We start from the raw sequence: 72,089 nt of genomic DNA on the forward strand, positions 1-72,089 counted from the left end.
AATACCGACCATCCTTCCAGGTATGACTTCCTTTGTGTAACTTAAATCTCGAAGGCCGTGCTTTTGCAAAAATGCATTTTCTAGAAGTGAATGTAGATCTCGGAGGCTACTTTCACTTCATTACCGCAGTGTGGTGCTGCCGCAGTGTGACGTCTCATACAACAAGCCGGCACAATAGTTGAGCAGCAACTTCCATTTTAATTTTATGCGGATGACATTCTGTTGCTTGCTAACAAGCAAAGTGATATGCAACGTCTGTCTGATATCTGTGGAGAAGAATTTGAGAATTTAGGATTAAAATTGAGCGCTAAAAATAAGGTTTCATGGTATTAAATGCAAAAAGTGAACAGACAGTGCTGATGGAGGGCCAGGAAATACCTTGTGTAAAAGAATACAAATACCTTGATATATGGATAGATGAAAGCGATAGATATCTGGACACACAGGAAAAATTAATAATAGCCAAAGGCAAGAGAAATGCGGCCATAAAGAAGCACAGAGCGTTATGTGGATACAATAGGTACGAGGTGCTCCAGGGTATGTGGAAAGGTGGAATGATGCCAGGGCACCATTACACCTTTGTGAAATACGGTATTGGAAATACGGTTGTTTGCTTGAAGTCAGGGGTACAATCTGGACTCGATGGCAACCAAAGATCAGTGGGACGACTCGCGTTTGGCGCTCATGGGAAGACTACTAATGAAGCTGTGCAGAGTGATATGGTCTGGACAAATTTTGAAGAGAGGCTCAGAGTAAAGTTGATTTTGAAGAACGCCTGAGGAAAATGGAAGAAAGTAGGTGTGGTTCAAGAGGGGGGGGGTGTTCAGGTATTTGCACAGGAAAACCATTGACACACAGTGGAGGAAAAGAACTAAGAAGCTTACCAGCAAGTGTGCGACTGGTGTGGTGAACAACAGGGCAACAAAGAACGTCGAACGCAAAGTGAGACAGGCTGAGACAATGTCATGGGTGGCGGCAATGGAAAGTAAACCTGCTATGACTAACTACCTCAAAGGAAAATACCAAATCAGGAAAGAAACAGGTTATGATAACTCAAAGGGAAGCTCCTTACTTTTCGAAGCGAGATCAGGATGCCTTAGAACGCGTAGTTATAAGGCGTGGTACACCAAGGACGAAGACGCATGTGCTTGCTGTGGTAAAGCTAGAGAAAGGAGAGAGAGAGAATAGCTTTATTGAGAATGCCTGCAGAGTCGATTAGGCTCCCTCCCCGCAGGGAGGACATAGAGAAACGACGGAACATTTTATTAGAATGTGAAGAAATCTACCCAGCTGCAAGTCTAGCCTCTCCTGACCTCCTTGAAGCCCTTGGGTTTAGGGATAGCAGGGGCAAAGTAAGCATGTCCGGTGTAGAGGTTAGTAAGAGCAGGTTGGACGTTTGGCGGCAGAAAATTAGGGCGACCACAAACAACGGAGACGTACAGAAACAGAGTTCCCAGTAATGGTTCAAAACGTTTGATTCTTGGAATTCTTTGTATTTGTGTGTTCTCTCAAAAATAAAGGTAAATTAGGCAAAAGAATAACAAGAGCTTGGTGGCGCAATCCACCACCCCGTTTCAAAGGGGACGTTCATAGCATCTCCATCGTCCATCCTCTATGCCCGGTAAAGTTATTCGATGTTATATTGAGCTGGGCCACGTTGTGTGGGCGTGAGTGCTCGTTGCAGTAAGACGGTAATTTAATCATATTTTGGAGGTGCCTGGACAAAATGTGGTCCCTGTCGTGTGCATTAATCATCATGAAACCTCTGGACTCGTGTAATACTATTATTTCGCCCTATGTTTCGTGTGAAACGCCAGTATTTAAAGTGTACTACAGCACCCATTCGAGCTACATTTTTTCTCGCATGTCCGGGTTCTCTCGTAAAAAACGTGGTACTGTGGCTTCGAATCAAAGTGTGCGGAGGAATTTGTTGAAAGTGGGGCTTTCTTGTGCGGGTGTACATCGCAATTAGACAGTATTTACGACAGAAAGAGCGTCGGCGCCACGGTGTCTGCGAGACAAGGAGCGTTTGATGACTTCACATCTTGAAAGGTAAGCAAGTCTCGCCCTTGCGCGCATTCTTGTAGCTTATACAGGCTGTTTCAGTTAACTTGGGCCAAACTTTAAAACTACGCAAATGTTACGTAGCTTGACAGAACCAAGGTAATCTTGTTTCCCGTCGCTTGGAGATACTCAGGTTATTTTTTTATTTCCGCCTAATTAGAAAATGAGTGATAAATATTTAACTTCTCAATTATTTTAATGAGATAACAAGTGTCAATGAGAAAATTGCAAGGCGACATGAACTCACTATAGAGCTTTATTTTCGTAGATAAGTCCTATATAAAGGTCTTTTTCCGGGCGTGACAGATGCGCGCGAATACACGCAAGGTGCCTCGAGCGGCTAGTCGCGCGGCAATTTTGCATGCATTCGCGCGCTTCTTTCACGCTCGGAAAAACGCTTTTGTGCAGATAGCAAAAAACGCGCTCGGGCAGATAGCAACAGCGCAGTCTGTTTGAAAGAACGATTAGGTTAAGGCTTCAGTGTATGCCTGATGATTTGTTTATAAACTATCCTTTTTGTCTCAAAAGAAAATGGGCTGCTTCTTACTCAAAACCGGCATTACAGTACACGCAGTCAATTCTCCGACACGGATGTCATGAGCAGCTGACATACGAAACCATGAAACTTCACCATAGCGTCCAACAAAAATGCCACGAGGTTGTATTTCAATGGGTACCTTGTAATTGTGGTATCAGTGGCAATGATTCCACAGATGACGCTGCTCGACACTCACACCAGAAGAGCACAGCGTTCCTAATTCCGCTTCCGAGGACAGACGCCTCAGGCAGCTTCGACACCTGGCATGCAGTCTCTCACGACCGAGTGGAATCTCGCCAAACTTAAGACTTACACGACTGCATCGATTAAACCCCTCACTGCAACTCCGACCTCCAGTTCAAACTTCCTCGACGTGAAGCTTCGCTTCTCTGTCACCTTTGATTAGGAGTAGTCCTCATAAAGGCATACTCTACATTAATTGGAGTGACCGACAGTGCAGCATCCTAGGTCTGCGTTACCGAAGGAACTATCGACCACCTGCTGTGCCACTGTCCACGCTATTGCCCAGAAAGACAAGAACTTGCTAACTCACTAAAAAAACTGGACTTCCGTGCAGGTGCTGCTGGAACACCGCCCCCATCGCTCGTCGGCCCATAAAGCGGTGAAGGCACTTTTGTGCTTCTTGAGGACGACGGGCTTGTGTCAACGTCCTTGACTATTAGTGCAATAACGCACGCGTCAGCTAACTCACCGCTAATTTCCCTTCTTTCCTTCGTTCCTCTCTCTCCCTGTCATCTCTTTATTCCCATTCCCCCGTGTAGGGTAGCCAACGGGGCGTTATTCTGGTTAACCTCCCTGCCTTCTGCCTTTCTCTTACCTCCTCCTCCCCATCATTTTGACTTCTGCACGTTTCTTAGCTGTTTGCATACAGGCTAAAGTGTTCTTGCCTATATGAAATGTATTGCCTAAGTGAAAAAGTTTGGCCTTTGTTTTGTTTTTCAGGTGTCCTGTGAGCTCTCATCCAAGCACCCCATTCCACAGGTCTGCTGTGAGCCAATGTGGCATATTGAAGTAAAATGCAGATAGTCCAGTAAACTACTTGTAGTTTCAGAGAAACTTTTTGCAAAGTATAGTCAACACTTTCTTTTAAAAGTACAAGTACTAGTTGGAGGTTTTCTATGAGGCCTAGCTCACGATCGGCAGGAAATATGGGAGCTGTGCCCGAAGTGGCAAAATGAGGACTGCAGCCTAAACCAGTGGTGTACGATCTGTTGTGATGTTTCACAGCGGCCTCGAGGCAGCACTTCCAGCCACCTGCAAAGTCTGGATACATCTTCAGAAACTGCTTGACGTCTCGTATGGCTCGTTCCGCTAGGCCGTTTGCTGCCGGGTGGTACGGAGAGGAATACTTGATTGTTATCCCTTGCTCTTCTGCCCACTTTGATAACTTCGCACTCCGGAAAGCCGGCCCGTTGTCGCAGACTTTCGTCTTTGTGTGCTTAAAACATTCAGCCTTGAGGAGATCGACAACGCTGTTTGCATCTTCTTTACCAGCTTTAGCTGCGATCATCCTTGTGCACTCATCTATGGAAAGCAGGAAAGCTTGCGTTCGTTTGACTCCTTCCCCCTTCTTCTTGAGCTCCGCGAAGTCCAAATGTATTACTTCGAATGGGACGCTTGAATATTCGGGGTTTGTCATAACGTCTGTCGACTGCTTGAATTTAACTTTGTTCACCTGGCAGAGGTGGCATGTGCGTATGTAATGGCTTACGTCGTTTTTCATGCCCGGCCATGTGAATCTCATGAGCAATTTCTTATATGTGCGCCAGAAGTCATCATGTCCGCCCGATCCAGGAGTGTCGTGGTACAAATGAATCCTTTGAACCATAGTTGGTGGTACATGATACATTCCTTTGATGAACTGGAGATCTTCGGTACCTTCCCACAGCTTAGTATGATTGATTACTTCTGGATTTTCGCTTGATTCGTGTACAAGTAATCTAGATAGTGCATCAGCATCAGCGAGAAGCGGGCCAGGACGGTGCGAGATTATGAAATCAAACTGTTGCAGATAGTTGACCCATCTGGCAATGCGGCCTCTTGGTTGTGCCATGCTCAGAAGTTGAGTCAGTGCTTGATGGTCAGTGAATAGCTTGAATTTTGCACCTTCCAGGTAAGTAAGAAAATACTGAACAGCTTTTAAGACGGCCAGAGCTTCCTTTTCTGTGGTGGAGTAATTGATCTCAGCAGGCTTCAGAGTATAGCTATAATACCCCACAACGTGGTGTTTCGTTTGATAAGCTTGGGCTGAGGATTTCTGATATAGGACTGCACCGGTTGCATAGTGTGACGCGTCTGTGTTCAGCACAAAAGGCAGAGAAAAATTCGGTATTCGCAAGATCGGGTCCGACGATATTAGTTTTACCAGCTCACAATAGGCACTTTCGCACTCCTCGTCCCATTGAAAAGGCATGTCCTTCTGGGTTAAACGTGTCAGACACCTTGTTCTCAGGGCATAGTCTTTGATAAACGCCCGGAAGTGTCCTGCTAGGCCAAGAAAAACACGTAGGGAGTGCACGTCGTAAGGCTTTACCAACTTGTAAATTCTTTCTACCGATTCTTGCTTAGTGCTTTTAGTGTGTCCGTCGAACACCCTGCCAAGAAATACCACTTTTTCTTGAAAGAACGCACTTTTCTTGAAGTTGACTTTGAGTTGCGCAAGGCTTAGAGCGTGAAGAACGTTTGAAAGATGGCTACGGTGCTCCTCCTTGGTCTTTGAGTAGATGATGATGTCGTCGATGTATACATTGCAAAATGTGCCCAAGTAAGGTTTCGGAATGTCGGTCATAATCTTCTGAAACCACGCAGGGGAGTTTTTCCAACCAAATGGTAGGCGGTTGTACTCAAACAAGTCAAATGGGGTTATGAACGCGGTGTACTTTTTCGTCTCTTCACTTAGTGGAATCTTCCAAAAGCCCTTGCAGAGATCTATTCGTGAAAAACAATGGCAACCACCAGTTTCGTCAATGATGTCATCGATTCTCGGCATTGGATAAGGTATCAATTCCGTTTGACGATTGAGAGCACGGTAGTCTGTACAATGGCGGAACGTTCCGTCTTCTTTTGGCGCTATGGTTATAGGAGAAGCAAATGGGGATACAGAAGGCCGGATGATACCTGCGTCCAACATTTCTTGCAACTCCTTTTTCAGCCACACCTTTTTATCTCTGGACATATTATAGGGGGCTCTACGAACCACTGTGTTATCTGCGAGCTCAAAAGGAACGACATGTGATTTCATCGCTGGAGGATAGCTGCCCATGCATATAAGCTCTGGGTGCTTAGTCTTGATGTCTTCCTCGTTGAAAATCAGCGTTGATACGCTAGTTTCTTCACCAGGATCTTCTGTTTTTATATTGTCTTCGGCCATTACTTTGTCGTCCCAATAGAGGTTTATCTTCAGTTTCTTCATGTCTGGGCGGGACAAAAGAAAATCATAGGTGACATTGGGAATTGCCAATACGTCACTGGTAATAGAATGTCCTTGGAATTCAATAGCCAGTGTTATCCATTCGCTATGCATGGTCACTGACCCATCGTAGGCTTGGACACGCAACGTTCTACCAGCATGCAAACGACCGGCGTCCACTCGACTCTTGTTGATAATTGGGACAGAAGCCCCACTGTCAACAAGGGCCTTCATTTCAATGCCATCTACCTTAATGGGAGCATACAGTAAGCTGGACGACACCAAATACACGGTCTCACAGTAGCTCTTTTTCTCGGGATTTTGATTCACGGCAGTCAGTTTATGTGGAAGTAGTCCGTCGTGAACTACAGTAAATGGTCCTTCACCGTCATCACAGTCATGATCCACGCTTCCCAGGTGTTTGCTTATGAAGCTTTCTTCACGCTCGGATGACGGCAACGACTCTAGATGTTCACTCAGGTTATGAGAATCAAGTTGTTCTGTTCTGCCGCTTGGTTGTCTTCTCAATGGAACTGTTGACACTGTGGTATGTAGAAAGTTCAGAAGGTCATCAAATGTTCTTAGACTTTTCAGCTGGACTTGACTGCGGATTTCGATACACAACCCTTGCGTTACCAAAGCTACAACTGCACGAGACGCTAGCTTCGGTTCTGCAGAATACAATAGGCGACGCTTCTCAATACAGTACTCAAGCAGAGAGCCACATGTATATCTGAACCGCAGTGCAGCATCCCATCTTTCTACCTCGTTGCTTTGGAAAGCAGCTAAAAAGTTGCTTTTCCACAGTTCCCAACATGTTGGTTCATGATCAATTAGGTGCACATCATACCATTTTCTGGCGATAGCGCTCAAATAACGGCGCATATTCAAAATCTTGGTGTGGTCGGAGTGCCACATATTCTTGTCACAGGCGTACTCGAAAAACCACAGCCAGTAGTGCACACTTTGCGAGTCTCCTTCAAAAACATCCGGCTCTACAATATATCGTGCTGATTTCTCTTGATGAAGCGTTTGGGCAAAAGTTCTCATTATTTCACTTTGTTGCATCGTTTGCCTTTGCAGTTCTTCTATAACAACCAAGACCAGGCTCACTTTCTCGGCGGGTGAAGCACCTGCGGTGAACAGCCATGCCGCAGCGCTGCGTTGCCATTCCCCTATTAGACAGGGAATGGGCAGATCGTTGTCATGACTGACTTTATCGAACATAGCACTGCAGCGCCCCTGGCGACTTCTCACCGCATGAACTCCCTCGTGCGTGTGACCCTCTAGAATGTATCCGCTTGTAAGCTTTCGCCTCACTGTCGCCACTCGCGGCAAAAAAGTACAAAATTTAATAATTCATTATATGTCCGTTTGTCATCACAAATTTACAGCATTCAAAACAAAAAAACCGATACTTTAAGAAGTAAAATGTTGGTTATTTTATTTGCTGTATTTCAAAGTATTCGATTGAGGGAAAGTATAGGTGCAAGAATGCACCGCATGTGCCCTGTTCGCATTCGACGGAGGATAGAAAGATAATGCCCGAAAAAGGAGGCACGCCCTTGACGCGCCCGAGAAAGGCGTGGCAAGCGGCTCACGGCAAGTGTGCAGATAGACAGCGGGACAGTGACGGTATTGCTAAATTGCGATAATACGTTGATAACAATACGCGGCGCTGGCGCGTTTTGTTGCGCAGTCCTCTGTGCTTGAAGCCCGGCAGCACTGTGCCGCGCAGGGTGCGCTCATGCTGTCATACGCGGCTTTATCTCGACATTTCTTTTTGCCTGCTGTTATTGCACGTTCCTTGCTATCTTCGTTCACTGACTGCCATCGAGCAAACTCGGGCAAAACTCGGGTGAACGAGATACTCGGCGCATCCTGCATAGCACCCCAGAACATGTATTTCCCAGCAAACGAATACTTGTACGAGGCTATGACGGGAAGGAACGTGAAAAGTGTGAATGGCTATGTATTAAGTTGAAATATCAGTCATAGACTACGGAAGTACCGGCTTTGGCTATTGAAAGCGTGGAATACGATTTTTGGCTCTCCAGCCCGGACATGAAGTTAATGAAACTGAATATTTACTATGATGACACTGTGTCGGTGTGCCCTGGCGCGGATAGCGCGAATACAAAACCCAATTCGAAACCACTGCGAATACCCAAGAATGGGGACGACATTCGCTAAGTTTATCCACAACTGATCTTTTTAGGAGGATACCCGCCAGCCACAACCAAATTTAAAGTCCCATTCAAGTAAAATGACACAGGTGTGGTACGAAAGAAGCCATACAATCTAATGAGGGAAATGAAGGCGTGGCTCAAAGGAGAAATCCAAAAAATGGCAGATAACATCATTCGGCCGTCCGTGTCCGCGTTTGCAATACCGATAACAATAGCTTCGAAAGAAGATGGTAGTCTTATACTTATTACCGCGTCGTCTATCCGTGCCTGGTCCCTTTTCATGCGCTATTAAATATAAGACATGGAATACCAACTCGCCCAATCTTACGCTCTTTGAAGATGGTAGCCTGTGGCTCTGTACGGACTATAGGATAATCAACAGCCAAACACACCTGATCCCTTTTCCAATGCAGAAGATGGGCAGCAATATCGATGAAACAGGCGACTGCCCATGCTTTTCTATGATGCATCATTGCAAACCGTTTTGGCAAATGCCACTCGAAGAACAGACAAAATAGTATACAGCTAGTATTACCCCTTTTGATCTATATGAATACAATCGCCTGCCGTTTGGCTGGAAGAATTCGCCAAGCTGGTTCCAAAAGATGATGAATACTGTTCTGAAACACTACATTGGCCGTTTTTGTAACGTTTACGTGGACGACATCATTGTATATTCCAAGAATGAGCATTTACATGAGGAATACCTTGCACATGTGTTCACAGCTCTCTCAGAGGCGGCTCTGAAAGTCAGCTTTCAGAAGAGTGAACTCTTCAAGAATAGAGTGCCTTTTCTAGATAGAGCACTGGACGGAACCACCAAAAAGAAACGAAGAGTCTGTGACACGTATCACAACGCTAGTCAAACCATAAGACATCCATTCACTCCGTGTGTTTCTGGCCTAGGCCGGCCACTTTAGAGCATTTATAAACAATTACGCTTTGAAAACAAGATGTTTGACAAGGATGACACAAAAGGACGCGCCATTCTGCTGGACGGAGGAGCGTGACGCGGCCTACAGACATCTGGTTCAAGTGGTCTCATCTGAATCCATCCTCTGCCTTCCCGGCTTTACCTTTCCTTTCGAACTTAGTACACATGTTTCTGATTTTGGAACCGGAGCATTCCTGTACAAGCGTGACTGCAGCCGAGCAATAAATCGACTTCGAAGTCCATAACCGTCTGGGTGCTTCAATGAAAGATGCTGACGCGCTATCCAGGTTGGCGGTCATGCAAGAGGAAGCTGATCAAGAAACAAAGTCGCCAAAGTAAGGGAGGGAACCGAAGTTTTGGAGCCCACTGAGAAGCGAAGAGTCTCAGTGCCTCCAACGTAAGTCCCACAAGTTTTAGATTTTTATCATAACAGCCCTCATTCAGGTGGCCATGATGACTTTAGGAGAACATACATGAGGCTTACAAAGCGATTTACATGGCCAAAAATGAAAGAATACACCAAGAGATATGAACAATCGTGCCATGAATGTCAGAGAAATAAAGCGAAATTTAGGCAACCTACGCAGCAGATGACCTTGCCTAACTACTCGAAAGCAGTGTTCGCCGCCACTGGTAGGCCTACATATCTTCCAGCTGACACGACATTAAGAGTTGACAAGATGGTACGACTTACAGAAGCCAAAATATAGGAGGAAAGCCAAGCGAAGTACCGCGCCAAAATCAAGCAGAACTTCTACAAAAGGAAAAACCCAGTGCTACCTAAACTGCTGGTGGGGGACTGGGTGCAGGTGAGGAAAGGACTCCCCGGGTCAAACTCGACACACAAGGGACCATATCGTTTCGTGCAAACGACTAGCCAATTGGTATATCGGCCCAACGACGCTGTAGAGTGAGCCTCCATAGCAAACGTCTTCAAGTATATATCATCTCAGGAGGGATGAAAGCAATGCTGGGGGGGGGGGGGGGCGACATGACACAGAAGAACAGGGAAACAGAGGAGGGGTGGGGGGCGCCAGGGGAGAGTAAAGGGGAGGGACGAATGGCGACTCGCATCATATTTGTTCTGCGTGTAGTACCGCTGCGATATATATGCTCAACAATACTTCAAGCCAATAAAGGTTTGATGCGAGCCCCTGGGGTAATGAGTATTCTGATTGTTTTTCAATGCGATTTTCTCTTGCTAGCGTATACTTGTGCCAAAAAAGTTGTCGCAGTTTCACCTGAAAGGCGAAGCATCAATTGCGATAGCAAATTTGTAGAGAGCTATACGGAGTAATGAAATTAGCTTTATCAGCTGTATAAACTTGGACATGCAGCAGCACCGGCAACACGCAGAACTGTTGTCGACGCCGTCGGCGTTTTGCCCGCGTTCGCTCAAAATGCGTGCGGCGTTGGTGACTGTTGCCGGAGCCTCTCTGATATAAATAGGCACTTTGTGCCGCAGCTAAACGTCGCCTCCCTTCCCTCCCCTCCCCCCCCCTACCCCACGGCCTCTCGCGCGTCGGAAGAAGGCGCGTTTGCTCTACATATATGGTGATTGTAAAGGAGGAAAGAGACGCCTACTTCTGCAGCCCTTAAGCGAGCACGGCGCAGAACGCGCGTTTGTTCTCCGCCGTGCGTTCACTCCCCGTGAAAGCGCGCGCCCCTCGCGCCATTTCACTAGCACATACAGCGTTCGGCGGCGCGCGGTGACGATTTCATCTCCATTGACGTCATACGGAACCTCACGGCGACGGCGACGGCGACAGCGACGACGACGGCGACGCCGACGGCAGAAATCTGCTTTGGAGTGTCCATATAATTGCTATCGCAATAAAACGAGAGCCGACAGGGAGTGCTTCGGTAGTCACAGCGCAGCGGAGGCTCCAACGCGGTGTAGACATAGCATAAAGAACGCAGTATAGCCTCGTGCATGCAGTTTCGTGCAATAATTATACAGTAAATAATCATACAATAAAATGCATTACTAAAATTAGCCAATGGCAGGATACAAACATAGGACCTCTAGCAGATAAGCAAGATATTGAAGCCATTACACCAAGGACGCATGCATCGACGAGCGACATAGAACACCCTTATGAATTTATCGCGGGCAAGCCAGCTCATGGAGACGCTTGGCGCGTTGCCGTTGCAAGCTGAACCGTTGCAATTAGTAGCAATTGTGCGCGTTCGCAGCGTCTTCTGCACTTCGAAAAGTATAGATTTCACTGAAATTTACGGCAATGAAGGCATATAAAGCGCAATAAACAAAGCCCAAAAAACGCCTAAATCCACAAGCAGGAGGATCAGACAAATTCATGTCTCGTGTAGGCAGTTAGCGTCGGCTTAGCCTGTGGCGCCTCGTCGCCTACGGATTGCCGCTTCAACGTCCATCACCAGGGCATCCCCTAATGCTTCACTTGCGATGGCACCACCTAAGACAACTGCTGCACCAACTGCTGCGTCACCGGGCGCATCTCGCTTTGCTCCGGTGAGAGACCGCCAGCATGAAGCATGATGCCTTCGCGCCTTCACGGCGCACGGTGCGAACTCTGCCAGTGGCATTCCTGCAGCTGTGGGTGTCGCAGCTCGACTGGCTTTCGTAGCCACTACGGAGCCGCCCCAGAAGGCTCGCACCTTCGCCGAAGCCACTCGCCAGCAGCACGGCGCTCGCCAGCAAGACGCCGCGCTAAGCAAGCTTGCAACATGGTCCGCGGGCCGCAATTCGTGCGTCTTTCGCTGCAGCGGACCGTGCGTCAGTGCATACATCTTGCCTTGTCCTATGCCAAGCTTTCTTCTTATTGATTTAATGCTGCGTCCATATTTTACGGCTTCTTCAATTTTTCTCGCGTTATAATTTCGAATATCCTTTACTTTCTTCTTGTTGATCAGTTTTCACAGTTCAGCGAATTCTATCTCATCTCTTGAGTTGGACACTTTCATGTTTTGTCGATTCTTTATTAGGTCCTTTGTTTCTTGGGAGAGCTTACCTACTGGTTGCCTTGGTGCCTTTCCTCCCACTACAATCGCTGCTTCTGAGATCAACCTAGTTACGCTTTCATTCATTGCCTCTATGTTGTCTTTATCTTCCTTTTCCAAAGCTGCATATTTGTTTGCGAGCACGAGCCTGAATTGGTCTGCTTTTACCCTTACTGCCTCTAGGTTGACCTGTTTCCTCTTGACTAATTTCACTCTTTTTCTCTTCAAATTGAGAGAAATCCTAGACCTCACTAACCTATGGTCACTGCACTTTACCTTACCTAACACTTCTACATCCTGCATTATGCTTGGATCGGCAGGGAATATGAAATCTATTTCATTCCTTGTTCCTCCATTAGGGCTTTTCCAGGTCCACTTCCTGTTGCTGCGCTTCCTGAAGAAGGTATTCATTAATCGGAGCCTATTCCTTTCCGCGAATTCTACCAACATCTCTCCTCTTTAATTCCTAGAATCGATGCCGCAGTTGCCCATTGCTTGCTCACCAACCAGCCCACTTTTGCATTGAAGTCGCCCATGACTGCAGTATACTGAGTTTGCACGTTTCTCATTGCTAATTCAACATCTTCATAAAACTGTTCTATTTCTTCGTCATCATGACTAGAGGTTGGGGCGTAGGCTTTTACTACCTTCATTTTGTACCTCCTATTCAGCTTTATTACGACGACTGCTACCCTCTCATTAATGCTGTAGAATTCATCAATGTTGCCAGCTATGTTGTTATGAACTAGAAATCCTACCTCGGATTCTCTCTTATCTGGAAGACCTCTGTAGCAGAGGACGTCGCCGTTAGTTAGCACTGTGTAAGCCTCACCAGTTCTTCTAACCTCACTAAGGCTAATAATATCCCGGCCAAAGCCTGATAATTCTTCAAATAGTCCTGGTAAGCTAGCCTCACTCAAGAGGGTGCGCGTGTTTAACGTTGCCAGGTTCAGTTTCCATTGGCGGCCTGTCCGGACCCAGAGATTCTTAGCACCCTCGGCCGCGTAGCAGGTCTGACCGCCGCCTTGGTCATAGAATACGATAGATGCTAGCCAGTTTCGGCGAGAGCGCGTCACCTAAATTCTATGTAAGAATACATCGGTCTGAGCTGAGAGGAATGCAGACACTACTGTGAAACTCTCTCTAGTATAAATATCATAAGAAGCCAACAAACAATGACACCAATGACAGCACAGGGGATATTATCTGCAGTTCTTAATTGCAGAAAGAATACATAGATGGAAACGAAAATGGTTGAAAAAACAACTGGCTCTAAGTGGGATAGAAACCCACAACCGTCCATTACGCGTGCGGTACTCATAACAACTGAGCTTCCGCGGCGCCGTTTTCCCATTCCGTTGCTGGGCTATTTATGTTTACCTGCTAGAACTAACCCTTGGAGTGTTATCCAGCGCCACCACTCACGGCCTTGGCGGCGCATGTGGAATATCATTTCTGCCGCAGGTGTCACGTAGTACGTGAATTTTTGTGGGTGAACGCAACTGGTCAATAAACCTACACATGCTATATGAAAGCATCAAAGCTGCTGTATTCTAGACCCTCGCTATGTAAAGAACGAGAAATAAGGAAACAGAGGGGCCCTCGGGCTCCTCGGTTTCCATCTTTCTCGTTCTCTAATGTAAACTCATTCATGAAATAATACTGAAGTTGTACGAACGAGATTAAGGATAGATTTCTTTCAGTACAGATAATATCAAACAAATTTTATGATTAAACATAATGTTCCCAAAAGACTTCCGGTTTCGGCATGTAGAGCAGACCTCTAACACTATCTATTATTGATCAAAACACAAGTTACCATAGCCAGCAAGTATAAGGAGAACCCTAAAGCTGGTACGTTTTTTCTAGGAGTTTAAAAAATTGTAAAAGAAATCATTGTCAAACGTTCTTTATTGAGTCATGATCACGAGCATATTTACATATTCGCAACTTGATATCGTTAAAAATCATCAATTAAATCATTGTCAAACGTTAAGTGTTCACTCGTGATGACACGTCTATCTACATACTCGCCACTTGATATAAAATTTTATGCATGCAAAGTTAGTAAGCGATTGGCAAATTGTGTTCATTATTTCTGTATTTGTATTTTTCATTTATATATTGCATTTGCTTCTTTGTTTTGCATTAGGATTCTAGAATATTGAGCTCTTGAGTAGAAAGAAAGTTCCCATGACGTCAAAGGTTACTAAGCAGCGATGAACCAGCGCGGATAAAAGTGTTCTATCCAATGTGGACTATATAGGTTTGCATGCGCGAGTGCTGCCGCATCGAAGTAGTAGTAGAAGAAGACCGTCACTACTGCTGTCCGGTGGGTCGCCTCACGCAGCGAGGTTTCCTCAGACGCTTCGTGACTCTCTCAGTCGTGAGAGCCTTAAAGATGGGTAAGAGAGCTGCTTCACATTTTTGCGGTGCTCCATCTTGCTTTTACCGAGTGATCGTAACCGCAGGGCATAATCAAAATTGCAGAACTCCGGAATAGCCGGAGAAATTCCCCTCCTGGGACAGCATGTTGTGGACCGCAGCTCTTAGGCTCCTGCGTTGAGCATTGGTGTAGGCGTTTTCCCTCCGCCTATCCAAGCGAACGAGGACAGAGAAGAATGAAAGAGCGAACGCCGAGCGCAGCGGTCGACCAAAGACTGCGATAACGAAGAGAGCGCGACGAGGAGAGCAGAGGAGGGTGCAGCGGAACCATGCGGCGGAAAGCAGAGGAGGAGGGTACGGCAAAAGCGTGAGAAGTATAGCGTATAGCCGCCTCTGTGGCGACGACCGGTGGCGACGATCACTGTTCACCGAAAATAGTCTCTCTTCTTCTTAACAAACACAATCTCTCTCTCTCTCTCTCTCTCTCTACGCTGTTCACCGATGGCATGCGGCGAGCTAGTCCAACGATAACGTATATGAAAACAACTCGCTGCATGAGTGGAGGTCTGTCTACGGCGGTTGCTGCGAATCGCGCGCCCACGCGTTAGTCACGTGCTGCACCTCGCGATCTCCCGATTAGCGAGGCAGTCGCAGGCACACAACGCTCCGTGCGCAAAGTGCGTAATTTGCAATGCGTGGCAAGAGACAGAATCCGATAGGGGAACAGCGCAGAAAACACGACAAGAAGAGAAGGAGAGAGACACACACCAGCGCTGTCTCCCTTCCTGTTTTCTTGTCGTGTTTATTGCGCTGTTGCCCTATCGAGTATGTACCGGCTGGGCCAAGCCTCTACGGTGTTGCAAAAGACATTGTCCGCACCAGCCAATATGCCGGCGAAAGTAAAACAGTTATAGAACTGCGCTCAAATTTAGCATGAGGGAGCATCGTAATCATCGGTAATTTTTTTACCCGTCAGGAAGTATTACGTTTTTGCGTAAGAATACAACTGACGGTGAAATTTACCTCTAGAGGAGTCCGTTAGAGAAGCGCGGAGATGCCACCTATGGTTCGTTCGAGTGCGCCTTGCACATGAAAATTTGTGAATAGTGATTTGCACACAAATCTTCTTGGATGACAGCGTTTATAGTTAATGCGACTTGCAAGATCAGATTGCGTTCGTGGAAGGACTACGCTTGTTTTTACGCAGTAAGCGTAAACGTGCAGATACCGTGTAGGAGATTCACAGTAGGACGCAGTTTTAAGCTTTGGCCAGCGTATCTCGCATATACAGAAAGAAGATTGATGCCTCGTACGAAATTTCATATTGCTGCTAAAAACATAATATGGGGCAATGTGAGCACCGGCTTGAATTGAATTCTAAGGCTTTACGTGCTAACAGCATCAATTTGTTATGAGGCACGCCGTAGTGGGGGAGTACGGATTAATTTTGACTACCAGGGAATCTTCAATGTACTCCCAATGCATAGGAAACATGCGTTTTCGTTTTGATTTTTTTTTTCGTCTCCATCGAAATGCGGCCTCTGTAGCCGGGATGCTATCCCGCAACCTCGTGCTTTTTCTGCGCAAAACCATAGCCACTAAGCCAGCGCGATGGGTAGAATCGGCCTTGCTGTGCCAATAAACAGTTCCGATATTTCCATCAAATAATTTTTTACCACGCTGCACATCACAAACTTAAAGCCACTTACTATTCGATTCAACTCGAGTGAAGAATTTGGATAACGCTTATAATGTAGAATTTGTATCCGCTTGCTCATTATCTTGATATGCGAATACAAAGTAAAAGAAACATGACTTTTTGGTACCTGCACATGTGCCGAATGCCTCCTTTTTATTGCGATGGTATTTATATGGGCGCTCCAAACGCATTTCCGCCGCCGCAGTCATCGTCGCTGTCGCCCTGAGCTTCCGTATAAAGTCCAAGGGCGTTAAAATCGTCCCTGCGCGTCGTATGCTACATGTGCGAGTGAAAGCCTGCGAGGGTGAGCCGGCGATCTCGGCTCAACATCGCACACGCAACGGAGGGAAGTGTGAAGGAAGCGCACCGTCCTACGTAGCGCGCAGCTCTCCTGGGGGGAAGGCGCGGCACGTTCTACTCTAGGCGGCCCGGGCGACAGCGCGCTGTATCTTGAAAGCCATCTGCGTCTGGGTCAGAGTCCGCCCTGCGCTTTTTATTCGCGGCTTAATTCGAGATGGTACGATTGTTATCACGACGTTCAATTCGTTCGCTGCTGCTGCCCTGCTGCCTCACCCCAGCGTTTGAGAGCGAGTTTCCGGGGTCTTCGAGGGAGAGCTTTCATGTTTGCTTGTGCGCGCCACACCATGCTTGTTACCAGTTTATATGCCCGGTAAAACTACAATCCTTGCTTCGTATAGCTGTCCACTAATTTGCTATCGCAATCGTTGCTTTGCCTGTCGGGCTAAGCTAGTGCTTTTACCGGAGCTGATTGGGTTCCGCCGAACTCTTGATTATATGCGTAATAGAATTACGACTGCATGACAGCCTGCTGTTTTAGGGATTTCGCTTTTGATAATCATAAGCAGGAAATGGAGTGAATCAAGTCCTATTGATTTATTTTCGGTGTCCTATAGCAGACAGCGGTATTAGTTTCTGCACGGTAGAAAACAAAAACAAACAAAAAAAAATGCCGCCAGCTCCGAAACACGCACTTTCAGCTCCTTCGAGGAGGTACTGGGCAAAACATTTTATATTTAGGCCATCGGTCATGTCATATCTTAGGAGGCTTTTGCCTCCAGAGAAGTTCATTAGTTTCCAAGATGTAACCCCAAAGGGGAGAACTGGTCAAGACAGCTTGAAAATGCCGAGTTAGGTTGTATGGTAATATGGTGTGGAAGTGTTGTCGGCTCTTGAATTCGAGCGAAGCTCTAGTGGTGCTCATGAAACAAGATAACGATACCTAATTCCGGACGCTATTTGTTTCTTTGGCCTTTCAGGCGACTTCGACCAGTCAATAAGTAAGTAAACGCTTACATTTACTACATTAGCCGAGGCTTGCTTATTTGCTTATTACATTGCTAGTGAAGAAGATTGCGTGAGGAATCTGCTGTCGCTAACGATCATAGAGTTAGCTTCCCTGGATTTTTCTATCCCACTATCTTTAGAGGCACGGACACACACACGCACGCACCTATATATATATATATATATATATAATAGCAACACGAATGTGCACACAAGCATACATATGCGTGTATACGTCTATGAGTACGTGTGTATATGTGTGACATGCGAGGGAGCAGGGGAGAGAGTAGAAATATACACAGGAGGAAGCCGGCGACGGGGGTGGTGGATAATGTGCTGTTTAAAGAGAGGAACTTTTCTCGTCGCCATACTTCACGTATCGTTTACGTAAGTTCTGGCACGTCATCGAATGTCGAGAGCACTGCAGCCCATGATTTACTGCCTGTTGTCTACTAATTGGCACAAACTGTACACGTGCATCTAACCTGAGAACGGGTATTGTGCAAAGAACAATTGACCGTCAAGAATACTTGCGGTTTTCTCCTTTTATAGCGAATAACATTCCTCTCATTAGACATTTTTAGAATAGCGTTTGCAGCCTTACGCACGTTAAACGTAAGCACCTTTGCGGAAGGCTATTGTGCGCGTCCTTCGACGATATTTAGTTCACCGCATGCGAACGCAAATGTAAGGAAGACGTTATAAAACAGGCCGCCGTCTGGAGCCTCGTGCGAAGTATCCAAGTCAATACAATCCATTAGGAACGATCCTGTTGCTATGCCGACGCGTCCGGTTATGCCTACGCGCGCCGGTATCGCCGAACGATCTCAGAAATTGGACCCGCAATGAGCTCATAATAAACTTTTCAGGTGAACTTAGCGAAAGCGAAATCTCCTTTCAATATTTACTGGCCATCAATGCCAGTGAGAGCGTAAGCCATCGCGAGAATTCACGCTTAAATAGAAGCCATGGCTGCTGCCATGCTTGACAACCATATTTGTTAGCGTCCATAAGAATTACGAAAGCCAAACTTGCCAAATAACGTACGTTATCATAGCGCAGTTAAACCGCAGAAATCCAATGACCTTCGGAGCACGCTCATTGATGACAATGCTATTTCTATACGCTGGTAATTCGTTTGCGTTTGGTTGCGAGCGCTGTTCTAAAACTGTCTAATTTGTGGCAGGTTTTCTCTTCTGATATCTGTAACCAAAAAGTAAGGGCCCGATCCCGAATATAGTGGAGCCTAAAAAGTTTAGCTCGACCTCAAAGCTTTTGCACTCTGTAAATGTGGGCATAACCACATTCGTGGCGCATTTTCATCGCTGAAAAGAGTCCTCAAACTTTCTCCGGCACGGGTTGGAATGTTGAGCCCGCGTGAATGCGGTTCCTACAGCACAGCACCTCGATGCAGCAACGTGTTGCGCCAGGAATGCTTGCTTGACGGTAGGAATTAATTCTCGGCGTTCGCGTGCAGCAGCACGCTACGATTCTAAGAGGTCAGGCCCGGACTTAGCGGGCGTGGGCGTTCAATGTAAAAAGGAATAATAGCGGTTTCAAAATAATGTCATTTGCACATTGGGGAGTGTTCGTAGAGAACTTTTCCCTCTTGTTTTTCTGTTTTAAATATACGTGTCACCTTTAAGGTGGACTCAAATGGATGACAATATGAGTGATGTCAGTTGTCTGAACGGCTAACCAGTGTCGTCGTTTCACTCTGTCCACGGCATCGAAATGCTTAGTGAAGCAGCTATAGGATATGCTAAATTTGCCCACAACGCCTTCTCAAGCACTCCTTCATGCACTTACCAAATGCGGCTAATGACCGTGCACATGGTTGGCCGTACATAATGTCACCTCAGATCCTCAGGCGTTTGTCGGGTGTGAAAATTACGTATGTACATCTGTCTTCCTGTATAGTACTTCCCTTTGTATGCAGGGTGTCCCAGCCACTTTGGACCAAGGCTTAACCAGTATTTTTCTTTGTTTTTCATCACTTAATATTAATTACTCTTTACATTTGGTGATTCTTTTTTTCTTCGTCTTTCTGGGGTTTTACGTGCCAAAGCCAGATCTAATTATGAGGCACGCCGTATTTAGGGCTGTGGATCAATTTTGAGCACCTGGGGTTCTTTTGCGCGCACTTCAACGCAAGCACACGGGCGTTCTTGCAATTCGCCTCCATCGAAATGCGGCCGCCACGGCTGGGATTCGATTCCGCCACCTCGTGTTCAGCAGCGAAACGGCCTAGCTTACTGAGCGACCGCAGCGGATTTCTGCCGTCGGCGTCATCGCCGCCGTCGCCGTGAGGTTCCATATGACGTCAACGGCGATGAAATCGTCACCGCGCTCCGGACGCTGTATGCGCGAGTGATAGGGCGCGAGGGAAGCGCGGTTTCACGGGGAGCGAACGCGCGTTCGGCGCCGTGCTCCCTGAAGGGCTGCAGAATTAAGCGTCTCTTTGCTCCTTTACAATCACCATATATATATATATATATATATATATATATATAGAGAGAGAGAGAGAGAGAGAGAGAGCAAACGCTACTTATTCCGTGGCGCGAAAGGCGGTAGGGGGACGGGAGGGAGGTATGGGAGGCCACGTTTACCTGCAGCACCAAAAGCGTATTAATTTAAAAAATCGCATCATCTCACCCTTTGGGCAACCATGGTGGGATGCGAAAGCATCGCGGCGGTGCGCATCGAGTTTCCGTTTCGTTTCACTTGGCAACACAACCCAATGAAAGTTAGAGTGAGAGAATGTATTGAGAAGAGAGGAGACGTTCGTACGGGATTGTTGCGTCTTTATTTAGAGACCGTACGTGATGCCTAGCATCGGTGCGCGCGGCATCTTGAAGACGAGGGCTTTGTGGTCGGTGAAGTGTAGCGTCAATGGGTCTTGCTGCAGAGGGTATCCCTGGCCCGAAGTTCGGGGTCCGCTTGCCGACGCTGACATTTATGTTCGGCTTCCCGAGCCTTCCTCTGCTCCGCGGCGGTGGCGCTGCCGCTGCAACTAGCGCCGACGTTGACGTTGTTCATGGCGTTTCGCTTATCGTTGCACAGAGAGAGAGAATGACGGAAACACAGCGAACGCGCGCTTTATACTGCGCCGCGACACTTGCGCCGCCTACCAGCGTACCCTTAAGAGAGAGTGAGATAGAGAGTTATCCGCAATGATTTGCTGCGCCGCACCTGTGGCGGAGAGGGCGAGAGGGGAGGAGGAGAGCGCACACCTGAGTAGGAGAGGGGAATGAGGGAGAGTTGCGCGTGCGCACTAAGGGTGCGGACGCCGCAGAACGGACACTGCCCTGAGCATAAGATGCTCTGGCATCTAAAACGTTGCGAGGCGGGATGGTGGGTAAGATTTCCGACGCTGATCGACGAGGGTCCCATTCTGATCTCGCCGAAAACCTCCGAGCCGCCCCCAGAGACACCGGCGACAGTCACCAACGCCGCGCGCGTTCGGTGCGAACGCGGGCAGAACGCCGAGGGCGTCGACAACAGTTCTGCGCGTTGCTCGTGCTGAATGCCCAAGTTTATACAGCTCATAAAACTACTATCTTTACTCTACTAATTTGCTATCGCAATTGATCCTTCCGCTTCCGGGTGAAACTGCGACAATTTTTTTTCTCGCGAAAGACAACCAGGTAAATTTTCGCGCAGAAAAAGTTCTTACACGACGTTGTATGAGGCGCTGTTCAACGGTATACTTGATATGCTAGAGATTCAAGCAATAATTGAAGAGTTGACGAAATAAAAGCTATTAATATTCATAGAAAGAAATACTGCTTGTAAGTACATACGACTGCCGCTAATATGCAGTTGGTAGGATTTCTCTCCAGCTCCTCGCTTTTTTTTTTATTTTAAATTGCTGAAGCGGAACTGATATAAATGGTAAACTCGACGGTAATGCAGTTCCCCTCCACGTGAAAGCTGGGGAAGTGCAGAGCAGTGATTCGCCGGTGTTTTCCTTGTGTTTATCTTGTGTTTAGCAATCCATGATCCGTTTTGACACCTGTGCTAAATCACAACTGGTGGGAAACCGCCACGCACATGGAGCCAAAGCTTTGCTGATAGCATCGATTTTGAGAAATTTATGGTATATTATGCGCTTATAGCTTGATTATTCCTTTCTTTTAAATTATTCTGAGTCATGATAGTTTATTTAAACAAGTGCTCAAAACAAATGCTCAAAACTGTTTGTCCTGTTTTGAGCGGTTTTTTGTTAGCGTGATCACGCGGTGGACGCCGACAGATCGGGCCCCTAAAGGGCTCCGCACTCAAAACATATTCGTCCAAGTTAACTTGGACACCGGGTATAAACGTGAACGCTATCATGAGCGTCACAATTTTATCGCAGTCTATTGAACACACTACAATTTAAAGCAGGGCTGTTTGTAGTAGCAACCACCGAATATTTCGGGCTATATACAGGCGAACATGCATATTACGAATGCAGATAACGTGAATAACTCTCAATATGGAACTCACGACACTGACTAACGCTTGTAACTTTAAAATGCTCCTTCAACCAAACTTGACCATAAGTGACCATAAACTCGGAGCGTCCACTACCGTGTTACGACATGAACTGACCGACGCTTCAGGACGCACTTTCACGGTGTAAATGGACAGCAGCACCTTTGTACAATTAATGACGTCAATAATAGCATGTCTATGCATTCTTAGGGACAATGAGCCAGACTTTAGTTTACACACAAGAAGTTGCTGCGCTCTACGCGTTGTTATGTTTTCGTAAATTGATCCCCCACATGCTTTCTTTCCTCATTACGATAAGAAATTCTAATGTAACAAACGCGTCTCAAATTTTCGTTTGGGTTTATTATAAGTGATTTGGGGCATAACAAATGAATAGATATATCCAACTTTATGGCCGCCTAAGCCAGGTCTTCATAATTGGGTTTGACTGTAGTGTTATCCAAAAAAATTTGTAAACAATTTATACATCTCTTAAGGCTCGTTAAAGCGCTACATGTGCAAACATTTTTTGTCATGTTTCCCGCAGAAAAGCACGAATGGCACAGAAAGATGCTAAATATTGCGTAATTTAGCTTAGATTGATAGCACATGAAAATAAAACGTCAAACTATCCATTTAACTACTATCAGCAAAATTCCCTCTCCAAAAATGATCACTCCCCGAAAAAAAACAGCACGTCCAAGATTTGAAACATCTCGAAGTAGAGATGAGGTGAATTGCTCAAGCAGAAAGCGGCCTCTACACTCTAAGAGAATAAATGGTGCTTCATTGAGTGCTTTCCGGTTTTTGCTTTCGCTGAAAGCATTTGATTTCAAATGCGACATGAATCAACTGTTCAGCCAGGCAACTCTTGTGCAGTGCAATGTACGTAGAGGACGAAATTGTTACGCAGTGTTCTAGTTTTCAAGCTCTTCTTTCACCTATATACATCGTTCCGTATTATCACATATCTTTATGTAGAATTTTCGAAAATATATATGTATTTTTTTTCTTGAAAGTGTCCGCGCTTGTAGTTAAGCAGAGGGCAGCTTTCCAATATTCAACATGAAACATATTGCTTCCAAACCTAGTAGACATATAATAATTTCCCACTTTAGAAGAAACAGAAATGACAAGTGCTATTTCTTAGTCCCAGAACATACGTGTAAGGAGAGCATGTCTTTAATGTGATGCTTTATTTTTCGCCAAAAATTAAGATGAGTCCTTCCACCCACTTGCTGGCGGTAAGTATCCACATTAAGGCAACATGAAGGTGATTTAAGTGATTAAATTAGCACCAAAAAAGTGATCTCACCGAATTGTTGCCAGCTATGCTAATTACGCTAATATCTTCTTTTGACTTGCTGCGATTCTTAAATGAACCTAAAATACATTTATGACATTAGGAAATTTAAGACAGACAATGCAGTGCAGATTAGTTTGCCACAATAACGGGACCTCAAATTTGAACTCTCAGTAAGTTTAATAAGTAAACTATGCTAGGATCAAAAATCTCCCTTGTATTGTGGTTTACTACCTTTGGAGGACAGAATTTTTGTGAAGTAGAGGCCGAAACCACATAAATATCAAAAATTCGTCAAGTTTCCTAGATTCGCGATTAGGATTCGTATTTCAGAACAACTCCATTTTATTTTACTCTTCTAAAGCGTTTTTGTCCCGAGCACTTCTTATCAAGTTTGACGCTCGAAAGGGTAACTTCATTTTCAGAGACGAGCGTTTAAAGACAAATACTAACCCCATCCCCCTTTATGACGCAGCTTATTATTTATGGCACACCAGTATGAAGGCCAGGTAGCGCGTATAATATGTGTTCTCGTCCTTTCGCCTTGTAACATCAGTAACCTCCTTATTTACAATGATTACGGCATAAGTATATGGGAAAGTTGACGGTGATAGTCGTAACAGTCCGATTGCGTGTTTCTGCATTACAAAACGGCCATGTTGAGTGAAATAGCTGTAGTCAAATTATTCGTTTAGTCTGCACGATTACGTAGCCGCATGGCGAAGTGCGCCTCGCAGTGCAACCGCCATGTGCCCAGCATGTGTGGTGACGCCATGTGTGACCATGCCATGTGTGGTCAGCATAAAATGAATCTTGTTTATCTAAGTGACTATCTAACCAACCGGAAGTTACGCACATCGCCAATCAGAACAAAGTCACGGGGAGCGGGAAGTACGGCTTCGACAAAAAGTCGCACTTCGTGGTGCCGCGCCCCTAAGCAAGCACGCAGAACGAAAATTCGACACCAGTTTATTTTGTGGTCTACATGGCAATGTTGAATGAACGAATGAGTGTTGTTTGGTGGTGCAAGGGCCTGGTATGGCCAAGAAGCGACAGGCAATATAGAAATGTAACAACGCTGAATTTGACTTTTATGACAATTCCTTTAAAATTTCCAATATAAGCGTGCACCTTATAATTGGTAACGAGGTTAATTCACATAACTGTTGAGTAAATAGATTTCTTTGCTTTTTCTTGCAAATTGGGTCCGCTGGGGCAAGCACATAACATAGTAACGTAATTCGAGGAGCTCTCGTAGACTTGTTTTTGTTAAGTTCATGCGTTCAAAGTAACAAATTGCAATACATTGCTTATTTATACAATTGTCGTGCCTTTCTGGGAGCCGCCTGGATTCCATTCCTAGGAATAATCTTTTGAGAGACGTCTTGGCAGCACTTGTATAGGAACTAACTTTCGAGCTTCAACAACCTGTTAGAGGTTGCGCGCAAGTTTAATGCATGAATTTTTTTCTCCTGTCATGAATGAAGGCTGACTCACAGAGGTGCATACAAATCTAAAGCATATAAGCGAAGTTTTCATTCCACATGTGAGAGCTACCTAGAAATGTCCCTCAAGCTTGTAAGGTTAAACTGCAAGCTTCACGGTTAAAAAACTAAAACAAAGTACCTATGTGTTGCCGAGCCGCTGGGAAAGTCCGTACATCCGGAAGGAAATCAGACAGCGTTTCCAGGCATAATGCGACGTTTTATTGTCGTCTCGGAAATATATAGAAAAGGGGGAGGGGAGGAGGAGGTGGGAAAGAAGAAAAGGTGGCACACGGCGCAAGGGCAGCTGCCGCATGCCGATTCGGCTGACGTAAGTGATAACATTCCTTTCCCCTTAATAACCGTAGCGCTCTACCGGCTTCTTCGTACGAGTGGAACGCCGCAGTTGGGGCGGGGCTTCTGAGCCGTCCGACGTGGTACTGGAATCCAGCGCCCTCTCCTCTGTGGGCATCGGGTCTTCCTGGGGTTCGGCGGATGGGGTCCCGGATGTGTCGGCAGAACGCTTGCGCACTTGATCCGTGTGTCTGCGAACCACACCTTCATCCGTCTGAACAGTCACCAACCGGGCACCTGTGGTAGACTTGACTTTACCAGGTGTCCACTTGTCCCCGACTCCGTAGTTGCGGACGTAGAGGGCGAAACTCCAGGTAGTGTCGTCGGTGGGTTTCCGCCGATGTTCTGTCTGTTTCCTGGGTGGAAAACACATGTCTAGTCTCGTCCGCAGCTTGTACCCCAAAAGCAATTCTGATGGAGACAACCCCGAAGGCTGTGGCGCGTTCCGGTACTTGCACAAAATTCTAGCCAGCGCAATCCCGAGATCCACTCCAGTCATTTTCTTTAAACCGTCCTTTATAGTTCTGACGGCGCGTTCTGCCAATCCATTGCTCTGTGGATGATAAGGCGGCGTGCGAATGTGCGTGATACCGTTTCGCACCATAAAACGGTCAAACTCTGACGCGGTAAATGGCGTGCCGTTATCCGAGACCACGGTACGAGGCAGTCCGAATCTGCTAAACAACGCCCTAAGAGCGTCCACGGTGTTTTTAGCAGTGGCTTGGCGCATCGGTATAGCTTCTATCCACTTGCTGTGCGAGTCCACAATAATCAGAAGCATGGTGTTATTAACGGGCCCCGCGAAGTCTATGTGCAGTCGCGACCATTTCTCGTTCGTACTGGGCCAGCTTACAGGCTCCTGTGTCGGTGGCATGGGTAAAGCTTGTACACAGCTGCGACATTCATCCCCGACACGCTGAATGGCTTTGTCAAGACCGGGCCACCAGAAACTAGACCTTGCCACGGTCTTCATGGTTGAAACTGCCTGGTGGGCCTCGTGTAACAGTTTTAACAACCTCCCACGAGCATCTTTGGGGATTACTACCCGATGGCCCCAGAACAGTAACCCTCCTTCCACGGACAATTCATGTCGCCGTTTGTAGTATTCGGACAGTGCCACGTTTCCTACAGGCCGTGGTGATGGCCAACCCCCGATAACATACCGGCAAACACGTGATAACATCTCGTCTGCTGCTGTCAGTGCTTTCAACTCCTGGCGTGACACCGCGGGATGGTCCCATCAGTCGATGGCGAGCACCATGTCATCGCATTCTTCAACTGCTGGTTCCGGCGCCTGCAACATTTGTGGCAAACGGCTCAGTGCATCCGAGTTGAGCATCAGTTTGCCGGGTTTAAACGTCAATTTATACTTGTAAGCTCCCAGCAACAGAGCCCACCTTTGAATTCTTGCAGCGGCCATAGCCGGGGTCTGGCGATCTGCCCCCATAAGGCCTAGCAAGGGGCGGTGATCAGTGACCAGCGTGAATTCACGTCCCAGGAGGTAATCCCGGAACCGAGTAACTCCGTATACTAGCGCTAAGGCCTCGCGTTCGATCTGGGAGTATTTCCTTTCGGCTACGGTCAATGTCCGAGATCTAAATCCAATCGGTCTGTTCTCGCCATCTATGCGATGAAAAAGCACCGCACCGACGCCATGCGGCGAAGCATCACATTCCAAGAGTAGCTCCCGTTTTGGGTCAAAATGTGTTAAGACCGGTGCAGCGCACAGCTTATTCCTGGCCTCTTCGAAAGCTCGCTCTTCTTTCTTGCCCCAAACCCATTTTGCTCCTTTCTCTAAAAGCCGATATAACGGTGCGAGCAACGTAGACAGATTCGGCAAGAACTTGTAAAATGTTATCATGCCAAGAATTGACCGCAATTCGGTGACGTTTCGTGGGGCCGGAGCTAGCCTTATAGCGTCAACATTTTTTTCTAGCGGATGCAATCCCTCTGCGTCGATGCGGTGACCAAGATAGGTTACTGATGACTCAGAAAATCTACATTTGTCGGCACGAAGCTTGATGCCATGCTCCTTGAAACGATGAAGTACCGCTTCAACATTAGCATTCTGATCCCCGGCGGTGTCTGCTATTAGCACATCTAGATACGCTTGGGTACCTGGCAGACCCTTTAGCACCTCCTCGATCTTGCGTTGAAATATAGCGGGTGCCGACGCTATGCCAAAGGGTAAGCGATTGTAGCAGAATAGTCCCTTATGGGTGTTAATGACCGCCAGCTTTTTGGAGTCGTCGTGAAGCGGGATTTGATTGTAAGCGTCTCGGAGGTCTAGAATGCTGAACTTCTCGCCCCCACAGAGATTACCAAATATGTCATCTATAATCGGCAATGGGTATTGTTCCACTTCGCACACGGGGTTCAAGGTGACTTTAAAGTCACCACAAATCCGCACCGTCCCGTCTTTTTTCAGCACGGGTACTATGGGCGTAGCCCATTCAGAATGAGGCACGGGGGAAATTATGCCCGCCGCAACTAGCCTGTCCAGCTCTTGAGACAATTTTTCGCGAAGTGCAAATGGAACCTTCCTTGCCTTGTAAAACATGGGGTTTGCTCCTTCTTTGACGTGTAGTCGGGCTGGAGGGCCTCTCAGCAGTCCAGTTCCGTCGGTGAACAGCTCCGCGTAGCGCTCCAGTAGTGCTGCGGACGGCGATGCAGACGTGCTTTCCGTGCTTGTTTCTTTGACGTGCAATACAGGGACGCCTTCTGCACGCAATTTCTGCAAAAGATCCCGCCCACAAAGGCTGGGGCCGTCACAATTCAGAACCGTTAGGCTACAGTTTACTGCCAAAGATTGGTAAGAAACATTCATCTTGAGCACTCCAAGTACCGGAAGCTTGCCGAGATAACATGACAACTTTATCTGTGCTTCTTGCAGCTGCGGCCATCGTTGACGGTACGTTTCATAAACTGCCCTGGGAATTACACAGACTGGCGATACTGTGTCGATGTCCATCGTCAGATTGATGCCACCCCAATTGAAACATTTCCTGATAGGTGGAAGCAAAGCTGGAGCAGTGGTCAATGACCAAATCTGCGATGCGTTGCTGTCGCTATCTTCAGTATCGTCCTTCGTATGCGCTGTTAATGCTAGCGCTCTGTCGGTGGTGGTTTCGGGCGAGCACATTCTGGCTAAGTGACCCTGCCGCCTACACTTGAAACATCGCCGCTTCTTTAGCCTGCACGTCGAAGCTTTGTGCCCATAGCTTCCACAACATCTGCACAGTGCTTGCGACGTTACGGGTTTCTTTTTACTCGAGCCTGGTTCACGTCGCTGGGATAATTGTAGCACGTGCGTCTGCTCGTTGTCGGCCGAAATGCCTTGTGAATCAAGTTCTGCGGTTTCCGCGGCAAGAGCGAGGGCCTCAGCGTCAGCCAAACACAAATCCATTTTCGCTAGTAGCTGTTTCTGTAAGCTCTTGGACCTTACACCACACACTATCCGGTCCCTTATCATGTTGTCCAACATTGACGCAAATTGGCAATTATTCGCCATTTGGCGTACGGCCACAATGAATGCGTGCATAGGCTCTCCCCCTCTAGCTGACAGCGATGATAGAACTTGAACCGCGCGGTAATTTCATTCGGCTGTGGGTTATAGTAGCTGTTTAAGGTCGTCACAACCTCATTGTAGCTCAAAGAACTTGGCGGTAGGGGTGCAACCTTTCCACATAATACTTCAACTGTCGAAGTTCCGAGCGCGGCAACAAGCAAGGCTCTTTTCTTCGCATCTTCGGTGATACTGTTGGCTTCAAAGTAAGCTTCGATTTTTACAATGTAGTGTTGCCACTTATCTCTCGTATCGTCGAAGTCTGGTAGCTTGTGGGACATGGCTGGCGTTGTTTCCGGGCGGTTGTCAGGTCCTGCAGGAACCTTCGCTTGTTTCAATCCCACATTCGTCGCCACTGTTGCCGAGCCGTTGGGAAAGTCCGTACATCCGGAAGGAAATCAGACAGCGTTTCCAGGCATAATGCGACGTTTTATTGTCGTCTCGGAAATATATAGTAAAGGGGGGGGGGGAGGAGGAGGTGGGAAAGAAGAAAAGGTGGCACACGGCGCAAGGGCAGCTGCCGCATGCCGATTCGGCTGACGTAAGTGATAACACTGTTTGATTGGTCGACCTTCAGACTGGGAGAGGAAGGCAGCCCGCCCATATATTAATCGATGAAATCATTTTGGCCGACCCAATCTCTGGCAACCGATTTCAATTTTCTTTTGCATCTGCGCTTTTTTAGAAACAGAACATATCCTTGCATGCCACAGTGTACCGAGTATGTAGTGCTTTCTGAAGCCTTTTGCAGATAAGCTTTTTTTGTCATCATGCTGACAAGAAGCAATCCTCAATGCTCTTCCTTCAACTATTTACAAAGTTTGTACTAAGTTTTGGGCGCGCTTCCGGCTGTATGAATTTTTTCAACATCCTAAAGACCTTCCTTTCACTGTACTTTGCTTTGAGTCGCATTCTCCGTAATTTATTTTATCGGTCTCTGTACAAATCTGTTATGAATGCCATCCTAATTCGACATAGCTCCATTCAACGATGTTTAGTCTTGAAACGTCTCACAAATATTTTTGGCCATAGGTGGCTGATAATGAAGCTCCAGGCGTGTATTTATGATCTCGGCTCCTGGAACGTTTTTAAATAGTATGTTTGTTTGTGAAATAGCAGAACTCAGAGTGCAACGTCATCGTGTGTCTAAGATTAGAGTCTTATTCAGTCATCTAATGACGCATTTTTGTATAGCAAACGGCTTGCTTCATAGCTTCACATCACACAGAAAATGATATTTAAAAAGCCTATTGTTTAGGGAACAAGATGTGGACGTAATATATATATATATATATATATATATATATATATTGCCACCTGTAGGTAGTGGGTCGAGGGCAAGAGTGGGTCGGGCAAAAGAGTACAAAGAAGACCGTGCGCGCCTTCCCTGCTCGAGCCAACCCCGACAGTCCGTCTTCCAAGAGCCAGCTGCTCTACGGTCAATTAAACCTTCAAGACTACTTCTCGAGGCTCGTGACAAACTGGCGGAGGTGCTGGGTAAGCGTCCTCACGGATGTTGCAGACCCCTCCAAGGATTCGCGCTACGAATCCAGTGCCTGTAAACACTCCCGTGCATCGGGCCAGCCGCAGGATCAGGGGACTGTCCCCAGAAGTCATCGACGCTACAGTTCCCACCACATCAACCGGTATGACCAGCGCTTCGCTTCAAACCGCCCCAACCGGTACGGGAAGCACGATGTCGAACCGGTACACACTTGAGAGCCCACGGATCCCGAAGACGTTTCATGGCACAGTATTCGAAGACTTCGAAGACTGGATGGTTGAGTTCGAGCGCATGGCCTACGTGAACGAACAGAACGACATGGAAGAACTCAGCCACGTCTACTTCTACCTGGAGGATGGCGCGCGTACGTGGTTTCAGAACCGCGAGGAGCAACTGACGTCGTGGCGCGAGTTTTGTCGCCAGCTTTTGGAGACCTACACCAGTGCGGATCGCCACGAATGAGTGGAACTAGCGATTCAGGCCCGCGTCCAGTTGCCAAACGAAACTGTGACCACGTACGTCGAAGACATGACGCGCCTCTTCCGACGAGCGGATCCAAGAATGACCGAGGAGTAGAAGTTACGTCATCTGATTCGCGGAGTCAAGAAGCAACTCTTCGCTGGCCTCGTACGGATTCCTCCGAAGACGGTCGCGGAGTTCTTGTCCGAGCCTGTACCATGGAAAAGATGCTTCTGCATCTCTCGAACCTGTATGAGCGGCAAGCGAACAGCATGTCTGCCGCTGTCATTTTCACGGCCATAGGAAGCAACGGTGACAGTCTGCGAGAACTCATCCGCTCTGTAGTGCGCGAAGAGTTGCAAAAGGCCGCCGTAACACCGCACCCTACGGTAAGCTCCATAGCAAGCATTAGCAAGGACGAACTGCACCGGGCGCTCCGTGACACCTTGCCTCCTGCTAACGCTGCGGCAGTACCTCCTGAATACCCCCGTGCGACCAACACGGAAGCGCTGAAGCGCCCTGCTTCCTCTCCGTCGCTGTTCGTTCGTCCTCCTCCTACGGTGTCAGTTCAGTCGGCGCTGTTGCGGGTCGGAGATTTGCATTTATCCCGCCGCTGCTGCCAGTTAGTTGGGAACGGGTTGTTGAGACTCGGTAGCGTTTAGTACGGTGATCCTTCAGCCGAAGGGATGAGTACGTCCGGGAGTAAGAGCGATAGAAAAAAGGGTTTATTCTACATATTTACAGTGGCTCCAAATATGGAAGCCCACTCCATGGGAGCGCACTTTGAAAGTCTCAGATCACTACATGTCTGAGCACATATCAGAACAGGTCAGGACACACCACTGCACCCAAGGTGTCTCCTTATAAAACATCGGTCTTCCCTAGTTGACCCGGCTAGGGAATCAGATGACCTTGATGTGACCAATCAGAGGGGTCGTATTGTTCACCGAACTCCGCCTCTAATGTTTTACCTTCGAAGCAAGGACGAGGCAATCCGGAAACGGGGTTGACACTCCTTCCACGAAAGTCGGTGACTTAGTTTCTTGCCCTCCACCGGTCATCTTGCCAGGGTCGGGAGAATGGCCTTCACGCTAATCCCCGCTTCTAACGAAGGGTGGCAGTTGTGGTGGGTCGCTTCTAAGTGAGCTTCTTTGTCCGAACGTCGCTGCCGGTGTCGGGCCGCGTCGCCAGGTAGGCGGCCGCTGATGAAGGGGTGGAATCGGGGGAAGCACTTAAAGAAGGCGCACTGCCGAGTTGGGGCGCTTGTTTGCCCGTCTCGTCGGTGTCTGGCACTGTCGCCATCTGGGCGACACTCATGAAAGGGCCTGCCTCGATGGGAAACAATAAAAGAATGCGCCCGCCCATTCGGGACGCAACAGCGCAGCCGATATCGTACTTCGGCGCTGGGTATACACCGCCGCCCGTTATTCATGCCACTCCATTTTCCCATCGTTCGGAGCAAGCGGTTCACTACGTCGACGACAGACGCCCGCCCCCTCGCAAGTCGCATGTTTGGCGCACACCCGATCATCGGCCTCTGTGCTTCCATTCCAAGAGCGTCGTATCACTTTCTCTGCCGAACGAGCAATCGACGTGCAAGACGGCCAACGGCGCGACAACTACTTCGTGTTTCTGCAGACAGTGTAACGCTTCCTCCACGAGCCAGTGTCATCGTCTACGTGACATGATGTGGCTTACGCGATGGCGAAGCGGTGGCCTAAAGTAACTTGGAACACCTACTGAAGCAAGGTGTTTCTGTGGCTCGAAGTGTTATACAGATTCGTGCTGGTCATTCGCAATTGCTTGTTACCAACTTTAGCTACGAGCACCGACAGCTGTTCCGCGGCACTTCGTTAGCGTTTGCAGACGCAGTAGAAACGTTAACAACTGCTTCCCGTCAGAAGTAGTGGAAACAGCAGACACGTCTCTGGGCCATCTCGACATCAATTCTGAACTGTCCACCGATAGCCAGACAGAACTGCGCAAGCGCTTGCTTGAATTCGGGACCAGCTTCGCACATTCTTCCAAGGTACGCCAGACTACCACCACTAAACACAGGATCATCACGTACGAAGACGCACGCCCGATACACCAGCAGCCTTACCGCGTGTCGGCAAAAGAACGCGAAGCCATATACGTACGCAAGTACGGGAGATGCTTGACGATAGCGTCATCGAACCTTCCAACAGCCCGTGGTCGTCTCCGGTCGTTCTTGTCAAAAAGAAAGACGGAACGCTACGCTTTTGTGTCGACTACCGCAAGCTCAACAACGTGACTAAAAAGGACGTGTACGAGCTGCCGCGTATCGACGACTCGTTAGCTAGACTACGGCGTGCCCACTATTTTTCTTCTTTCGATTTAAAAAGCGGGCACTGGCAAATTGACGTAGACGAACGCGACAGCGAGAAAACAGCCTTTGTGACTCCAGATAGGCTCTCTGAATTTCGAGTGCTTCCTTTTGGCTTGTGTTCAGCACCGGCTACTTTCCAGCGACACTGTCCTTACTGGACTGAAGTGTCAGGCCTGTTTTGTGTGCCTGGATGATGTGGTCATCTTCTCTGGAACGTTCGAGCAGCATCTTCACCGCCTACGGAGTGTACTAGCAGCCATCCGATCAGCAGACCTCACACTTAAGCCCGAAAAGTGCCACTTTGGTTATGAAGAGCTCAAGTTCCTCGGGCATGTAGTAAGCGCCAAAGGGGCCCGACCCGATCCAGACAAGCTTGCCGCTGTGGCCGCGTTTCCAGCTCCTGCCGATGAGACGGCCGTCCGGTGCTTCCTGGGTTTGTGCGCCTACTATCGCCGGTTTATTAAAGGTTTCTCGAAGATATTGGGACAACTGACTCGCCTTACAAGGGACGGTACGCTATTTGTGTGGCATAATGAGCAACAGGCGGCTTTTGCTGAATTACGAGAGCGCCTGCAGTCAGCACCCGTTCTTGCATATTTTGACGATGACGCTGATTCTGAGGTGCATACCGGCGCCAGTAGCATTGGCCTTGGCGCAGTGCTCTTCAAGCTCAAAGATGGAGTGGAAGGAGTTATAGCGTATGCCAGCCGCCCCCTGTCCCGTGCGGAGGCGAATTATTCGACTAGGGAGAAAGAGTGCCTCGCGGTCGTGTGGGCGATCATCAAGGTTCGCCCCTATCTCTGAGGTCGTCCCTTCAAAGTAGTGGCGGACCACCATGCCCTCTGTTGGTTGGCAAGCATGCGCGACCCTTCAGGACGATTGGCACGGTGGAGCTTGCGGCTACAGAAATTTGACATCACCATCATTTATAAGTCTGGCCGTAAGCATGAAGACGCTGACACGCTGTCCCGCGCGCCCATTGATCCTGCCAGTCCGGAAACAGAGGATGATGACGGCTTCCTGGGCGCCATTAGTTTGTCGGACTTGAGCAGATGGCAGCGTGACGACTATGAGATTCGACCGATCATCGATCATTTAGAGGGCCGCGACACAACCATACCACACCATCTGTCCCGCTCGCTGACGTCCTTCCGTCTGCGAGACAACGTGCTGTATAAGAAGAAGGCTCGTTCTACCAGCCGTGCTTACCTCCTGGTGGTTGCAAGGGACGTGCGCGACGACGTCCTCTTCACTTGCCACGACGAACCGACATCTGGTCATTTAGGCTTTTCACGAACACTCGCTAGAATAAGTGAAATGTAATGTTGGCCCGGGCTTTCGGCAAGCGTCAAACAGTACGTTAAAGGCTGTCGTGAATGCCAGGGCCGCAAGACACCATCCGTTAAACCGGCTGGCTTACTCCCGCCCATTGAAGCACCTCACACGCCTATCGACCAAGTCGGCATGGACATTCTCGGACCGCTTCCTCTGTCTGCCGACGGCAACAAATAGGTGATCGTCGGGACTGATTTGCCACGCTATGCTGAAACGCAGGCGATCCCACGAGTCACGGCCTCAGAGGGAGCGCAATTTTTTATGCGCCACATCTTCCTGCGTCACGGTGCTCCCTCCACTGTAATAACAGACAGAGTCACAGCGTTCACAGCGGAGCTTATGGGCGAAGGTTTTGAATTAAGCAACACCAGGCATCGCAAGACGACCGCGTACGATCCGCAGACCAACGGACTTACCGAACGAGACGGTCACAGACATGCTTGCAATGTACATCGATGTCCAACACAAAACATGGGATCGGATCTTGCCTTACGGGACCTTCGCGTATAACACCGCCGTGAAAGAGACGACGCGCTTCACGCCCTTTCGCCTTCTCTACGGTCGCGAAGTCCAGACGATCCTGGACGCTATGCTGCCGTGTCAAGACGCTGACCTATTGACAACTGAAGCCGAGGAATTTGCAGAGCGTTCTGACGAAGCTCGGCGCGCTCGTGCGGCTGCATATCGGCCAGCACAGCAGGCAGACGCACGACGCTACAACATCCGCCACAGGGACGTGTGCTACAACCCCGGGGACCAAGTTTGAGTGTGGACCCCCGTTCGCCGTCGTGACCTCTGTTAAAATCTGCTGAGCCGGTATTTCGGTCCGTATAAAGTGCTCCGCCGCGTCAGTGACGTAAACTACGAAGTTGTTCCGGACACAACATCGCAGATACGCCGTATGACACAAAGACAACCGAGCTCAGACATAGTTCATGTTGTGCGCATGAAGCCGTACATTGCGCGTCAGTAACTTTTTTTGTTTTCGTTTTTGTCTTTTATTTCCTTCTTTGTTTTTACATTTAATTTATCTTCGGGAGCTTGTTTCTTCGTTCATTGGCTGTGTCGGCGTGACGTTTATTTTTTTGTGTGTACTTTCGCTTTGCCTGCCTTCTTTGTCTTCTACGCCTATTTTTTTTAGCATCGAGGCGATGCATTTGTTCGGAAGGGGGGATATAGCCACCTGTAGGTAATGGGTCGAGGGCAAGAGTGGGTAGGGCCCAAGAGAAAAAAAGACCGCGCGCGCCTTCCCTGCTCGAGCCAGCCCCGACGGTCGCGTCTTCCAAGAGCCAGCTGCTCTACTGGTTAATTAAACCTTCAAGACTACTTCTCGAGGCTCGTGGCAGTATATACATATATATATATATATATATATATATTTATATATATATTGTACATGTTTTCTTTATTATTTACGTGCATAAATTTACCTGGTATTATATTTGGTTGTATTTCGTGCTGGTCTGCAGGAAATACCATCACACAATTCTGCATTGTATTCCCCCCCCCATGCACTTCCATCATCTTTTCATACTTCACAATTTTCGCATTTCTCCGAATAAACGAGCGACGTTACCCCAGTAATGTTAATGCACGTGTGTCTCGCGGTCTCAATGAACTGATACTCCGTAGTCGCTCATCAAACAAGAAATCTAGAACTAATTCACAACAAATATTGATCACAATTCACAACGTTATGCCGCTTCCAGCATGAACCCCACTTAGTAATTTGCAAGGCGTGATGATGATGACCTCGCCTAACAATAATTTGTATAGATAACACGGGCATCTGCGGCAATTGTCCATTATTGACAACATTTTTGCCGTTCATCATGCATGACTCTTCTTATATATATAGCACTGGCCCCTGGTACGGAAGCAAACTCCATCAAGAGCTTATTCAACGTATGAGTTCGCATCAGACGTCAGCACCACCCGCACTGCACCACGCGTCCCCACTTTTCATACCGTCATCGTCTCTAGGATAGGGACGGGGGAATCTGATGACAGTAGCTCGGCCAATCACCATCGTTGCCTCTGTCACAACATGCCTCCCAGGTTGACGCACTGTTCCGCCGGACCCGCCTCCAATGTCACAACCTCGCCCCGGCATTGTTGAGCATGCGTGACGTCCCTCAGGTCAGGAGCAGGATTAGTAGTAATCTTCACGGTAACTACCGTTTCCATGGATGGTAGGTGGTGGTTGACTCGACGCCAGCTCCTTTGTTAGCGCGTCACGGTCTATGACGCGCCCGATTGCTGTCGTGGGCGCGCTGATGAATGGACCACCTCGTTGAAAACGTGCAAGGTATGTGCTCGTCCAGGTTAAGACGTAACAGCGCCGAAACCATGCTTTTTGATTCAGTTAGTAAGCGAATGTGCCCAAGTTTAAACAGCCGATAAAACTATACTATCCTTACTCCGTACAGCTTTAAACTAATTTGCTATCGGAATTGATGCTTCAACTTTCGCGCGAAACTGCGACATTTTTATACTCTGCTATCACTCTCTGTTAGGTCTCTTTCCCCTAGCTCGGCGAAGCTATCGCGCAGCTGGTGTGGGGTCTGGCCTTTTGTGGTTGCGCCACGAAATTTTCCGACCAACGAAAGATAAACCGCTTCGCTGTAAAATATAATGATTACAAAACATGACCGCAGCAAAATATTGCAATTTAATAAAATGAATTTTAGCGTTCTCAAACTACAGATGCATGCTTGGTCTCCGAGGTACTAAAAAAACAGTCTTCGTCACGAGTAACATTCATAAGCAATAGAATGGGCATGCAAGAGGAATTTAACTGATGAGTATTGTATGCATTCTTTTTTTTTTCTAGATGGATCACAATTCAACACAGGTGGGTATTCCTTTCCCGAGTGTGGATGCCTTATTGTAGCAGTTATCGCTTGGCGTGCCATCCGCGACTTCCAAGCGCGACGGTGACGCAAGCCGCTCCAGCTTACAATTTATTTTATTCGTTCCGGATTACGACATAGGTTATAGCTGTACCTCTGATATGGTGTGACTATAAGCAAAATTTCGTTTCTCTGCAACATTTCGGTTTAATTAGCGTGACATTATTAAATTTAAATATACAATTTCTCATCCTAATTCTTTACACGTGGAAACAATAAAGCTGTCAATGTTCTCCTAACTATGCGCTGAAAGACAGAAGGCGGTATAGATATATTTTTGCGTCCAGTTTCAATTCATGTGACAGGTTATTGATCTTAAAAGAAGTTCGCCTTGTATTAGTGCGGCGGAATGTAGTTCCGTCATAGCTAAAGGCACGTCATCGGCGTCGGCAGCAGCTCTACGCATCCCACTACCACATGCCTCAATCCTCCTCTCCACCTGGCTTCCGCTATGCAACGCGATGCTATTTTATTGCGATAGCAATTATATGGACACTCCAAGCCGATTTTTCTCGCCGCGTCGTCGTCACCGTGAGGTTCCGTATAAATTACAAGGGCGATAAAATCCTCGCCACGCGCCGTATTTGCGAGTGAAAGCGCGCCAGGGACACGCGCTTTCACGGAGAACCAACGCACGGCGGAGGGTAAACGCGACCGTCGTGCGAAAGGTCGTGGGGGAATGGGAGGGAGGGGAGGCGACGTCGTGCTTTGGTACCAACGGCGCAAGGGGAACTGGCGACTCAGTCGCGCACGCGAAAGGAGGAAAGCGGGAAGGCAATACGAGAAGGGAACGCATCTTCTACTCTGCCCTCAACAGCGCCCTTGTACAGGGTCATCCACTCTTAGTACGAACACGGCGCCGCGTTGCCACGCTCCGCGGAGCGCCAACGCACACGGCGCGGCCAGGCATCGAAGCTAAGCGCCGCAGGCGCACAGGGGCTTGGAGGTGGGGCTTCGTGTCGTCTGCTAAAGTGCGCGAGCGCGCGGTGCTTTAGCAGACAACAGGCGGCACAAACACGGCTCGCTCGCGCGCTTTAGCAGACGACACGAAGCCCCGCCTCCAAGCCCCAGTACGACTGCGCCGCTTAGCTTCGATGCGCGGCCGCGCCATGTGCGCTGGCGCTCCGCGGAGCGCGACCACGCGGCGCTGTTTTCGTACTAAGAGTGGACGACCCTGTACATAGAACGGCTGCGGCCGGTCGCCCGCCGCGTATATCTAAAGTGATGTCCACACGGCTCTTACCTTTGCATGCGCTGTGCTTCCGCCGCTCAGATTCCCTTGAAGCGATAGACCGCATGAACCTTCGCTCGCTGTTGCTGCAGTGCTTGCTCACGCCACCTTTCTGACAGCGGTTTTCTGCGGTCGTCAATGGGATCGTCGAGTGTTGGCTTGTGCGCGCTGACACCATGCTTTTTAATTCAGTTAGTAAGCGCATGTGTCCAAGTTTAAACTGCCGATAAAACTACTATCTTTACTCCATATAGCTCTCGACTAATTTGCTATCACAAATGATGCTTCGCCTTTCGCGCGAAACTGCGACTTTTAGATGCGAAGCAGCTTATGGTCGGGGCTATCTCACTCCCTCCCTCCATCCGCCGTGCAGCTTCCACACACGCACTGCGCATCCTCCTCCCCCTCCTCTCCTTGTATGTATATGTATAGTATATGTACGCCAAGCTGCGGCTTCCGGAACCAGAATCCAACTTCCACTTCCGGTTCAGGTTCCGGAAGCCAGCTTCCGTCTTCCGGAGAACGCTACCTGCGTTTTGCCCGAATGATCCCTCGGTGCTTCGCCCACTCATCACCATTCACTTCGTACTCCCATTCTCCTCCCGCAACACCGCGATGAGTGCCACGAAAAGCGCCAGCGTCAACGCCAGCGTCAGCGCCGCGGACAGCGCCGCGGAGAAGAGGGCTCGAGCCGCTGCCACGAAAAGGCAGCGGCGACAGGCTGATCTGAAAACTAATGGAACTTGAGTCGACCCCATGGCTGTTTCGCATACTACTCAGGGTTCCCCTACGGGAAGATGGTGTAATGTTTTTATACTCGGCTTTTCCTCCCCCTCAGCTCTCTTTCCCCTAGCTCGGCGAAGCTATCGCACAGCTGATATGGAGTATGACGTTTTGTGTATACGCCACGAAATTTTGCAACCAACGAAAGATATACCGCTTCGCTGTAAAAAGATAATGATTACAAAACATGACCGCAGCAAAATATTGCAGCTTACTAAACTAGAGATGCACGCTTGTTCTAAAAGGTGCTAAAAAAAAACTGTCTTCGTCACGAGTTACATTCATAAGCAAATGAATGGGCATGTAAGAGGAATTGAACTGATGACTATTGTATGCATTTTTTTTTCTAGATGGATCACAGTTCAACACAGGTGGGTATTGCTTTCCCGAGTGGGGATGCCTTATTGTAGCAGTTATCGCTTGGCGTGCCATCCGCGACTTTAGAGCGCGACGGTGCCGCAAGCCGCTCCACCTTACAATTTTATTTTGTTCGTTCCGGATTACGACATAAGTTAAAGCTGTATCTCTGATATGGCGTGAGTATAAGCAAATTTTTGTTTCTGTGCAACATTTCCGTTTAATTAGCGTGGAATCATTATATTTAAATATACAACTTCTCACCCTAATTCTTCTGACGTGGAAACAATAAAGCTGTCAATGTTCTCCTAACTATGCGCTGAAAGACAGAAGACGGTATATATATATATATATATATATATATATATATATATATATATATATATATATATTTGCGTCCAGTTTAAATTCATGTGACAGGTTATTGATCTTAAAAGAAGTTCGCCTTGTATTAGTGCGGCGGAATGTAGTTCCGTCATAGCTAAAGGCACGTCATCGGCGTCGGCAGCAGCTCTACGCATCCCACTACCACATTCCTCAAGCCTCCTCTCCACGTGGCTTTCGCTATGCAACGCGATGCTATTTTATTGCGATAGCAATTATATGGACACTCCAAGCGAATTTTTCTCGCCGCGTCGTCGTCACCGTGATGTTCCGTATAAAGTAAAAGATCGATAAAATTCTCGCCACGCGCCGTATGTGCGAGTGAAAGCGCGCCATTGGCGCGAGCTTTCCCAGAGAACCAACGCATGGCGGAGGGTAAACGCGACCGTCGTGCGAATAGGCGTGGGGGAATGGGAGGGAGGGGAGGCGACGTCGTGCTGTGGTACCAACGGCGCAAGGGGAACTGGCGACTCAGTCGCGCACGCGAAAGGAGGAAAGCGGGAAGGCAATGCGAGAAGAAGGGAACGCATCTTCTACTCTGCCCGCAACAGCGCCCTTGTATACATAGAACGGCTGCGGCCGGTCGCCCGCCGCCTGTATTTAAAGTGATGTCCACACGGCTCTTACCTTTGCATGCGCTGTGCTTCCGACGCTCACTTTCCCTTGAAGCAATAGACCGCATGAGCCTTCGCTCGCTGTTGCTGCAGTGCTTGCCCACGCCACCTTTCTAACAGCGGTTGTCTGTGATCGTCATTGGGATCGTCGAGTGTTGGCTTGTGCGCGCTGACACCATGCTTTTTAATTCAGTTAGTAAGCGCATGTGTCCAAGTTTAAACTGCCGATAAAATTACTTTTAATTTACTTTACTCCATGTAGCTCTCGACTAATTTTCTATCACAAATGATGCTTCGCCTTTCGCGCGAAACTGCGACATTTTTATACTCTGCTTTCCCTCCCCCTCAGCTCGCTTTCCCCCAGGTTGGCGAAGCTATCGCACAGCTGGTATGGAAGTATGACGTTTTGTGTTTACGCAACGAAATTTTGCGACCAACGAAAGATATACAGCTTTGTTGTAAAGACATAATGATTACAAAACATGACCGCCACAAAATATTGCAGCTTACTAAACCAGAGATGCACGCCTGTTCTAAGAGGTACTAAAAAACTGTCTTCGTCAGGAGTTACATTAATAAGCAAATGAATGGACATGTGAGAGGAATTCAACTGATGACTATTTTATGCATTCTTTTTTTTCTAGATGGATCACAATTAAGCACAGGTTGGTATTGGTTTCCCGAGTGGGGATGCCTTATTGTAGCAGTTATCGCTTGGCGTGCCATCCGCGACTTTCAAGCACGACGGTGCCGCAAGCCGCTCCACCTTACAATTTTATTTTATTCATTACGGATTACGACATAAATTAAAGCTATACCTCTGATATGATGTCAGTATAAGCAAAATTTTGTTTCTATGCAACATTTCCGTTTCAATGGTATGGCATTAATAAACTGAAATATACAATTAAAGGCAGGCTAAAGGCTAACAAGCTAAAGGCACCGTAAGGCCGATGAAAAATGGCATGGACGGAAAACGCGAACGTTAACTTCGCATTTATATCGCGTTATATTGTGCTGCATGTAACAATGCAACCGTATCACGTAGCTGTTTGATGCCGTTTCGTGCCTTTTCTTTAAACGTGTGACGTTAGTATTTATTGGCCTTGAATTTTTGTAACAGAAAGATTACTATGTATGCAAAATTAGCACATACGCCGGTATTAGAAACACCATCTTCATCAACATTACCCTATTTTTATGGCTGCTGCAGAACGAAGGCTTCTGCCAGATACATATACATATATATATATATATATATATATATATATTATAAGACCGAGACCGACCGAGCTGTCAAGCGCTTTTTATTCCAAAAAGCAAACGCCGAAGAAGTAGAAGGACAGGGAAGGTGATGATGGCTATGTACAAATGAAAAGGACGAAGTACGTTAATAGTGCTTACACTAACTTCCCCCCGTCATGGAAGCGGCCAGCCTGGCCGCAGATTACAGATTATCTAAACGGGGAGTGAAGGGCTTCATCCGCGAGACGTGAACAATTTCGGCATTCCGGCGGCGCCGGTCAGTGACGGAGTGTACTGGGCGCACGAGATAGTTCACTGCAGATGTTTGCTGCACAACGGTGTATGGGCCAATATAGCGTTGAAGGAACTTCTCACATAGGCCTGGAGTTCGGGCTGGAGTCCAAAGCAAGACTTGGTCTCCAGGGTGAAAACGGAGGTCACGGCGTTTGTTGTCGCAGCGACGTTTGCGCTCAGCTTGAGCAGCTTCCGTACTTTGCCGGGCGATTTGACGGCAATGTGCAACTCTGGCAGCAAAATCTCCTGGAAGGGACGCGGTAGGCGAAGAAGGTGCTAAAAAGAATTCTCTGTCAAATATGGTGGAAGGAGGTTTTCCATATACAAGGAAGAAAGGGCTGTAACCGGTAGTCCGTTGAATAGCAGTATTATAGGCGAATGTCACAAAAGGAAGAATTTTATCCCAGTTAGTGTGGTCAGGCCGGATGTACATGGAAATCATGTCAGACAGCGTACGGTGGAAGCGCTCAGTGAGGCCATTGGTCTGCGGATGATAGGTTGAAATAGATTTGTGCACGGTATCAGTGGCACGAAGAACTTCCTCCAGAACTTGGGAAATAAACGCCTTGCCACGGTCAGTCAGAAGAACGCGAGGAGCCCCGTGGCGCAAGACGATGGAGCGCAAGAAAAAATCAGCAACCTCAGACGCGGTACCGGCTCGCAGAGGGGCAGTCTCGGCATATCTGGTTAAATGGTCGACCGAAGTGACAATCCAATGGTGACCAGAGGGTGTCAAAGGCAAGGGACCATATAAATCAATGCCAACAAATTCAAAAGGTGCGTCCGGGCAAGGCAGAGGTTGTAGTAAACCGGCAGGAGGGGTAGTCGAGCGTTTTCGGTGCTGACATGACGCACAGGAGGCAATATATTTGGCCACCGTTGTGGATAGGCCAGGCCAGAAGCAGCGGGACTTGATGCGGTCGTAAGTCTTGTGGAAGCCGAAGTGGCCAGCCGATGCGTCATCGTGAAGTGCCTCTAATACGCACCGGCGAAGGCAGCGAGGTAGAACTGGGACCCACCGGTGACCTGTTGGGTGATAAACGTAGCGGTGTAGCACGCCACTTTGCAGGCGAAATTGTCGAAGTTGGCGTCGCAAGCGGCTGTTGGGTGGTTCGGCGAATCCACTAAGGCGATCCATGAGAGTTCGACAGTAGGAGTCGGCCCGCTGAAGCAAGACGAGATCAGAGCGTGATGAAAGCGTAGCTAGGTCCAGGGGCGTTATCGAGAGCTGGTGTGAGGCAGGCGTAGCATCCGAACGACGTGGCGGGGAAGGCGACGGCGCGTTACCGGGAGAGAGCGAGAGTGGGCAGCGAGACAATGCGTCTGCATCATGATGACTTTTTCCAGACTTGTACGTTATTGCAAAGTCATATTCCTGCAAGCGGAGTATCCAGCGTCCTAAGCGTCCTAACATGTTTTTCATTGATGACAGCCAACACAGAGCATGATGGTCGGTGACGATGGTGAAGTGGCGGTCGTAAAGGTATGGACGAAATTTCTGAATCGACCAGACGATAGCCAGGCACTCTTGCTCTGTAATGGTGTAGTTCCGCTCAGCTGGAGAAAGTGTTCGGCTGGCATATGCGATGACTTGCTCTTTAGAGGCTGCATTACGTTGCAGAAGTATTGCGCCAATACCTTGTGCGCTGGCGTCAGTATGGAGTATGGTGGGGGCTCGATCATCGAAGTGGCGAAGCACTGGTCCGGAAGTAAGATGTTGCTTAAGAGCTTGAAAAGCTGATTCGCATTCGTTAGTCCATGTGAAAGAGGCACCGGTAACCAGTAGCTTGTGTAGAGGAGCTGCTATGGCAGCAAAGTTGCGTATAAATCGACGAAAATATGAAGCCAAGCCGAGGAAACTACGTAGATCTTTCTGCTGCTGGGGCCGAGGAAAATGTAGAACAGCACTAATCTTTTCGGGGTCTGGCTGGATGCCATCTTTTGAGACGACGTGGCCCAATACTTTTATAGTCTTGCTTGCAAATTTGCATTTTTTTGTATTGATCTGGAGACCAGCATTTGCAAGGCACTTGAGAACTTCGTCTAATCGATGAAGATGTTGACTGAAGTTAGACGAAAAGATGACAATATCGTCCAGATAACAGAGGCAGGTCTTCCATTTTAGTCCACGAAGTACGTTATCTATCATGCGCTCAAATGTGGCGGGAGCGTTACAAAGACCAAAAGGCATCACGTTAAATTCATAAAGTCCGTCTGGTGTAGCGAATGCGGTCTTTTCTTTGTCAGTCTCGTTCATCGGAATTTGCCAATAGCCTGATCGAAGATCAAGGCTGGAGAAATATTCCGCCCCTTGCAGTGTGTCCAAAGCGTCGTCGATTCGAGGTATTGGATATACGTCCTTGCGTGTGATCTTATTGAGCGCTCGATAGTCGACGCAAAAGCGAACGGAGCCATCCTTTTTCTTTACCAGAACCACGGGAGAAGCCCAGGAACTAGATGAAGGTCTAATTATCTTCCGCGCAAGCATGTCAGCAACCTGTTGTTCAATGACCCTCCGTTCGGACGGCGAGACACGATAGGGGCGTCGTCGTATGATAGCGGAACCATCGGTTTCGATGCGGTGTGAAGCCACAGAAGTTTGGCTCAACACAGGGGAACAGCTATCGAAACAGGCTTTGTGCTTCGCTAAGACCGCCAGTAAGGCTTCGGACTGCGCGGCGGTTAGGTCAGAACCAAGAACGGCTGGGGGAGGGAAGGAATCATCCAAACCCGAGGTAGGTGCTGGCGATGAAGAAGGGCAAAGCGTGACTATAGAGATAGGTTGAGTGTCGGCGAGGGTTGCCACAGTCATCCCTTTGGGCAGCATCAGAGGATCTGGGGTCGTGTTGCAGGCAGACAGAAGGGCGTGGCCACGTGAAAACCGGACGAGACAGGCGGCAATGAGGATTCCACGAGAAGTACAGCGGGAAGAAGGGGCGACTAGAGCGTGTCCGTCGGCGATCTGCCGGGATGTTACGGATACAACGTCTTCGTGACCAGGACGCAGGACGTAGTCTTCAATATATATATATATATATATATATATATATATATATATATATATATTCTAGCGAAGAGAGACGCTAGTGGGTCCAGCGATTTGGCTCGCAACGGCGCTCGTGCTTGAAAGCTGTGGCTCGTTTGACTGTCGACGCTACGCTGCTCCGATCTCTCATAAACCCTTTACAATTGGTGGAGCGTGCTGCGCCCTTAAAACTTGCAACCTGGAACTTCGATCCAGCACCGTAACTTCGACCATGCCTGAAGAAGCCTCCCAACAAGTGCCTCCGTCTGCACCAGCACCTTGCTCTGGTGTGCCTCGACACAGGGACCCTGCTATCTTTACAGGCGCCGATGACACCGACGTTGGGGATTGGCTCACGACCTACGAGCAGGTAAGCGCCCACAATAAATGGGACGAGACAGCTAAGCTGAGGAACGTGCTCTTCTCCCTCGCCGGTGTGGCCAGCTTTGGTACAACAACCATGAAACCGATTTTCGGACGTGGTCAGACTGCAAGACATCTTTTGTGGATGTTCTTGGTCGCCCTGCTGTTCGTATGCTGCGCGCCGAACAGCGTTTGCGGGAACGAGCTCAGCAAGTCGGGGAATAATTCACAAGTTATATCGAAGACATCCTGGACTTATGCAAGAAAGTGAACGCGACCATGTCGGAGTCTGATAAGTTCAGGAATGTTATGAAAGGCATAGAAGACGATGCCTTCAACATGCTGCTTGCCAAAAATCCTCGGACTGTGGCAGAGAACATTACACTGTGCCAAAGTTATGAGGAGCTACGCAGGCAGCGGTCGTTGACCCGTCGCCCTCCATGACGCGACGAACACCTCGCTGGCTTGTCGGCCATTTCTGAGCAGTCAGCGTTGATGACAGAAATGAAGGCGTTCGTGCGCGAGGAAATTGCACGCCAGCTCTCCTTGATGTCTTTTGCACAACCGCCACCCGTACAAGAGCCAACGTCAATGTTTTGAGCCCCCGCTCCGCCGCGCCATTGCGCACGAACTCAATGAGATTATGCGTGAGCGCTACCACCATGTTCCTGTGGCCACACCTCTCCGCTACGCTCAAGTGGTCGCCCGGCCCCAACAGATCTCTGCGGCTGCACCACTCAGCTACGCTGAAGTAGTCGCCAGGCCCCAACAGATCTCTCCGGCTGCACCACTCAGCTACGCGGAAGTCGTCGCCAGGCCCCACCCCTTCCCTCAAGGTGGGCCTCTCACTTACGCCGACGTCTTCACTGTGCCCCGACCACAGCCCGCCATGCCACCATATCACCAGCCGACCCACGCAACGCGTCCTCCTACATGGACGGGGCCCAACACAGCGAATAGGTGGCGTACAGCTGACAACCAGCCTATCTGTTTTGCGTGCGGCTACGCAGGTCACGTCGCACTCTACTGTAATCGCGTGCAGTCGCCTAGCGCTACAACATACGCGCCAAATCGTATGGTCGGTTCCCCCCGCCCATATTACGACGACCCTTCGGCATCATGACCTACGCTCCGCCCAACGTACAATACCCGCCGCTCACCTTCTCCACGCCGACGCTCGCTATCACCGATGCGGCCTGTTCCCGTAGCTCGCGAAGAGGAAAACTAATTCGTCGCAGTCACGAGGCAAGGGCTGCGACGCCGGCGAAACACGAAAGTCCTCAGGGTAGCCCGACGAATGTGATAGACGTGTTTGTTGATGGTGTTCACACATCTGCACCCGTGGACACCGGAGCCGCCGTATCAGTTATGGACGCGAAGCTTTGTCGCGTGATTCGGAAAGTCACGATGCCCCTTACTGGACTGTCCCTCCGCACAGCCGGCGCACAGCGTATTCACCCGTTAGCGGCGTGCACAGCTCGTGTTCTCATTGAGGACATTGTATACGCGATCGAATTATTGTAATTTCGTCGTGCTCCCATGACGTTATCCTCGGCTGGGATTTTCTCTCTCGCCACAATGCCGTCATTCATTGCGCACGGGCCGAACTAGAACTGTCGCCGCTTCCAGCTTTGACGCTCGCCGACAATGCTTCTCTTCCGAACAAACTCCTCGTCAGACAGGACACCACCGTTCCTCCCAACTCGTCAGTGGTTGTCTCTATGTACTGCAGCAGCCTCTCCGACGCCGTCGCACTACTTTCTCCGTCTTGCCGCTTTTCCACCCGAAAAGGTCTACTGCTACCTTTTGCGACGGTAAACATCACACAGGGCTCTAGTGCTATATTTATTTGTAACCCCTTCTCGTACCTTGTGTTGCTACTCCAAGGAGAATGTCTGGGCACTGTCGAAGCTATCGCAGACGTACAAATTACGCACGCTCCCGAAGACCCATACTGTGCCCGTTACAGTACGCTGGGCTCGATTTCTACGTATGGCCCATTGCCTATAGATATGTTCGATTCTTCTGTTGCCGATGACCTTACGCCGGGCAAGCGATCACAGCTTCTCTGCCTCCTACAAGAATTTCGGGCTTCTTTCGACGTCGGGCAACCTTCCGTGGGCCGGACGTCAACAGCTACGCACCACATCGATACTGGCTCCCAATCGCCATTGCGGCAACGCCCATATCGTGTGTCGGCTACAGAACATCGCGTGATTAATGAACAAGTGGCCGATATGCTCCGCCGCGAAGTGATCCGACCTTCCCACTGTCCATGGGCATCTCCCGTCGTCCTTGTTACGAAGAAAGACGGTTCTGTACGGTTCTGTGTGGACTATCGGCGCCTCAACAAGACACTCGTAAGGACGTTTACCCGCTTCCGCGAATCGACGACGCTATTGACAGCCTACAAGGAGCAGAATTTTTTCATCTCTCGATCTGCGCTCAGGGTATTGGCAAATACCTATGGCAGATGGCGATCAACCGAAGACAGCCTTTGTCACGCCCGACGGCTTATACGAATTTAACGTCATGCCTTTTGGACTTTGTAATGCGCCAGCAACTTTTGAGCGTATGATGTATCGATACCGTTCTGCGCGGCTTGAAATGGCACATATGCTTGTGCTACCTTGATGACGTCGTTGTTTTTGCTCCGGACATTCAACGCACCTTCAACGCCTCCGGCGTGTTTTGACGTGTTTGAGAAACGCCGGCCTACAACTGAATTTAAAGAAGTGCTGATTTCCAGCGCGGCAGCTGACGATACTGGGTTACGTCGTTTCCAAGGATGGAATTCTCCCCGATCCAGCCAAGCTTCGTACCGTCGCCGAACTCCCTAAACCTACGTCCATCAAAGAACTGCGAAGTTTCGTAGGTTTATGTTCTTACTTCCGACGCTTCATTCAAAATTTCGCCGCCATCATATCACCTCTGACGAAGCTCCTTGGATGCAACGGACCCCTTGATTCGTGGTCGTCAGAGTGCGAGGAAGCGTTCGCAAATCTCCGTCGTTTGCTGACGACTCCCCCAATTTTGCGCCACTACGATCCGACGGCCCCTACAGAGGTACACACATATGCCAGTGGTGTCGGCCTCGGCGCTGTCCGTGCGCAGCGCAAACCTGGCGTTCCTGAATATGTCGTGGCCTATGCCAGTCGCACCCTCACGAAAGCCGAGACCAATTGCACTGTCACGCAAAAAGAATGTCTGGCGATCATCTGGGCTCTTACTAAGTTCCGGGCTTATTTGTATGGCCGCCCATTTGATGTCGTCACCGACCACCATGCACTCTGTTGGCTGTCATCGATGAAGGATCCTTCAGGTCGTCTTGCTCGCTGGGCACTTCGCCTGCATGACTACGATATCCGCATGCTGTACCGCAACGAACGCCAACATTCTGATGCCGACGCCCTATCACGCTCTCCCTTGCCTGACGACAATACCTGCTGCTCACTATCCCAGCTAGCTGTTTCTACAATCGACCTTGAGGCTATCGCTTCCGAGCAGCACCAGGACCCGTGGATTTACTCGATTATAGACTTGCTTGCTGACCCATCACCACAGTCAACCACTCGTACGTTGCGTCGTCAGGCTCGCCATTTCACGGTTCGCGACAACCTGCTTCACCGACGCAGTTATGCCGCAGACGGCCGCCAGAGGTTGTTAGTAGATCCTCGCAGTCTGCGCTCCGAAATCTGTGCATCCTTTCACACTGATCCACAGTGCGCACACTCGGGAGTTTTAAAAACCTACCAGCGGCTTCGACAGCGCTACTACTGGCGGGGAATGTACAAGTACGTTCAACAGTTCGTTCGCTCCTGCCCCGACTGCCAGCGCCGGAAATCTTCACCCCAGCTCTCGCCGGCTGGTCTGCACCCTCTACCCTGCCCTACCCAGCCGTTCGGGCGCGTTGGAGTTGATTTGTATGGGCCACTTCCCTTGACGTCGGCTGGTAACCGCTGGGCTATTGTGGCAGTAGATCACCTTACACGATACGCCGAAACCGCCGCTGTCCCAGCAGCTACAGCACGCGATGTTGCCTCATTCCTGCTTCAACGATTCATCCTGGGGCATGGTCCACCCCAGGAATTGCTCAGTGATCGCGGCCGTGTCTTCCTGTCGAAAGTGGTTGAAGCCATTCTTAAAGAGTGCAACGTTATTCATCGCACAACTACGGCATACCACCCCCAAACCAATGGCCTCACAGAACGCTTCAACCGCACGCTCGGCGACATGCTTTCAATGTACGTCGCCTCCGACCACACGAACTGGGACGCCAGTCTGCCCTTCGTCACCTACGCGTACAACACCGCTACTCAGAGCACCACTGGCTTTTCGCCCTTTATCTTACTATACGGTCGGCACCCGTCGGGTACCATCGACACAATTTTACCTTACCGGCCGGATGCATCCGAGGGCTCACCTATTTCTGCCACAGCACGGCATGCTGAAGAATGCCGTGACCTCGCACGTGCCCTTACTTCCAACGACCAAGAGCGCCAGAAAAGCACTCGCGGCGACTCCACTTCCGCGGTCACCTCGCTTCCTGACGCGCTTGTGTGGCTCTCTGTCCCGTTCACCGCCCCTGGCCTCTCATCGAAACTACTCCCGAAGTATGAAGGCCCTTACCGCGTCGTCGAACGCGCATCTCCCGTGAATTTTGTTATCGAACCAGTTCAACCGTGTTCGAACCAGCGCCGTCGTGGACGAGACATTGTCCACGTCGACCGGCTAAAGCCATACTACGATCCAGTCATCCTGAGGAGCTATTAGGTCGCCGGACGGCTCCCTTATCATTCCCGGGGTAATTGTAGCGAAGAGAGACGCTAGTGGGTGCAGCTCTAGTCTGCCCAGACGCTATTGCGTTCAGCGATTTGGCTCGCAACGGCACTCGTGCTTGAAAGCTGCGGCTCGTTTGACTGTCGACGCTACGCTGCTCCGAGCTCTAATAAACCCTTTACAATATATATATATATATATATATATATATATAGCGCGGGCCCCCAGCATTGCAAGGAGTTCAGTGACACACACGCACGCACGCACACACACACATAAACACGCTTATATATATATATATATATATATATATATATATAGTCATATATACATATATATATATATATATGACTGGATCGTAGTATGGCTTGAGCCGGTCGACGTGGACAATGTCTCGTGCACGACGGCGCTGGTCCGAACACGGTTGAACTGGTTCGATAACAAAATTCACGGGAGATGCGCGTACGACGACGCAGCATTGCAAGGAGTTCAATGACACACACGCACACACACACACACGCTTATATATATATATATATATATATGTGTGTGTGTGTGTGTCATTGAACTACTTGCAATGCTCTGTGCCAGCGAAAGAGAAGGACAAATTCAACAATGTCTCTGGGCAGCAAGTCTTTTTAAAGTGCCAGGTGCGCATAAAGCTATGAGCATCGCCTTGCGTCACGTATAGCTATCCTGAGACGTATCTTACACGTAGAAAAGGCAGAGACGTGGTAAGCACAAACACACAGTGTTATTTGTGTTTAAAGGGTATATGATTATAGTTAACAGTCAAGTGTGCTTGGTGTTTCACATTGCGGCGCAGCCACGCCAATAAACATAGGCGATTGATTATTTTTTTTCTTATTTAAATTTACTTCAACAGATAAGCATTTGCAAAAATTTGCGTATGCTTATTTATTACAACTGAGAATATCCCATATTCTGTTCGAATGTAAATTTCCAAAATCGTCTTAATCTCAGTATGCACGTGGCGTAATCTTATGAGGAACATGCATAGAACACTAAGTATTCAAACTAATCTTCAAATCAGACCCGGTTACATATCTAAGTTTCTCTTTATTTTTGGCTTCCAGGAATGAGAGAAAGGTAAGAACTTACCGGGCGAGTTCGCCCAGAATGTGCCTTACGAGTTAGATGTGGTATTTTTTAATTACTAATATGGCCTGGATAGTGACACGTATACATTTTTATCTTTCACCGGTGGCCGCTTTCCACCGGCTAACAAATGGTAAGCGTTATCGCTCGGCGCAGGACGCGCCTGTATCGGAAGTTTCTAGAATGTTATCGATGCTTCTTTCCGTTGCCTGTTTTCACCTACGCTTATGTTATCTGATTGTATGACCGACGCGAATTGTCTAGAACTTTCTGGAAGACACTCCAGGTACCAGTAATTATCTGGAAGATTCGATGACTCATGTATAAAAGCCGGGGCGTTTCACCGCTGATCATATTTTCGACGATAGCCGACTGTGTTCGCTGCTTTCGTTGTGCTTCGAGTGTAGCTTGCTTTTGTGGGCACAGGTTCGCCCAATAAAGAATCAGTTTCGTCATACACAGTTTTACGACTGTTTACTACGTGACTACAGTATAAGCACGTGCTATTATTTTTCTTGGCTCAACCTTGTAAAAAGAAAATTTCATTTGAAAACGAATTCTTAGTTGGTAAATACCGGTAAATGGCCCGCCGTGGTGGCTCAGTCAGCCAAGGCGCTGCGCTGCTCAGCACGAGATCGTGGGATCGAATCCCGGCAGCGGCGGCTGCATGTCGATTGAGGTGAAATGAAAAACGCCCGTGTGCATGCGCTGTAGTGCACGTTAGAGAACCCTAGGTGGTCAAAATTATTCCGGAGCCCTCCACTACGGCGTGCCCCATAATCAAAACTGGTTTTGGCACATAAAATCCCAGAAACAAGAATAACTACCTGTAAATGAAAGTAACTATTACAAAGCAGCATTTGCCGTATGATATACTGCGTAGGTAAGTTTGTATGGTGCCATGTGGGGTCTACAGTTATTGACATGATCTTAAAATACAAATTCTGAGCGAGTCGCCACTTTTTCGTATCAGGCACGATTCCGACCTTTTCCGTGGGCCAATCCCAGAGATAGCGCAACGTAAGAAACGGCCGATATGTGCTACTGGACATGCGCTCCAGGAAGCACTTGTTACCATGATGTTCGGGACGGATATATTGTAAGGATGATAACGAACGTCGGCGCAGAGTCAGCAGCATCGGCAGCATCAAGCGCGCAGCAGAGGCTCGAGCAAGGGGACTGTGCTCGATACAACCGGGTGTCGCTACTAAGCTCAATAAATTGCTTTATAAGTTGTGGAGGTGCTGGGTTACGTTCCGCACGACCATCCCGGAACTCCGTTCTCGGAAGCTACCCTCTGCCATGCCGGACGCCGACCAGCAGACTCTTCCATTGCCACCCCTCCCTTGCGCTGGCACCGTTCGCCAGCAGGAGCCTCCCATCTTCAGCGGAACCGACGACGATGACATTGTAGTGTGGCTGTCGTCTTAAGAATGGGTGAGCGTTCCCAACAAATAAAATTACTCGGACAAGCTGGCTTTTGTATCATTCTATCTTACGGGCGTGGCCAGTCTCTGGATCAGAAATCATGAAAGGGATATCCGAACCTTGACGGCGTTCAATACGTCGATTACAGAAGCATTTCACCGACCCGCCGTCAAGAAACTCCGAGACGAGCAGAGTTTGCGTACACGCGCAGAGGACACGGTTGAGACGTTCACCAGCTATACATGTATATAGAAGACGTTCTCGATATGTGCAGGAACGTGAATGCCGCCATGACGGAAGCGGAAAAGATCAAGCACGTCATGAAGGGAATCGATGATGACGCGTTCCGGATGCTTCTGGCCAAGGACCCGCGCTCTTTTGGCGGCATTATCAGCTTGTCCCAGAGCTATGATGAATTACGTAAGCAGCGAGCTCTGACAACGCGACATCCCACACCAAATGCGGTGTCACTCTGCAGCTTGAACACCGGTCCCGAACAAGCCTCCCTGATAAGCCAAATGAACGCCTTCGTCCGCGAAGAAGTCGCACGACAGCTATCTCTGGTGTCCATCACTCAGGAGTCTTCCACCACTTTGCCGTCTCCTCTCCGTAACGTGATCCATGAAGAGATCGCGGAAGCACTGACTGTTCACCAGCAGGATACCGTGGGTACATCGGTCACTTATTCTACGGTTGCTGCAATGGTCCCTCGCAGTGTGGCCGTACGACGTTTCCCGCGCCCTTCTCCTCCTGTCCCCTGGGCCACCCCTGCCTTCGCTAACCCGTGGCGGGCGCCCGACAATCGCCCTATATGCTTTGCATGTAGGTATCCCGGTCACGTCAAAATGTTCTGCTGCCGCCGATCGCAGGCGTTCGATGATGATCGACGAGCGCCCTATGTGCCTCCCGATCCAAATGCGCCTTAGGGAACCTTCGACCCATCATCAGCTCACTCGCCGGCTGATCGCCATCCTCGCTTCGAACGCCTCTGGTCACCCATCCCACGTCGCCGGTCGCTTTCCCCTATGCGTCCACGACCCGTATCTAACGAAGAGGGAAACTAGCCGACGCACTTCACGAGGCAAGAACAGCGCCAGTGTCGACATGCCGAAGTCCTCCTCCTTTACCTGCTAATGCCATTGATATGTTTGTGGAAGATGTCGCTATAGTGACCCTCGTCGATACCGGTGCCGTTACTTCAGTTATGGATGCCAGATTTTGCCGCTCGCTTCGTAAAGTGACAACGTGTCTCTCTGGATTGTCGCTTCCAACGGCAAGTGCTCAACGCATTCAACCTACCGCGGCTTGTACAGCCGTGTGGCCATACAGGTCGTTTTATACACGATTTAGTTCATAGTTATTTTATCGTGCTCCCACGCCGTTATTCTGGGATGAGATTTTCTCTCAAGCCACAATGCAATCATCAATTGCGCTCGAGCTGAGATTGAACTTTTCCACCTCTTTCACCTGACTTCGGTCTATGCTTCTCCTGCCACTAAAGTTCTCGTATAGCTGCTGAGCACGAGGTCGCGGGATCGAATCCCAGCCACGGCGGCCGCATTTAGATGGAGGCGAAATGCGAAAACACCCGTGTACTTAGACTTAGTTGCACGTTACAGAACCCCAGTCGATCCAAATTTCCGGAGTCCCCCACTACGGCGTGCCTCATAATCAAATCGTGGTTGTGGCACGTAAAACCCCTTAATTTCATTTTTTAAACTTCTCTTGCAAGACTACACCTGTATCCCCCCCCCCCCCTCCATCCGTACCAGTCTCGTGTAGTGCTATATCGGACGGGAGGGACTTCTTCATGCCCTCTGCTTTGCCCTTTGCAGCGCTGGACCTCGCCGCCGTTGTCAGCACGATGCCCATTTACAGTCATCGGTCATCTCCGCTATCACTGCTCCGCCGCAAATGCCTTGGTTACGTCGAGTCGGTTGATTCAACACAAATTGTATCCGTCCTCAACGAATTGTCTTCTACAGCCTTGCATGAATTGAGTGCCCTCTCCGTACCCGACTCAATATAGACAGATGTGTTCAGCCGATTCACCACCGAAGATCTCGCACATTCGCAGCGATCTCAGCCTCTCACAATCCTTCAGCACTTCTGCAGTACTTTCGACGTTGCGCAAACATCTCTTTCTCGTGCAACAATAGTCGAGCATCACATCGACACTGGCTCCCACTGAACGCTCCGACAAATCGCCTATCGCATGTCTGCTATGGAACGTCGCGTCATTGCACAACAGGTCGATGACGTGCTCCGTCGAGGCTTCATTGAACCTTCACAGAGCCCATCAGCCTCTCTCGTGGTACTCGTCACAATAAAAGACGCTTCCACCCGCTTCTGTGTTGATTTTCGACGGTTGAACAAGATCACGCTGACGGACGTCTACCCACTACCACGCATCGATGATGATCTGGACAGCTTGCTGGGAGCCGAGTTCTTTTCTTTGCTGGATTTGCGGTCAGGCTACTGGCAGGTTCCGGTGGCAGAGGCCGATCGCCCGAAAACTGCCTTAGTTACGCAGACGGCTTGTATGAATTCACCGTCGTGCCTTTCGGACTTTGCAACGCACCTGCTACGTTCGAAAGAATAAGGATTATGTTCTGCGTGGCCTCAAATGGAAAATCTGTCTTGACGACATTGTGGTGTTCGCCCCTGAATTTGAAACGCGCCTGCTCCGCCTCCGGCGGGTACTCACTTGATTTAGAAACTCCCGGTTGCAACTTAACATGAAGAAATGTCGATTTGCTGTTCGTCAGCTCACAATTTTAGGCCATGTAGTGTCAAAGGGGGGCATTCGCCCGGATACCGACAAGCTACGTGCTGTCACTGCGTTCCCAAAACCTACCACTATCAAAGCGCTACGCAGTTTGATCGGCCTCTTTTCTTACTTCCGGCGATTCCTCCGAAAGTTTGCGCCAAATATATCGCCTCTCACGCAGCTCCTTGGTGGCACTAGAGATCTCTCACCATGGTCTCCAGAGTGTGGCGACGCGTTCACAAACTTGCGCCATCTTCTCACGACGCCACCCATTCTTCGCCATTTTGACCCTAAAGCGCCAACCGATATGTATACCGACGCAAGCGGTGTAGGCCTTGGCGCTGTGTTGGCACAGCGTCCACCTGGCCAAACAGAATACGTCGTCGCATACGCGAGTCACTCGTTAAACAAGGCGGAGACCAATTACAGCCTAGCAGAAAAGAAGTGTTTGGCCATTCTGTGGGCACTTGCCAAGTTTCGTCCATATTTATATGGCCGATCTATTGACGTAGTGACCAACCACCACGCACTATTTTGACTGTTGACTCTAAATCATCGCTCCGCCTTGCCCGCTGGGCATTGAGAATTCAATAATATGACATCCGCATGGTATACCGTTGCGGGCGAAAGCACTCCGACGCTGACGCGCTATCCCGATCACCACTTCAGCCGAAGGCCATTCACGACGCCTCCGGCGAGCGCACATTGTCATCTCTGGAGTTTGAGACTATCGCTGCTGCACAACGTCATGATCCCTTTACTGCATCTCTGTCCGACCTTCTCTCAGATACGTCGAAAGTTCAGTGTCACGAACGCTTCGGCGCCAAGTTCCTCATTTTGCGATTCGAGACCAGCAACTGTATCCACGCAACTATACCCAAGAGGGACGCACATGGTTACTCGTCATTCCGAGAACTTTGCGATCAGAGATCTGCTCCTCGTTCCACGGCGACCCTCAGTGTAGCCAGGCGGGAGTCTTCGAGACCAACGAAAGACTTCGACACCGTTATAACTGGCGGGGAATGTATAATTTTGTTCTAAACTTCCTCCGCTCTTATCATGAGTGCCAACGCCGCAAACCGCCACCGCACAACTCCGCCGGTGAATTCCAGCCTTTACAATGCCCATTCCGACCCTTTGATCTCTACGGGCCACTTGCGCTGACTCCTACCGGCAACAGGTGGATTATCGTTGCAGTAGACCACTTAACAGTTTATGCGGATACGGCTTCTCAACCAAATTCTACAGTGCAGGAGGTTCCCAATTGCATACGACACCGTTTCCTCCTTCATCATGGAGGTCCACGTGAAATATTAAGCGACAGCGATGTAACCGCGCCTTCTTGTCTGAAGTCATCGAACAACTGCTTGCTGAATGCGCGCTTGTTCATCGTAAATGCACTGCCTATCACCCACAGACTGACGGTACCACGGAACGCTTTAATCGAATTATTGGTGACATGCTCCCCATATACGTCTCCTGATCACTCCAATTCGGACATAGTTCTTCCGTTTGTCACCTAAGCCTAAAACTACGTGACTCAGGCCACTACCGGATTCTGACCCCTTTACCTTCCTGACGGCCGTCATCCGTCGCACACAATCGACACCATTCTGCCCTACCGGCCGGACCCATCCGAATGCCTGCCGATCTCGGAAGCCGCCACACACGCCGAAGAATGTCGCGAGAGACGCCGAAGAATCTCGCCAGCTGGCCCGTCGTTTCACCTCGGACGACCAGAACCGTCAAAAAGCCGTTCACGACGCCCAGAACTCGACTCCCACTTTTCTCTCGGGCACCCTCGTCTGGTTGTTAGTGCCACACCCTACGCCTGCGCTCGCTTCACAACACCTTCCGAATTACGACGGGCCATACCGCGTTCTCGAGAGAACATCAATCGTTAATTACCTGGTTGAGCCGCTCATGTCACCGCCTGACATGCGACGTCGTAACCGCGAAGTCGTTCACGTTCAGCGCCTCAAGCCATATTATCCTTCTACCGTCCTTCCAGAAAAGTAAGTCACGAGGATGGCTTCTTTATTTCCGCGGGGTCATTGTAAGGGAGATAACGAACGTCGGCGCAGAATCAGCCGCATCGGCAGCATCAAGTGCGCAGCAGAGGCTCGAGCTAGGGGACTGGGCTCGGAGCATCTTACAACCGGCTGTCGCTACTAAGCTCAATGAATCGTCTTTATATTATATCACCTTTCGTGTATTGAGGCTAGTTAAAAACGAAGGCATGTGTTTCAAAGATATATGAAACAACAAAAACACGCGTATTTTAAAAGGCTAGAAGAATTAACACGCGAATGTAAAAGCCTGTTGAAGAAAGCAAAATAACAGTATCTTCAACGATTAAATGACAAAATGAAAACAAATCCTAACCCATTCTGGCAATATTTCAAGGGATGTAGGTCTGATCCTGTAGGAATAAATGAAATTATTTACCATGAACGCACTCTTTATGACGATGCAGAAAAACAACATGCCTCAACAGGTATTTCCAATCATTCTTTCTTTCTCAATATGCATGCAGCTCACATTCATTAAATAGCAACGTTCCTCTTATGCAACCAAACGAACATAGCGTTAGCGGCATTGAATCTCTGCTAAAGAACCTTGATGAAAGTACGGCTATTGGTGCTGATGGTATCCCTCCAAGAATTTTAAGACAGTGTGCTCACGACATCTAGCTTTACCTTTATTTAATTTTTCAGAAGTCATTAATGGACTGGAAAATAGCAAATGTAGTGCCAATTCACAAAGGAGGCTCTAAAGAAGTCACTAATTATAGACCTATCTCACTTACGTCGATGTCGTGCAAGATCACGGAACACATAGTATACAAGGCTATCATAAAACATCTAATGGACAACACGTTGCTTACGAACAAACAACACGGATTTCGCAAGGGGTTTTCGTGTACGACACAACTTAATGAATTTTATGATGATCTAGAGTCTGTACTTGATTTGGGTGGGCAAATAGACTGCATATTTCTAGACTTCCGCAACGCATTTGATACAGTTTGCCATTCTTTACTACTTCATAAACTTCGAATGTTGAATAGATTCTAGTGTTCTTAGTTGGACAGAAAACTGTTTGTCGAAGCGCCGTCAACGTGTTCTCCTGAATGGTACTAATTCAGATTATCTTGAGGTCACATCAGGCGTCGCGCAAAGGTCTGTTCTGGGGCCTCTTCTTTTTCTCATATATAATAATGACATTAACTTCGTTATTGACTCTAACATGTGGCTCTTCGCGGATGACTGTATCGTGTATAGAAAAATTGATAATGAACACAATGTTCTGAAACTGCAGGCCGACCTAGAACGTATTTGCGAATGGTGCTCTAAGCGGAAAATGAATTTGAATACGGGTAAGCGCGTCCATGTGTGGTTTACTAAGAAGAAAAATGTAATCGATGCCAGCTACTATCTAATACACAATATTTTAAGTAAGAAATTCACGACTGAACATTTGGGCTTGGCGCTGTCAGGCGACTGCTCTTGGAGGGCACATGTCGACTATGCGGTTGGCAAAGCGGCAGTTGCTTTGAAGTAGATTCAAAGAAATTTAAAATGTGCAAATTCTAACCTTAGAAGCACGGCGTACCTAACTTGTATATGACCTATTTTGGAATATGCTTGTACCCTTCGGACCCGTCACATATATGTCTTATAAATGAACTAGAAAAGATACAAAACAGAACAGCCAGGTTCGTCTCGGGTAGATACGGGAGGAAGTACAGTCGCTATTGAGGGCAGTGCCAGTGACTGAGCGCCTATCGCGCCCCCAATTTGCTCAGGAAGACTGTCTCTCATCGACTTTAACGGTAGGCTGAATCGCCTTCCAACATTATTGCCATAAGTGTTGATGATGGGTGTAAATGAAAGCCTAGCGTCACACGAAAAATATATTGATATATTCATGCTAGTAGGTACAGCAGACGTGTACGATAGTTGGCGAAAGCGCAGCATTCCAATCTTTTAGAAAAGCAGTCACCACGTTTCTCATCGATTCCGCTATTTGGCACGCACATAGCATTAGGTTTATGGCCGCTGATAGATGGCCGATGTTGTATATTCGGTGGCGACTGATATGCGCCACATTATATTTTTTGTTTTTGGTTTATAAATTCTCACCTATCATCAGTGTGGTAAAGAGCTCGAAAAATGTGAAATATTCAAATAGAAAAATGACTTTCCCTTAGTTCTGCGTCATTTCACTCCAAGCGCAAATTTTTGCATCGTGCCCATATGCCAGCTGGTACTTGCATAGATGATCGGTATATTTTATTTTTTATGCTGACAGTTTTGCTTTTGTTTTCGATCGCCGGGTTGTGTACATATTTCGTGTGCGCGCATGAATCAAATTTTGTGGCTGTCACATTCTTCTCTGGCCTCGCGCAGGCGCGCTGAGCTGGGTTATGAAAAACTTTGAAGCTGTAGAAATTTCACAACCAAATCTCTTAGCCCGCGTAAATTTGGAATTGCAGCAAAGACACGCATGTGTTTTTTACTGCAATCAACGCACACTTTTAAATTTGTCTACAGATAGCGTGGGCCTTAATTTTGCCAGGAATCTTCGGGAAAGGAAAGACCACTTTGAACGCTACTACTACAAATTTTAACGTGATTTTCGCGCCGAACACGGCCCGTGGCAGGTTTAGCGTTGTCTAGTTCATTACCTACCTCAAGCTTACCCTGGTCCCAGTAGACAGGAGGATTGCTGCCGAGCCAAAAAAAATCGTGTATCGACCACAAACAAGCTTTCTACTCCTATTCACAGTCAACACGACCGTGATGACTGGGGCCCGGTAGCCATGCTAGCGTGCTGTTTACTTTTAATCGGTGTGCTCCTGTGTACAATGCTGATCACACTTCAGGTTTTTGTCGGTGAGTACTGGCCTTTTCATTGCTTCTTGACGCTCCTGCATATTTACGCCTATTATTTATTTTTATTTTCTGCGATAGCTCGCAGTTAACTGATGGACGCAGTGTTTGCTTTGTCCCGCTTCTCGCTGGAGTTAGATGTTGGGTAATGCCACGTCATTATCACCTTCATGCGGCATCGTCGTCGTGGCGATGCCACGTTCTCAACATTAGCCGAATCTCAACCGTTTAGTGAACAAATAGCAAACGGTGCCAGTAGTAGTTACTCGTTACAAACAAATACGCATTTTTATTAGCCAGGGTATTGTATTCTGAAGACCACATTTTGATTGCGGCCGGTCGCCTTTTTAGGCACGAACAGGATGATGTGACGATGAGAGGACTTCAAACCCAAGTTTTAATTCCAGAAATGAACTGTCGCAAAACAAGGTATCTCACGGCAATATGCATTTTGACAAGCTGACTTCAATGCGAAGTTCTTTTGTGAAAACATTTGGTCCAGCGACATTCATAGTTCGACCTCAGGCAACCATTTCAAGGCTCCACATTTCTACGAAAGTATCTCTTGTTTATGCATTATTTCTAGCGGTTTCTTCTTGGACAAATCACTGAACAATCGAAATTTATTCGATCAACAACATCTGACTATACTCAGAACATCGAAACAACCGCGGAATTTACCTTGAATGTGCGGTATGTTAATTGCCATCGAGCTCAGGTCACGTGCCTAAATTCGAATTTGAGCTTGACACGTGAGCTTTCTGGTAACGGCAAGAAACAAAATGTAGAATCGGCCATCGTGAGGTCTGATCTCAGGATGAACACAAGTGTTAAGAAAATTTTGCCGTTATATTGAAATCAACTGATGGTTTTAACACTCCTAGGCTTAGAGTAAATGCACAACCAGAGTGGTGCGTGTCGTTTGCTTTTCAATTAGCAGATTATTCTAAAGCAGTAGTGTTGGGGATGCCTATGTAATAGACAGCACGGTATGGGAAGGTAGTGCTGTAAAACTGAGATGTTGGGGCATTTCTACCGTGGTATCCTGAATAGCTAGCGTATCCGCTGTGTCGCTAAGGTGCCACATTGACTAATGTGCCACATAACTAAAACGATTTTTTTGTTTTCACACGTCATCACAGTTTAACCTGTCATGTAGTTTTATACAAAGCACGCATTGTGGGCAATACTTTCGTGGCAGTGCCGTCACTAGAGCTCATGAACTTCGGCTTACATCAAGGCCCACTAAATCCTTGCGTTTTGGGGAAAAACATTTATTTAGGCTGCATACAATGGCTATCGCAATGAAAACATTTCCTTAGTTTTTAGACGGTAAACTAAAGTCACAGGCATGAGCTCCGGCATAGATTTCAAAGTCCTCAATTGAACTTTCGGCCATTTTTAAATGTTTCTATAAGAAGCGTCGATGTCAAAATAAAATCTGATGTCCAATATTTCAACCGTTCGAGGTATATTAGCAGAAGGCCGCAGGATCTGCGATAAGATTGTCGCCTGGGTTTCATCCGTATTCTAGAATGTATTTTCGAGTAGTACAATTAACGATTAATTTCGGAATCAAGTAGCTGCACAAAATTAATGATTTTGGAAGAAATAGCACCGCCCCTATTCAATGTACTAGGTCTCTGCTTAGAAAGAACGACATCCGGCAGAACTACTCTTAGATGACTGTCGATGTGACACCGTAGGGTCACCGCCCAAACGCTTCCTGCATAAGATGCGTACTATGGCCCGGCTCTTTCCTCGTGCTTCCTTCCATCGAGTTTGTAGGAAACCATGCTTCCCACTGCATGCACTGCGGCTTCTAGCAGCGCGCGAACGAAGTCCCCCTTCTTTTGGCACACAAGTTCTGCTCGATTCCTGCGTAGTGGGGAAGGTTCGTGAAAGAGAAAATGTGTCATTCACCCGAATGAAGCATGAAGCTGTAAAGAAATCTGATAAGAATTTCTCAGAAAGATTTACGCAGTTGAAGGAAATTTTGTCCTGGTCCTTGATTGGAACCTGGTACCGATGCCTTTCCATAGCGGGTGCTTTACAATCTCAGCTAACCAGGCGGTTATCTGATCGCAGCGCGAGGGGAATGATGTGGAAACTTGACACACAGGCAAAATGAATATGGCAAAGGAGTTCTCCGGAATTTCGCAATGTGAAGAGAGGTTCAAGAAATGGGAAAATTGTCACCCACCCGCCTGCAAGACGAAGTTAAAAAGGAAGCCCATACGGGTTTCTCCTTCACTCGGTTACTTCTTTTCATTCTTCCTTCTTTCTGCGAAACCCTTGTGACTTTCTTTATAGCTTATTTGTCCATGCTGTGAGCCCCTTTCGGGCTGTTACAGGGTGGGAAATACAATCTTATAACAAAACAGTGGCACGCGCAAAAATAATTGGTGCTACATTCGTTCGGATGCCAATTTTTTCCTTTCATGAACATTTCTTTCTCTTTCGGGATTCCGCAGGACTCATTTGCCATGTGCATTGTACCTCTGCGTCGAGTAAATTCTCCCTCGCACTGCGATCTGCTAGTCTCTTGCATAGCTGAGATGATAGAGCGACGGCTCTGTACAAAAACGTTGGGTTTGAAACCCCGGGTTTGAATTCCGGATCAGCACAAATAGTTCTTCAAGTTGACAGCTTTCTTTTTGAGATGCACGTTTGGGTTTCATTTGTAGCCTCGTTCTACAGTAGGGCAGATGGCAGTGTTTTCATACTTTTGCCTGGTCACTTATATTATGGCGGTGCGCACAAACACTGGGAATTAGTCCCTAACTGCCTGCGGGCATTGCTGAACCCGAACCTTGGGCTGCTTTTCTTTATGAACGCGTGTGCTACGGTTTCGATTCCGTCCAGCAAAGAAATCTTGAACCGTTTCATTGTTAAAGATAGGTGTAAAGATGCTAGATATACTTAAATTCGCTGACAGGGCTAATGATGCTTCGCAAATCCAAGAAATGCGCGTCCCAATGTTTTCGGCGGGAATGTCAGCAACCAAACCACAAGTTCACATCACCGATGTAAGTAGCGCCGCAAACTGTAGGGCGTAGCTATATAGCCTCTTTTCAGACCTGTTGAACATTTATGCATGGAATCCTACGTTGGCGAATAAATTTACGTTTTCATGTTTAAACAGCTATCTCAAACGATTTCTTCACCGAAAAGGATTTACAGGGGCAATAAGATACTGTGGAATAATATTACTAGTGTTGCGTTTTGAAACTTTGCGAATTGGCTGACCCATTGTCTTGGAAGACAACGCCCGCGTTGCACAAAAAATTTACGTACTAAAGAAGCCCTCCCCACCTCCGTTAGCTCAAGAAGAACTCTTAAATTTACCATGCAGTAATGTCACCAGGCTTGTTAGGCTCATTGTTAATTCCGCATATTAACTTTTAGTGCATGATTGCAGCACGCAAATCTACAAAAAGCCTGTTTTTTTTCGAACGAAAACATTATCTAAACACCAGAAAAATATTCCATCATGCTATGCCAACTCTTCCGTTTGCGATGTCCAACTGGAATGGTCAAGGTTGTCCGACTTAATTCTTGCCTTCAGACTCGACATATATACGGATTGCCTGGCGAAAATCATAGCTTGGGCGAGTTGTTTCATCAGAGAAAGCAAAAGCATCATATAGAAAGCTGCATGCATTGAGAACATTAGCACCATCCATCACTGGGGGTTGTGGTCTGTTATTTGGGCGCCAAGTTCGGTGCTTGCAGGTAGAGTTGATAGTAATAGTAAACACGATGCAACATTCATAGCGATGTGAGTATGCCGCTGGTTTAAGTAACTGTATACCACCCCCCCCCCCCCGCCTGCTTCACTGTAAGGTGATCATCCTTCTGAAACTAGTACAGTCAAGAGGAAAATGCCATGTGCCCGTCAATGTTGTAAGAGAGATTGTTATGTCACCTTTCGTGTAGCTACCTTAGCGATTCGTGCACAGGTGCAAGCTAGGAGACAACTTTGGGAACCATTGAGGGAGTGAAGGTGAAATGGTTCCAGCGACATCAGGTGGCAGTCGCCTGGTGGCAGTACTGATATCCGCGTCCTATCGCACCTGCATGCAAGGATGACACTCATTGAACTTCCGGCAGTAACAACTTAGGCCTCGGGAATTGCCGCAAGGCGCTCTTTTTTGACAGTTCAGGAGTTATGAACACTTTGTTTCGCTTCTCATGAAACACGCGTTCCATAAGGTTTCCTTAATGAGGAAGACATTTTCTGAATATTGCGTCCGCAGCGCATGGTTCGTGAGAAGCGATATCATTTGTTTATCATTACAGACTGCGTAAAACACGAGAAACAGGAGAGAAACAGGAGTGCCCATTGCAGGCAGTCTCTGACCTGGCTTCAAAGATGACTGCCGGAAGTTTGATAACTGCCACCCTTGCGAGCTTGAGAGGACGTGAACGGGAATCTTACCATCAAACGCTGCCGTCAGGCGTCGTTGGCTACATATCGCCAAGGTTCGCAGTGTTTTGCGCTCACAGGTTGCTGAACATGATTCCACCAAGAATGCTGCAATAAATACAGAAGAACGCAACCGTGCAGCCGGGGAATGAACACTCTACTTCAGCACTGATGAACAGTTTAAGCTGTCCTTAAAAAAGCATTTACATCAAGAGATATGGATACGACACAGTGAAGCTGTTAGATCGTTTTATTTATTGAAAGAAGTGGTCTGCTGGGGTGAAGTGTACATGTGGAGGCACCTAGTTTCAAGTGAACACCCGGTGTCATCCTTCCTATATCGCTTGCTGGCACCTTATCACGCCCTGCCATGGCGTACAGTAAATTATTTATGTATTTACAAGTCACCGGTTGCTCTCGCCAGCAAGGAAACACGATCGCCCGTCTCGCTTGAACGCTTTTTATTTGCGAGTTTAAGAATGCAGTCGGAAACAAGGTTGCGTTACACAACATGTATCGGATGTTCTTTCTCGTGTTTTTATCAAGGCGATAATGAAGTGGACGACACCAATAGTGTTGGAAAAGGAGATTCCGACAAAGTTGGTGGTTCCGGAAGCAGCGGCGGCGGTGGTGGAGCGACAACGAACACTCTCCTACAGCCGGTGGGTTCGCTCAGCAACAAATACCGCTTAATCGGCACAGATTTTTAATTGAATTGATAGTGATGCCACTCGTTATGGTGTCACTCTACACAACGGAATATGACGAAAAAAGGCGGTTACACCGACGCTTCCGTTTGCCACAAGAGAACAAAGGAACAGCGAATGTCTTCATTCCTAAGCTTTAAACGCAGTCTCTAGGTTCATTAGGTTCATTACCGAATGGTGGTGGTGAGAATGTGTCAGTGAATGAACCGACCAATAGCGCAGCCTCATAACGCATCCGACCAGAAATAAAACAGGTCTAACGATAGCACGGCTATAGCAGTGACAAATAGGCGATATTGATAAATCTTTTTGATACAGTACATTGATGATATATATATGTCGTACAATTCTATATATATATATATATATATATATATATATATATTATAAAGGGGATTTATTCGGGTTCGTAGCGACAGCGGGTCGTAGGATGCACCGAGCACAGTCCTCTCGCTCGAGCTCGACTCGCGTATGCGACGACGTATTCTGTGTGGCCAGGTTGACGTTGTGCCAACACAGCACCAAGGCCTACACCACTTGCGTCAGTATGAAGTTCGGTTGGCGCTTGAGGGTCAAAATGGCGAAGAATGGGTGGCGTCGTCAGAAGACGGCGCAAGGTTGTGAAGGCCTCGTCACACTCTGGAGACCATGATGAGAGATCTCGAGAGCCACCAAGGAGCTGCGTGAGAGGTGATATAATTGACGCAAAGTTTCGAACGAATCGCCGAAAGTAAGAGCAGAGGCCGATGAAACTGCGTAGCTCTTTGATAGTGGTAGGTTTTGGGAACGCAGTAACAGCACGTAGCTTCTCGGGATCCGGGCGAACGCCCTCCTTTGACACGACATGGCCTAAAATTGTGAGCTGACGAACAGCAAATCGACATTTCTTCAGGTTAAGTTGCAACCCGGCGTTGGTCAAGCAAGTGAGTACGTGCTGGAGGCGGAGCAGGTGCGTTGCGAAATCAGGGGCGAACACCACAATGTCGTCAAGATAGCAAAGACAAATTTTCCATTTGAGGCCACGCAGAACATTATCCATCATTCTTTCGAACGTAGCAGGTGCGTTGCAAAGTCCGAAAGGCATGACGGTGAATTCATACAAGCCGTCTGGTGTAACAAAGGCAGTTTTCGGGCGATCGGCCTCTGCCATCGAAACCTGCCAGTAGCCTGACCGCAAATCCAGCGAAGAAAAGAACTCGGCTCCCTGCAAACAGTCCAGAGCATCATCGATGCGTGGTAATGGGTAGACGTCCTTCAGTGTAATCTTGTTCAACCGTCGAAAATCAACACAGAAGCGGATGGAACCGTCTTTCTTCGTGACGAGTACCACGGGAGAGGCCCATGGGCTCTGTGAAGGTTGAATGACGCCCCGACGAAGCATGTCATCGACCTGTTCTGCAATGACGCGACGTTCCGTAGCAGACACGCGATATGGTCTTTGTCGCAGCGGTGAGTGAGAGCCAGTGTCGATGTGATGCTCGACTGTCGATGCACGGCCAAGAGATGTTTGCGCAACGTCGAAAGAACGGTGGAAGTGCTGAAGGAGTGCGAGAAGTTGAGATCGCTGCGAATGTGTCAGATCGTCGGCGATGAATGGGCTGAACACATCTGTCCATGCTGAGTCGGCTACGGAGAGGGCACTCAGTGCATGAACGGCAGTAGAAGGCATTTCGTCGAGGACGGAGACAATTCGGGTTGAATCAACCGACTCGACGTAACCAAGGAATTCGCGGCGGAGCAGTGATAGCGGCGACGAAAGATGATTGTAAACGGGCATCGTGCTGACACCGGCGGCGAGGTCAAGAGCTGCAAAGGGCAAAGGAAGCGCTTTTAGGGTAAGAAAGTGATGAGAGGGCATGAATAAGACCGTCCCGTCGGATATAGCACTACACGAGACCGGTACGAATGCTGAAGAGCACGGGGGAATACAGGTGTCTTCTTGCACGAGAAGTTTAGCGGCAGGATGAGCATCGACCGAGGCCAGGTCACCAAGGTGGGAAAGTTCAATCTCAGCCCGAGTGCAATTTGTGATGGCATTGTGGCGTGAGAGAAAATCCCATCCTAGAATAACGGCGTGGGAGCACGATGAAAGAACTATGAACTCAATCGTGTATAAAACGTCCTGTATGGTTACACGGGCTGTACAAGCAACGGTAGGGCGAATGGGTTGAGCACTTGCCGTTCGAAGCGACAATCCAGACAGAGACATCGTCACTTTACCAAGCAAGCGGCAAAACCTGGCATCCATAACTGAAATAGCGGCACCGGTATCGACGAGGGCGACTGTAGCGACATCTTCGACAAACACATCAATGACATTGGCAGGTAAAGGAAGAGGACTTCGGCATGTCGACACTTGCGCAGTTCTTGCCTCAGGAACTGCGTCGTCTAGTTTCCCTCTTCGTTAGAGACGGGTCGCTGACGCATAGGGGAAAGCGATCGGCGACGTGGGGAGGGTGACCGGAAGCGTTCGAAGCGAGGACGGCGATCAGTCTGGGAGCGAGGTGGTGATGGATCGAAGGGTCCGTAAGGCACATTTGGATCGGGCGGCACATAGGACGCTCGTCGATCGTCATCGAACGCCTGCGATCGGCGGCGGCAGAACCTTGCGACGTGACCGGGATACCTACATGCAAAGCATATAGGGCGATTGTCCGGCGTACGCCACGGGTTAGCGACGGCAGTGCTGGCCCAGGGAGCGGGAGGAGGAGGGCGGTGCACAGGCTGCTGGAAACGTGGTACGGGCGCACTGCGAGGGGCCATTGCAGCAACCGCAGCATAAGTTAACGGTGTAGCCACGGCATCCTGCTGGTGAACAGCTGGCAGCGCTTTCGTGACCTCTTCATGGATCACATTACGGAGAGGAGACGGCAAAGTGCTGGCAGACTCCGGAGTGATGGACACCAGAGACAGCTGTCGTGCGACTTCTTCGCGGACAAAATCTTTGATTGGGCTATCAAGGAGGCTTGTTCGGGGCCGGTGGTCAGGCTGCAGAGTGACGTCGCATTAGGTGTGGGATGTCGCCTTGTCAGAGCTCGCTGCTTTCGCAATTCATCATAGCTCTGGCACAAGCTGATAACGTCGCCAACATTGCACGGGTCCTTGGCCAGAAGCATCTGGAACGCGTCATCATCGATTCCCTTCATGACGTGCCTAATCTTTTCCGCTTCCGTCATGGCAGCGTTCACGCGCCTGCACAAATCGAGGACGTCTTCTATATAGCTGGTGAACGTCTCACCCGTGTCCTGTGCGCGTGTACGCAAACGCTGCTCGGCTCGGAGTATCCTGACGGCGGGTCGGTCAAATACTTCGGTAATCGACGTCTTGAACGCCGACCACGTTCGGATATCCCTCTCATGATTCCTGAACCAGAGACTGGCGACGCCCGCAAGATAGAAGGATACGTAAGCCAGCTTGTCCGAGTCATTCCATTTGTTGTGAACGCTCACCCGTTCATAAGATGACAGCCACTCGTCAACGTCGTTGTCGTTGGTTCCGCTGAAGATGGGAGGTTTCCGCTGGCGAACGGTGCCAGAGCAAGGGACGGGTGGCGATGGAAGAGTCTGCTGGTCGGCGTCCGGCATGGCAGAGGGTAGCGTCCGCGAACGAAGTTCCAGGATGGTAGAGTGGAACGTTACGCAGCACCTCCACCACTTATAAAGGGGATTTATTCGGGTTCGTAGCGACAGCGGGTCGTAGGATGCAGCGAGCACAGTCCTCTCGCTCGAGCTTCTGCTGCGCGCTTGATGCTGCCGATGCTGCTGACTCTGCGTCATCGTTCGTCATCTTCCTTACAATATATATATATATATATATATATTGCATATATATATATATATATATATATATATATATACCGACATTATATATATAATGAAAAAGGTCGGTCCACCGACCGCAACTGTTGGGTAAATAAACCTAAGATAACCGCGAAGAGGGGGCCGTGGAGTACTGACGTGCCTCACATGGGCTCCTGCGTCTTGCGCTCATTTCTACGGAATAGGCTGCTCACTCCCTTTTATTTCGCACCGAGAGATTCGGCAAGCTACAAGGAATTGGCGAATACCACCTACTTTAAAAGTGAGTGCGTTTTTCGTCAAGATTTTGCGCTTGAACTTCACCGACCACCTCCCGTTTTGCTAAGCCTAACGCCGCGCGAGACCACACCGGCCTGCCGGGGAGAACCGCCGACGCACGTGCAACAGCCACACGGTGCGCGGGAGAGGAGGCCGACAGCGCTCGCCGCTGCACGCGCAACACTGCAATAGGCGCCGTACGTGCACTGCACGCCGGGGAAAAGGCTCGGCGCTCGCCGGCGTTGCGGCTGATAGCCAATACTTGAGATGAGCCAAGAAACACCCGCGACGGACGCGACTTCAAGCGAACGACAAGAAGAAACGAGCGCAATGCAAACAGACTCATCGGAATTAGCCAACGTCACGCGATCTTGGACCTATGACAAGAACAGTGGCAGAACTATAGACCTCAATGGCCAATGGCTGACATGGAAAAGGAAAAGCAACAAGGAAACCACGCGCATCAAAGCCCCCGCAGTCACCCAATCCACACAACAGCCAGCCACGCCGCCACCGTCGCGCAAACCTAGAATGCCGCCCCTACCTTTGGACGACATCAAGATCGTCTACCGCCCACAAGCTGGCCTTGAACTCGCCAAATGGTCACTTGTCGCAGTCACTCACGCAGTCGGAAGAGCCAGCGGTATAATGCAAAAGGAATTCCACGACAACGTCCGCGTACAAATGCAAAAAGAAGAAAACGTCATTATTGCAAGTACAGCCAACAAAACCTACGCTCAAAACTTGGCCAAGATCAGCAACATACAGCTTGGAGGCAGCATTTACAACGTGAAAGCCAACTTGCGTCTACCCGAAGATGTTAGCAAAGGCGTTATCTACGGCATCACGCCTGGGACCTGCAGTGCGGAGCTAATGGATGGAATCCGAGTGCCAGCGCGCTATACAGTCCTCAACCTTGGACAGTCTACAGCGGCGGTCATCCATTTTGAGGGCCCACACGTTCCCTACAGCATCATTTATCAGAGCGGTGACTACCGATGCAAGCCCTACCGCAAGTCAGTTCAATATTGCCGAACCTGTGGCAACCTCGGACATCGCCAAGACGTTTGCCCAAAACCAACCCCAAATTTCTGTTACAAATGTGGCAAAACAAACCAACCCTCAAAGCATGACTGCCAACCCACGTGTAAGATTTGCGGAGAAGGACATGAAACAGCCGGGAAAGACTGCAAAAAAAGCTCAAGCCTAACCCACCACCTTACCAAGTCAGACAGCAATGGCAAAACAGGATCCATGAACGAGACAGTCGATGGAGCTCCAACCCCGACGACTTCCCTGAACTCAGCGCTGCCCATGGACACGCCTCCAACTCAAGCAACACCACCAGTAGCACCACAAGAAGTAGCAGATCGATGTCAAGATCACGATCAAGATCGCGGTCGCGGTCGCGTTCCCGAAAACGCGTGAATTACGCCGAAGCGGTCGGCAGCTCTGGCAGCGCCAGCGTCGAATCGGCCGAAACGGTAACCGTAAGAGCCCTCGAGAGCAAACTGCAAAATCAACAAAGCCTCATAGAAAGACTACTCCAAAGATGCAAAGACTACGAACATGGAAGCAAGCAGCCATCTACAACGCTAACCACGGAGGCAGTTCATGCCGCGATCGAAGCTAGAGTTCAGAAGCACCTCCTGGCTTTCGAGGATGTCTTTACAAAGAACATCCTCACCATGATCGAAAACATCACCAAGCCTATCGTCGAGAAGATTGCAACCCTTACCACGCAAGTCGCGTCCCTCGCAAATAAAGTAACCACTCTCACAAGCCAGGTGACCAGCCTAACAGCCCACGTCAACAACTTCATAGCGCACGCGAAGAATAATTACGTCACCAAGTCCTACCTCGACAGCCTTCTCAACGCCACCGAGCAGGGCAGAAAGAAGGCTCGCACGAACAGTCACAATGCATCCCGCTCGATCTCACCCAACCGTGACTCGCCCTGTGAAACTGAAGAGCCTAATGATGGCGACACCTAAAACCACAACAAAGAGCCCGCAAAAACCCCTGCGCATCTGGCAATGGAACTGTCGGTCCTTCCGCCCCCGCTATGCAAACCTACAAGAATTCGTCAAACAGGACCAGCCCGATGTCATTGCGCTACAGGAAACCAACACCCGCAACATTCGACTTCAAGGATACACTGCTCATACACAAACCCAACGCACAGCCATCCTAACGAGGAAAACTCTCACAACGCAGGAACATGAAATAGAAGACATCCCCATCGAGCACACCCTAGTGGAGATCCAGCAGACAGAAAAACGCAGCAAAGCCTTATTATCGTCAGCATATACAGTCCTCCTC

At 48.6% G+C, this 72,089-nt stretch overlaps 1 protein-coding gene across 1 annotated transcript; it reads right to left on the reverse strand.

Moving 5' to 3' along the window:
- Window positions 1-25,144: 25,144 nt before the first annotated feature.
- LOC119454226 (uncharacterized) lies at window positions 25,145-25,516 on the reverse strand. The gene has a single exon (XM_037716207.1). The coding sequence runs from the start codon at window positions 25,514-25,516 to the stop codon at window positions 25,145-25,147; it is 372 nt and encodes a 123-aa protein (XP_037572135.1).
- Between the last annotated feature and the right edge of the window lie 46,573 nt (window positions 25,517-72,089).

Source organism: Dermacentor silvarum, chromosome 5 (assembly GCF_013339745.2).
Source record: "Dermacentor silvarum isolate Dsil-2018 chromosome 5, BIME_Dsil_1.4, whole genome shotgun sequence".
NCBI classification, from domain to species: domain Eukaryota; kingdom Metazoa; phylum Arthropoda; class Arachnida; order Ixodida; family Ixodidae; genus Dermacentor; species Dermacentor silvarum.

Excerpts from the sequence above, each read along its gene's own strand:
- LOC119454226 (XM_037716207.1), bottom strand. The coding sequence starts at position 25,516 with ATGTGTTTTCCACCCAGGAAACAGACAGAACATCGGCGGAAACCCACC.